This window comes from Xiphophorus maculatus, chromosome 4, assembly GCF_002775205.1.
Source record: "Xiphophorus maculatus strain JP 163 A chromosome 4, X_maculatus-5.0-male, whole genome shotgun sequence".
NCBI lineage: Eukaryota > Metazoa > Chordata > Actinopteri > Cyprinodontiformes > Poeciliidae > Xiphophorus > Xiphophorus maculatus.
The window spans coordinates 25,816,665-25,877,412 of record NC_036446.1 but is presented as its reverse complement, the minus strand read 5'-3'; the positions used below and the strand labels follow the sequence as shown (position 1 = coordinate 25,877,412).

At 38.8% G+C, this 60,748-nt stretch overlaps 2 protein-coding genes across 8 annotated transcripts; one reads left to right on the top strand and one right to left on the bottom strand.

Moving 5' to 3' along the window:
- Positions 1–16,213: 16,213 nt before the first annotated feature.
- On the top strand, positions 16,214–51,573 carry coro2b (coronin 2B). 5 transcript variants are annotated; one of them, XM_023332064.1, is made up of 14 exons: positions 16,217–16,643; positions 35,619–35,819; positions 41,212–41,328; positions 42,126–42,275; positions 42,363–42,527; positions 43,268–43,384; positions 43,482–43,586; positions 43,671–43,767; positions 44,015–44,127; positions 46,028–46,118; positions 48,505–48,644; positions 48,753–50,220; positions 50,345–50,401; positions 50,718–51,573. In XM_023332064.1, the coding sequence occupies exons 1-12, from the start codon at positions 16,629–16,631 to the stop codon at positions 48,885–48,887; spliced, it is 1,446 nt and encodes a 481-aa protein (XP_023187832.1). In that variant the 5' UTR covers positions 16,217–16,628; the 3' UTR covers positions 48,888–50,220; positions 50,345–50,401; positions 50,718–51,573. The 5 variants fall into 5 exon arrangements, with proteins under 5 accessions (XP_014328208.1, XP_023187832.1, XP_014328207.1 ...); XM_014472722.2 differs by having other exon boundaries at positions 16,214–16,643; positions 43,271–43,384; positions 50,345–51,573; XM_014472721.2 differs by having other exon boundaries at positions 50,345–51,573.
- anp32a (acidic nuclear phosphoprotein 32 family member A) lies at positions 51,274–57,459 on the bottom strand. 3 transcript variants are annotated; one of them, XM_005809584.2, is made up of 8 exons: positions 57,058–57,459; positions 54,814–54,963; positions 54,615–54,737; positions 53,639–53,837; positions 53,420–53,529; positions 53,250–53,304; positions 52,610–52,621; positions 51,274–51,747 (listed from the first exon to the last, which is right to left on the bottom strand). In XM_005809584.2, exons 1-8 carry the CDS (start codon positions 57,109–57,111, stop codon positions 51,641–51,643), a joined length of 810 nt encoding a protein of 269 aa, XP_005809641.1. In that variant the 5' UTR covers positions 57,112–57,459; the 3' UTR covers positions 51,274–51,640. The 3 variants fall into 3 exon arrangements, with proteins under 3 accessions (XP_005809641.1, XP_005809643.1, XP_023187834.1); XM_005809586.3 differs by having other exon boundaries at positions 51,274–52,621; positions 57,058–57,457; XM_023332066.1 differs by having other exon boundaries at positions 51,274–52,618; positions 57,058–57,457.
- Positions 57,460–60,748: the final 3,289 nt, after the last annotated feature.

Sequence of the window (60,748 nt, the reverse complement as noted above, 5' to 3'; positions counted from 1 at the left end):
AGTTATGAGGCACGGTGACAAAACTTGCTGCTGCACAAGTTACTCAACAAGTTGTTGCTAGGTAACCAAAAGGCGAGTGAGTTAGTTGATGCCACCCAACTGGATTAGTTAACTGCGAGAGGTCAAGTGGCTAAAGTCTTTCCTCTGCCTTCATCCCTCACAATCCTGGGAGTTCTGTAAAAATATTGAAAATTTTATCAGACATATTATATCAATCACATGTTTATCGTGATAGAAATTGTCATTGATTCTTTTTTGCCCAGCCCTAATTAAAAGCATGCATTATTTTGCCTTATTATTTTGCCAAACAGCATCCCACGTTCACAGACTAGAACTACATTGTTCTAGTCTGTCACGAAATTGAATAAATACACAGAAGGTTCAAGAGGTAACACTTTTGCAATGAACTGTATAAAGACTTGCATCCCAAACATAGCAATAGACAAGTAACTGACACATTTTATACAATATTAACTCTGAAATGCAGATATTGTAGGTATTTTCAGCCCAATTAGAGCATCCTGCATTTGTACCATTGCACAAATGGTACAAATCGGGATTATCTGGATAATACGATAAAGAGGGGAACTTCTGAACAGAGCTCAGTCCAGAATATATTTTGCTTTTCTCTCACATCGGTCTATTCATAACTTTGGGCAATGTCACTAGCTGATTGGATCTTGGTGTTTCAGAGCATTGCTTTTGGTGAGAATCTAAGCTTTTTAAAAAGAAACTGAGTCAATCATTTCCATTTGGTTAGATAATTCTTTCGAACCTGAGGTGTGTCTTTCAAAATCCCAGAGGAATCCTAATTTGCTTTGGTTTATTTACTGTATGTGTTTCCTGTAAGGTTGCAAAACTAGCACTTTGCTTTAAAAATAGCTGTGTAAGGATATCAGTGCAACTTAACTGGCACAAATAACAACTTGGATGACTTCCTCCAAACTCCAGGCTCCTCTGCCTTGACCAACTTTTTGAATCTACATAGTAAAACTTTAGTGACTGAACTTACAAAAAGATGGTATTATTAACTTTATACTGACGATAAAACCTCGGGAAATCTTTTGATAAGGTAAAAAAAAAAAACTGATTTGTAAATCATTTCAAAATTATTGACATCCATTACAAGCATTTTATGTGGCTTTTTGTGTTGTTTTGTAAGTGAAACGACCTCATTAGTGGTTGATTACAAATGGGAAATCACAACATGTGGTTAAAAAATAAAATAAAAATAATAATCTTGAAGTGCCTCATGCGGAGAATGAAAAAAATAAATGTGTCTGCCTGACTTGAGTGAGTCAGTCTAATATTTCCAGATCCCTGGCAGAGTCTTATGCAGGTTTAGTTGTGCCAGTAGCAATAGTGGGTAACAGACTAATGTGGAAACTAAAACCACACGCCACAAGATGAATGACAAAAGAACTCCGCAAAGCTCACACATCCAAATTCAGAGTAACGCTGTGTCTCTCGTCACCCAGCTTAAGCAGAAAATCTCACAGCTCATATAAAGTTACTTCCATAGTCTTAGTATTGCCCTGTATGTCACAAAGGATTTTGTTTCCCCTCCCAGTTCGTTTCTTGGTTATGGGTGCACTATATTTCCAATGGACAGGCAGCAACCAGCATGATCTCTATAACATATAAGCCATATTTCCTCTCTAACACGGTCACACAAAAAACACATTACTCACCACATTCCTACAGCCAGTCGTTTTGTGGTTGAACATAAACATCTTCCTCCATCATGTCTTCATCAACAGAGCACACTCGTTCCATTGTCACTGCCTTTTGCTTTATATGACTTTTTTTTTTTAAAAAGAAGGAAAAGCTTTACCACATTTTTTCTTGCGTCAGATCTCAATGGAAAAGCAAACGCTGTGCAATTTTGAACTTGCAATTTATTTATTGGATTTCATGAACATTTTACACGATCGGCAATCAGACCCAGCCGAACACCAAATAAGGCTCAGCTTGGCAGACACTGCAGTTCCAGTCCTTGTGACGACAAATTAATGCTTAATTCAGCATATCTTGTAGCATGTCGCTTCCAAACGGGAATACGATTGAGTGATTTGTTGTTATTTTACACCCGGGTGGCTTCTGTTCCAACCAGAGTCCAAACCCCCTCTGTTTATTATGGTTTCCAACTTGACAGTTCATTTGCTCTGGGTATGACGGATTGAGTTTTCCTAACGACGTTTGTGATTTTGAAAGAACTCTTGGATTTTTGTGTGATGGAGGTGACTGCTGCAAACAGGCAGCAATTTCTGCTTTAGATTATGAGGAAAAATATCAGCTGAGTCGTGGATGCGATGAGTCGCCTCCAGTCTAGACTGGTTGCCCATGTGACACAAGTTTGGCTCAGAACCAAACAGCATCCCACGTTCACAATGACACATACTTTTATTATGTAGCGTATCCACTATAATGGTTGTGAACAAAATATTAAGTCAGACCACCTACAACTGGAAAATTGTCTGAAATTTACAAGACCTCAAACAGTCAGCGTGTTCAACCCCAGAACACTCACTTTTAGTGTCTGCAGCATTCAGGAAACTAGTTAGGATGTATAATAAAGCCTACTCAGAAGTTAAATTAGTCAGAGTTTATTAGTTGGTGGCTCAGTGTACTGGACGGGTCAGAGAAGATGCTTCATAAAGGATCTTGGAGTGTTGTGTTGTGGGAGCGGCATCCAATCGAACCACGAGTGAAAGCTCAAAATGAGTCTCAATCCACCGAGTAATGTAGAAATCCCTAGAAATGTCAGTGTTAAAATGAATTAATATAAACTTAGAGCTCTCTCCTCTCTTTGTGGATGTCTTTTCAGCTAACATGATGGATATTTAATCAGAATGTTTCAATAGATAGTTTAAAATATACAGTTCTGAGCAGGAATCTATTAACTAGGCACAAACTCTAATGCAATTGGAAGCTGACTGCCATTTTGAAAATAGTCCAACTTCCTATTCTTTTATTGAGAATAATTTCACAGGGCATCCTCTTAAAAGCAAAGTTTTTATTCTGTAGTTGTTCTTTTGTCAAATGCCTGCTTGTTTAATCAGACTGACGGCCTGCCACACAGACAGACAATAAATCATTCAAGTTAATATTTATAATCTACCTGTTGTTGACAGTGCACACTGAAGAGAATGGGAGGGTAAGTGAGAAACACCAAAAACTATTAGAGAACTGCAGCAAAGAGTGGCACGTTGGGGTCACCAAGTCGCTTTTCCAATAGCAACTCGTGGGTGCCATGTAGATAAAAAATTTTTTGTCCCTCTCTGAAATGTGTGAAGGTTGCTAAACTTTACTTAAACTGGAAGAGATGCTTGAGATACACCTCATACTGCATACTGTTAAGCATGGTGGAGGATCTGTTATGCTGTGGGTCTGTTTCTCTTCTAAAGGCCACAGGAACATCTTAGCATCTATGAAATACTGTAAATCTTTGAATATTTTAAGCAACAATCTGAAGGCCTCTGAGCAAATTGAAAATGTTTGTGCATCGGGTCGTTTGGCAGTACAAAAATCCAAAACAGCACAGCCTTGCTTCACATTTTACAAAATTCACCTTCTAAACCATGACTATCTTGTTCTTCAAACCTAAATCCCTTTGGAAACCTGTGCAGGTGAGTTGAAAAACAGAAAGAACTGTGGGTCATCAAGACAGATTCAGAAACATTGAAGGATTCCTCCATCCGTTTGTTCCAGTCTTCTGACATGTCAAACAAGACTATTTTCTGTACTTTTAACAAGAGGAGGTGTTGGAAAAACTAGAAGACAAGACATCTTAATAGGTGTGGCCCTGGTGAATTTATTTGAGACAATTTCACATTTTACTGTGTGATAAAACATTAACTTATTTTACGGCTTCCACCCCCCAAAAAAACAATCTTTCCTAGTAACTGTAGAAAGCACTACAACATGTAAAGAGCTCCATTATAAACAGGTGGAACATATAAACAGGCAAAATTAACACCCAATATTTGATTTAAAAAAATGTGGGAATCCAAGTCACTGGGAAAAAAAAACAACAGCTCTCCTATACATTTTACAAAACCCACGACAGAGTGCTCCGCCGAACAGCTGGTGTCCAGGAATGACATGTTTAGCTGGAAATACCAGCAGACACTTTTAAAACTTTTTCAATGATCCTGACTGCTCTATGATTTACTGTAAGAAGACAGCAGGGTTCCTGGAGGTCCAGAGGCATCCATACGCCCTGGTTTGCTGAGAATAGATCCTATAGTCACAGGTAAATATGCTCCCTTCTGTGTGCCCGCAGCTGGAAGCCCCACACGCTGTTACACAGTTTATGAGTGCCGAGTTCATTCAGTACCTCAAGTCTTCTGGCCGCAAATATTTCTGCCATTTTGGTGTTTCTTTCTGTTCCTTTTAGACTATAAATGAGAGGTCTTCTCTCGCCATTTATAGTTTATCAACTCTTTGTGATCAGAGAACCACAACCAGCAACAGGCACATTCAGACAATCACATAGGCTTTGTCTTTGTTGGAGGGAAAACAATCCGGGCTGTGCTGTGGTTTCACTCTCTGCTTGAGCCTTACATCCTTGTTGCTAAAACTCTTTTCACACAGATGTGACTTCATGTGGTACGATCACTCAGATGCCACGTCACGAAGCTCGGTGCAGACAGACATAAGTGTCAGAAGAACAATCCTGTTGCTGGCAGATGGTTTTAGTCAAACCCACACAAGAACAATGTATCTTAAAAATGCTTGATGCTTTTTTAACAGCCAAATCACATGACTTCTTTTGAAGTCAGATACTTTTAAAATATCTATGTATTTATTTTTAGATGACTTCAGGACAAAAATGCTTAAATATAAAGGGTTTTTTATATGATTTGAGAAAATTGCCTTCAGATTGCTTCATGTGAGTGCGGGTGGAAAGAGGGGAATGCTCATATTGTACAACACAGTGTGACTTGTTCCATGTGGCACAAACATGCCAGCAGTTCCAGGCGGCTGGCTCTAATCAGCTTCTGCATGCATACCAGCTCAATCAAAAACAATCAAGAATCTGGGGCTGCAGTCAGTCCCTTGAAGTTGCAATAAGAATCTGGCAGATAAAAAAAATAACCAAAAACAAGACAAAAAGAAAAAAAAAAAAAAGTCAATCGAGAAACCTCAATTCATTGTGAGAGCCAAGTTTTAAGAGCATTTGAGTCACCAACCTCACCTTCAAAAGGAGACCAGCGTGATCCAAAGTTCTTTGTTTTCACTTTAGGAGAATTTCGGAACAGCCTTTAGCAAAGGGTTCAATAGCATTCCGTGGCTTTTAAGATAAGCCGCAGCCTGTTGGACCTGAAGCCGCGAGTGAAAACTTCAGGCTGCCCGACAAGCTGTGTAAGCAATGGTGGGAGCTCCTCTAATTAAAGAAAGAGCATTTGACTTAGCGCTAGCCTAGGACTTAGCCTGTCTGTGTTTGCTACTTTGGACCACACAACCACATCAACCCCAGTTCTGGTTCCGTTGTTCTTGTCGATCAAAACGAACCTGCTCCTGCCACCTCTGACTGTGGAAAGAGGCAATGAAGTGCAGTTTGTTTTTAAGGTTCTGCAGCAGGAAGGCCAGAAAGGGGATATTTTTGTACATTAAACAACATCTAAGTATATTTTTTCAACAAAATTATCATGAGAAATGATTATTCACACTGCAGCCGGCTTGTTACTTATGGAGGATTATGAGGAGCAAATGTAGATATTCACGTCTTTGCATTAAGACTCATACACCGTCCCGGTCATTGAGGCTGACACATAGATAGAGTTTCTATGAATATGTTCTCTTCAGCACTTTTGTAGGACAGCAAAGCCCTGAGATTTAAAGCCGCAAGTCAGAAATTTGTGACGTGCCAACATCAAATCCCTAAACTTGGCCTAACAGGGCATAAAACGCATTTCAAATTCAATGGTAAAAACATTGACGACCAAAGGAATATTTATAAGGGCAAATCCTGCCAGGAGTCTTATCCAATCAGCTCCACGAATGGTCCTTTGAGAATTATAAGTTTGCAATGTGCTTTTCTCCTGCTTACCAAATTTTATGAGACCCAAATATATAGCTCCGGGATATTGTTAAAAAATACAATGAATAAGCAGAAACAGCTTTGAGGTTTCAACGTCTGTGTTTCTGCTGATGTCCTGTAAATAGTGGACATTTGTTCCATAATATGATAGAGTATATGGGACAAAGGGTATCTCTTTTGATTATCACATATTTGACAAGAAGCTCTGTGTTGTTTCCAGCTATATTTTTTCCAGGTTAGGTCTACGAGATTGCAAAAGCTCGTTTAACTGCAACCACATGTTGGGCTTTTGTTAGTTAACGTGTGTGTGTGCATGTGTGTGTGTGTTTCCAGACATCATGTGGTGAGTGTGTGTCTGAGACAGACAGATACATAATGGCAAAGGGGGAAAAAAATTAAAAATTATACACAGCCACCTTATTGTTGGCACAGTAAAGATGAGTCAGAAGCATTAATATAAAATATTTTATTGTAGTGGCATGAACTGATTATAAAAATTTACAGCATTCATCCAGCAGTAATTGTGACATTATTTCACATCTCTTGGCTTCCAGATTGCTTATGGTGTGTCATGTCCTGTGCTTTTGGACTTTTTGGTCCACCTCATGTTCTCCTGTGTTCTGTTCTTTGTCATTCTTGTCATTGTTTCATTGAAACTACCGTCATCTGACTTCTGACTGTCTGCGTTTTTGGTCCTGCTCCTGCACACGTCATATATATATATATATATATATATATATATATATATATATATATATATATATACATTTTTTTTTATATATATATATTCCTTTATTTAATCAGGTAAACCCCGTTGAGATCTAGATCTCATTTTCAAGAGGGACCTGAGCAAAAATTTGCAATACATAGCAACCTGGTTACAAGATAAAAACAATTTAAACATTTGCACAAGTTATAAAACAATAAAAACAATTTTAAAACAATGACACTGTCATGGCATGGTGATGAGATTGATTTTATATCAGAGTATAACTTTGTCACAGTTCCTGTTATTTTAAGGTTTTCAGTTATTGCTCTACCTATGAAAATAGCTCAATTTGGACAAGAAGCTGTTTTCCTATGACTGTTTCACACCTTCTAAACATAGGAACATTCCCCTTACTTGAAAGGCAAGCTCTCTTGTCCTTCTGATTTTAATGAGTGGCTAAGAGAATTTGATGCATGCCATTATATTTAAAACCCAGGGAAACAGAAAGACATGGAATACAATATGAAAATGCCTATGTACTCTGATCAACTAAAAACAAAAAGCCTGATTTCAAAAAAAGGTATTCAGAATAAAGGTGCCATTTTTCAAAGTCTTGTCAGTGACAAATTAGGGTTCGGCAAGAAAGGATGAGTTTATTTTAAGGCATCAACATATTTAAACCACATAACTTGTTGCTTTCAGACGTGGCTCATGTAAGTCTCATACCAATTATCAGTTAAGAGAATCTGCATGCTGTCTTTTATACAATGTAATCATTATTATGTTCAGAAAAATTCAGACGGATACAACCTTAATCATTAGTACCATAAAAACTGTTGATATTTTCTATGTCTGATTGTTAAGAAATAGACTAAATTTGCTTTTTTTAGACTAACACATTGTAACTATTAAATTGTCTAAGTCTGACTCTGATTAGTAGATCAGCACCTGTAGACATCTTCTTCCCCAGAAGTGCAGGATATATAGAGGTTCCTTCAGAACCAGTCTGATACAGTTTAGATGTACAAACTCTTCCCCAGCTCAGTCAAAAATATTACTGATCGCCCTTTTAGAAGATTTGATTTTGAGAAATATTTTTGTTTCCGGGCTACACAGTGGCGCAGTTGGTAGCACTGTTGCCTTGCAGCAAGAAGGTCCTGGGTTCGATTCCCGGCCGAGGTCTTTCTGCATGGAGTTTGCATGTTCTCCCTGTGCATGCGTGGGTTCTCTCTGGGTACTCCGGCTTCTTCCCACAGTCCAAAAACATGACTGTCAAGTTAATTGGTCTCTCTCTCTAAATTCTCCCTAGGTGTGTGTGAATGGTTGTTTGTCCTGTATGTCTCTGTGTTGCCCTGCGACAGACTGGCGACCTGTCCAGGGTGACCCTGCCTCTTGCCCGGAACGTAGCTGGAGATAGACACCAGCACCCCTCCCGACCCCATTAGGGACAAAGGGTGAACAGAAAATGGATGGATGGATTTTTGTTTCCATTGTGTCCCACATTACCTTACCAGTCTTCTGGTAAGTTGATTCAAAATAAATACTAATGATTGCTCTATGGGGAGGTTAAAAATGCATCCTTCCGACTTTGAAAGATTGTGATACCAAGATAATTTAACACAGCACAACTACACCCAACAACAGGGTTAAAAAATATGAAAAGGCTTTTTAAAAGAATATATTAAAGAAATCACATAAATTAGTACATTTGAACTGCAAAAGTACAAATGCATCTGCTGTTGTCACTGTCATGAATCAGAGATAAATGACTGGGACTGGAACTAGGAGGATTACTTAAATTTGCTCCAATGACTGGCAGGTGAAAAAACAGAGAAAATGAGAGGTTCAGGAAAGGAAAACCCTTCTGGGAGAAAAGACTTGTATGAAATAAAATCCAGTGGAAAGACACTGAAAGAGAAGATGTTGCTTGAAGTGGCTGCGTAGAAATGTTTACTCATAGCTGTGGAAGGCATCATAAGAACAGACTCTGAATGGACCGTAAAGATTTATCTAAAACATAATCACTCTCATTGGCAATTTCATCTTTGTGTGTGGAATTTCAGTTCAGTCCTTGTTAGTTTATGTACAATTTTCCTTTTGGATACTCTCCTTTGCTTCTCCTCTCTACCTTTTATCCCATAAAGAAAGTGTGGTTTTTTTTCTTTCTTTTAATTTTTTGCAGAGTGCAAATGGCTGGAATACTGATCTTTGCACCAGAGAAGCTGAAATTTGAGCCCCCCAACATTAAATGTTCCATGAGTGCAACGGTTTCTGTGAGGGTAAATCATGTGGTTGGCTAGTGTCAAAGAACTGGATGAAACGTTGCCATTCTGGTGGTTAAGCTGGTTCGAAAGCGCAGCATAAATTGCACAGAAGTGCATAATCGCCTGACAATGCACCTTTCATGCATATCGTCATCTTTCCCACAACCCATTCATGTCTCTCTTTCTCCCTCTGCTGTCCGCAGACCAGCAAGGCAGATAATGTTAAATTAATAGCAAGCAGCAGTCAGTGAGTTACAAATCTAGCAGTAGCACGAGTCATGTTTGATTTTAGTAATATTAGATATTTTAGAGACTTTGTTTTGCAGCAATCAGTGGTTTAAAAAAGGGGAAACACGAAAATGAAAGTAATGTGGGTTTATTTCATACATGGTCAGTTATCAGACATAACTGAGCATTCTGAGATGCTGGAGCTGCGTCTCTTCAAAAGGTCACACTGTTCTCCTTAAAATACAAATTCACTCTGCACCGTCTGCCAGTTGTGAGTAGAAGCTCTGCAATGGTGGCCACATGCCTCTGCTGTGTAACGATTAGGAAAATATTGTCTTTGAACTTTTTGGACATTGTTGGATACTCTGATATTTTATTAACAGCAGGTAAACATCTCAGGAGGGCTGTGGGTAGCTAACTAAAACTGCTCCAGAGATGCTGGATTGATGCAGGAACACAGAAGTAAGTGGATTAACATTTCAGAGATCCTTGGTAGGTAGAAAGTTTCAACTTCAATATTACAGAGTTGGAATTAATCTGGAAGTTACCAGAGAAGACGATTCACTGGTGAAGAAGCACCACTAATGGCCGTGCACAACAAGATGATTGCTGTGATTTCTCAGAACCTTCATCTCACCATAAACCTTGAAAGTGTGGAATATTTATGTTCTGAAGTCATTGCCATATTCTGTCCATTTCTCTTTAATATAGTTTCGTACAAGCTTCCATTAGTTTATTAGCTTTCTCTTGCTTTTTGTCTTTTGAATAGTTGTATTTATTTTTCTAAGCTTATTGTCAGGCTTTAGAGTGTTTTCACACTTGATAGTCCTGTAGACTTCATTGAATCGGGGATGAAAAATTGCAACATCTGTTACATTTTCAGCAGGTGCGGTTCTCTTTGACACCGCACCGTGTTAAACTAGCCAAGCCTTTAGCCCAGTGGTCCCCAAACTACGGCCCGCGGGCCAGATGCGGCCCGCCTGCACATTTGGTCCGGCCCCCTGAACAATACCAGAGTATTTTCATATATGTGCATTTTTATTTGATAAGTTGGACTTTTGCAATAAAATAAATGTTCCTTAGTAATGAACTTTATTTATTATTAACTACTAATTAGTAACTATTTTATACATGCATATAATTGACCCTAACCCTTTTTTTTATGTGGAGAACCCAGTGTCATTTGGTTATTTATTTCATAAATAGTGTTATTTCCTGACTTTTGTTCTCTGAAGAATCCAGAAAAGGTTATTTGATTGTGCTTTCTGAAAAACAATACATTTTTATGTTTAGCACTCTTACAATCGTCACACTTTTTCTGTTACAAACTGACCCCGGCCCCCCATCAGAGAAGGGACAAGTTATGTGGCCCTCACAGGAGAAAGTTTGGGGACCCCTGCTTTAGCCCCTCGCCTGCGGTGGCGCTGCATCGGGAACTACTTGAGGAGACAACAGGAAAACCTCCGAAGAAGATATGAGAACGACTTCCTTCTTCGCAAAATGTAAATAAAAATTGAATAGTGTCAAATGTTTTTGCGGTTGTAGGTTTTCTCCGTGCCACAATTGTTACACATTTCATCTGATTAGTTGTCTGGTTCTCATTGCACTTCGCTCAGTAATTAAGCTTATTCCTGACATCTGTGTTCACTCACCCCACTCATCTGTTTTCTATGGTTCCTTCCTCGTTTTCCGTTCCAATCTATTGTTTCTTTCTTTCCGTGTTCCTTTGTCCTGCACCAGTTTACAAGGCCTGTAAATTTTTTTCTATTACATTTTCATCATGGACTATAAAAGTGGCTGAGTGCGCCTTGGCTCTGACATGACAATTCTAGTTGGACTCAATTGTCACATTACGTGCAACGCCGCTGCCCGCGGATCCACCAGCTGTTTGCTAATTGCTGTAGCCACTAGTCTGGTGGAGCTGAACTGGGGAGGCACAGGAGAGTCGTGCTCCAGGTTAGGCCGTGCGCAAATAGACAGCGCCAAAAGCAAGCGTTTAGGCACCCCGGAATGGCTGCCACCGGCGACGCAGAGATTTCTCAAATATGCATGAAAGAATCAAAGCAACACGCCAGGTATGTTTTTGATAAGGGAATAACATAGAGGTTAAAATCAATACTCCCGCCTAATAAAAAGATAAAAATGCTACATGTAAATTGTAATTTCTCCAACTGTAAAAACTCAGCTACAGTTGTTAATTATGTTAATCATTGTTTAACAAAAAATCAGCATAAACGTAAGAAAAAGACAAGTTAATTTGTACTGTTTTTAGTGCTTTATAAAAGAATGTCTGCTTCAATTACTAACAGGTGAGATTCTCGCATAATTAGGTAATGCTGATGAATTATAAAAGGAGATTCATAGGACACTTTAAATCGGAAAATGTGCAACTTTAACTTGCAGTAAGAGTATTTTTGTTTACAACATTTTTCCCATATAATGTCTGCTTCTGCTTGATATGAAACATAGAAAAGAACACATGTGCGACTATGGTTTTATTTCACTTTTTTATGTAAATGTGCCTTTTTCTTTCTCATTCTATGAAAATAAATCCAGTTGTGCAGGCAATTACACAATAAGATCACTAGATGGCGGCAACCTGTTACAAATGGTCTATATTTGATCCACAGACGCCAGATGGTCAAAACTATGGAGGACCAAAACTGACATAATAAGAAATAAAAGCATACATACATATTTAGTTTTCCTTGTCCTTACACATGAGTTTCCGTCAAGAAATGTATATATTTTCTTTTTCATTTCCCCTAAACATGTGTTTTGTCAAGAAAAGTAGATATTTTGTTTTCTCTTTTCCTTATGCAAGCCCTCCTTCTTTTGTCATTGCCGCCTCTCCTTTTTCTGTTTGTCCATTTTCTTATTGTCTTTTTTCTGCTTGCCCGTTTTTTTTGTTTTTCCATGTGCATCTTTATATTAATGAGGAGAGCTGCCTTCTATGTCTGACTCCTCTACTATTGGCCAGTAGAGCTTTGGATCCAACGTCACTGCATAAGACGTTGTGGGGCGTTTACGTCTCGCGCAGTCGCTCGGTGCCATCTTTACAGGCCACAGACCAAAACAAACTTTATCCCGGTGTTTTTAGTGTGTTACACACCGCAGTGAAGTTAGTTTCGAGTTGAATATTGGATATTTCAATATCCGCCAAGCAAGCGGTGTTTAGCTAAAGGTTGATCCGATTTATGAACGCTAATTTTGGCCAGCCGTTCTCAAGCTCCCTCCTCAAGCGCTCGGAGGTTCACTTGGGGATTGTCAACAAATTTCCAAACCAAACACTCCTGTCAAACAAACGTTATCGTTATCAATACCTTGCCTTGTGACCAACGGATACAAAAAAGTGGTAATTCATGCTTTTACATGAGGCACACTACCCTCTATTAAAATGTCAAGTCATACTCAATATTTTAAATAATTTTAATATTAAATAATATAATGTGTTCTTCAATAGCTTCCACACATACATTGAATACAGATGTTCTTTTGTGATTTCTTTGAGCAGAGGCTCACATGTGGTGGTAATATTTGAGACATGGTGGTTTCTACAGTTGTGCAGGTCACCACCTTTTCCACCAACTGCCTGCAGATTACGTGTTTTCCTTCCACACCTTGTAGCATGGAGTGAACTGGAATTGTGGTATTTTTCCAGGATCCCTGGAAATCCATCACAGTTAATTCACCCCAATGGCCCAATTAGTAAGTTTAAAACAATTTACTGCCTCGTGAATGTTCCTTCTAAATGACTTAAATTTTAAGTATTGTCAGTGAAACGAAAAGGAAATAACCAATGAGTGGAGTAATAATGAACATCCCCATCTCTTTGTAAATTCTTTATCTTAGCTTAAAATAATACTTAGCATTCTTGACATTTATGACCTAGATAATGTATATTTTCTCTGTACTGTCTCCTGCGATTTAAAGACACTCTGCCTCCATCCAAAAATTGCACACACACACACACACACAGGAAATTCTATTGTTCCAGATAGGAAATGCTGTGACTGAGGGGGTCAAATGACAACGAGGTTGAGGAAAGACACCACCAAATGAAAATGTAAGTGTACATGGTACAACAGGAGGGACAAAAATCCCAATGAGAATGAGTAGATGTCTCATAGCATTGCTGAGTTTGGTGTTTAAGCGTTTAGACATTTACACACAAACTCGTAACAACTTTTATAGATCCACAACAACAAAGCCAGTATTGTGGGCTGCAGGCACAATAAAGAAGTGTGGGAGGATGAGCCATGGAAACGGTGTAGGAATCTTGCCTTGTCTCTAGTGCCCTTTTTTTCAGACAGTATGATAAAGATGTGTTACTCTGCAAGAGAAGCTGTTTGCTTTTTTGTTACTACACTCCTTTCCTATTGGGGAAAATCCAAATATTGTCCAAAAGCAGAAGAGAACTAACTTTAACTTTAAGTGTAAAACTTTGATTCTGTCTTAACAAAATACACCGTGTTGTTCCAAATTATTATGCAAATTGGATTTAAGTGTCATAAAGATTACATTTTTTGTTGCGCTATTAAATTTCTAGATGGTATTGTGTGTCAGGGCTCTTTGAATCACTATAATTAATTTCAGGGAGCTGGTTGATTAGTTTGTCTGGTGAGCTCAATTAAAGGAAATCTACTTAAGAAGGATGTTCCACATTATTTAGCAGGCCACAGGTTTCAAGCAATATGGGAAAGAGAAAGGATCTCTGCTGACAAAAATCATCAGATAGTGTAGTGCCGTATGACAAGGTATGAAGACATTAGATATTTTATGAAAACTGAAGCGTTATTGTACTGTGAAGAGATTTGTGGCTGATTCAGAACAAAGATGGGTTTGTACAGATAAAGGCAGAATGAGGAAGGTTTCTGTTAGACACATTCATCGGATTAAGAGAGCAGCTGTTAAAATGTCCTTACAAAGCAGCAAACAGTTATTTGAAGCTGCTGGAGCCTCTGGAACCTCAAGGTGGAGGATCCTCCAGAGGCTTGTGGTGCATCAACCTGCTATTGGGCCCCTAACCAGAGCTCACAAGCAGAAACGGTCTCAGTGGGCCCAGCCGTACATGAAGATTAATTTTCAAACAGACTTGTTCACTGATGACTGCTGTGCAACCCTGGATGGTCCAGATGGACGCAGTAGTGGATTGGTGGTGGATGACCATCACGTCCCAAGACGGCTGTGACGTCAGCAAGGAGGTGGTGGAGTCATGCTTTGGGCCGAAATCATGGGGAGAGAATCATTGGTCGGCCCCTTCAGAGACCCTGAAGGTGTGAAAATAACCTCAGCAAAGTATATGGACTTACTGACTGGTCACTTTCTTTCATGGTTCAAAAAGAAGAGATGCACCTTCTGTAGCAAAATCATCTTCATCATGATAATGCACCATCTCATGCTGCAAGGAATACCACTGTGTCATTGGCTGCTATGGGTATAAAAGGGAGAAACTCATGGTGTGGTCACCATCCTCCTCTGACCTCTGACCTCAACTCTATTGAGAACCTTTGGAGTTTCCTCAAGCAGAAGATCTGAGGGTTTAATGCAGTTCATATCAAACCAGCAGCTCTGGGAAGGTATTCTGACATCCTGCAAAGAAATTCAAGCAGAAACTTTTCACAAACTCACAAGTTCAATGGATGCAAGAATTATGCAGGTGATATCAAAGTAGGTCCTATGTTAACATGTAACTCGGTCTGTTGAGATGTTTTTGATTGAAATAGCTTTTGATTTTAGTTCATGTGACCACTTAATGCTGCACATTCAAAGAATGACCGTTTGCAGTTCTTTATAATCTATAAAATGTTTAGAAAATCTGCTGTGCATAATAATTTGGAACAGCGCATTTTGAGTTTTTTCTTTTTGAAAACAAAATACTGTTCTCATGGGGATCTTTGTTCAGTAAAATTTGATTTATACTGTAATAGTTCATGACTTGAAACTTATACTGAGCATCATTTGCATTTAAGAAAATCTGAGAAATTATCACTTGCATAATAATTTGGAACACGGTGTAGAAGTAACAATACTAGATTCTAGTAAAGCTGCTATACAATGATTTTACATACATCCATTGCCTAAAGGTTCAAGTTTTAATCAAACAGCTCTCCATATCCAATCTTCAAGATCTATTGTACTGCAAACAATAGACACATTCCTGCTCATTTGAATAAAATACCTCAATATCTGGTTCCTGCAGAACTTGTTCACATGTTGAAGTAATTGAGGCATTTGATGTTGTTTTGGAGCAGGAATCCATTTAAAAGTTGCAGGATAGTATTTTTCATGGACTGGTGTTGAAGACCCTGCTAGAGATACTGGTGACTCATGATTCTGTATGTGCATAGAACCACCTCCAATTGGGAACTGCGTTGAAATCCTCCAACATCACACATTAAGGAGGTATCTTCAAGAGAGAGTGTGTCCAGGATCTGTCTGTACTGGTACAAGATCCTTATGTGGTCACAACAAGCGAAAATTGATAAATCATCTCTTCTAAGTGCGACACCTGGATCCTCTGGTTTGGTCAAGGACTGATTTCCAAAAGAAGTCCCATCAATTTCCACTTGAGGACTATGACAGATGAGCAAACTTTCATTTAGACAGCAAAACGTTCAATTTCATGCTGAAGGTCAGAGCTGAAAGAAGTAAAGATGGGCCCCAGATGTTTTGGAAACCGCACATCCTCCTCTTAGAGAATACCCCTCCATGAACATCCTCGGCTAGATAAATTGACTTAATTTATTTGAAGGGCATTATTGTTAATTTAAAGACAACTTCCAAATGTGTTTCTGTGCCTTTTAAATCTTCTTAACGTAAAAAGAACGCCACACTCATTTTCACCATTTGACATGCCTGAGTAGCAGACTGCGACACAGCGTCCAACTCCCTCCCTCCTCCTCTGTTTCTGCAGTCTGCTCCCCGTCCCAGGCAGGCAGCCCTGCTCCCACCTCCTCCTGCAGCCCTTCCCCACTGCTCATCGATAAGCTGTATTAGCCCATCGCTAATCATATCAGAGAGCGGGAAGAGCTGCGAGTGGCAGGCGGGCAGGCTTTGTGTGCATCATCCCTGTGTGGGTGGGTTTGCGAGTTAGCAGCAGCTAGTGAGGGAGGAGGGGTGTATCCTAGCTGGGAGCTTTTCCCTGTTGTAGTAACCAGCCACACGCCGACTGCCAGCTATTACTTCACTGCAGCAGGAGTCGGCCCCTTCGCACTGAGTGAGCCAGACACACTAACCTGACTGTCCCCTCCTCTCTCTGCTCTCCCCTCTGCATATTCAGCAGAGCTGCCCTCCTCTCCTCCTCATCACTGTGCCACTCCTGCGGCGCTCTTCTTTGCTTGAAGGGGACGTTGGCCTGCTCCTCACCCACTGGTTCTGCATGACTGTCACAAAGGTAGGGAAGACTTCAATTCCAGATGTAACTTTAACTCTGTCTTAAAATTTATGCCAGATGTTATTGGTCATGGTTATGCTTTTTGTAAATCATAGAAGAATAGCTTTTAAGTAGTGTTAAAGTTGAGCAAGGTTGCTGTTGCTGCCTCAACACTGCCGATGGGATCAGCTTACTGAAATATCTGTTGTTTTTAATGTGCATTAAAATGTTATTCTTGGCAAGTTGACACAACTGCTGGTGTGATCTAGATCTGCTGCTCTTTCTTGAGGAAAACAAATCAACTGACAGTCAGATGATTTGTTTGCCAACAGCGGCAGGAATCAAGTGTGTCCCTTTAGTGTGTTGCTTATAAATATGACAAACCCATAAATCTAAATTATGGGTTCCCCACAAGATAAATCATAAAAATTTCAGCCAATGGCTCTGATATTTGCTCAACTTTAAAGTGGGAGTTAGAATTAGGTATGCATCAATATGATTAGTTTCATGATGCATCCTCTGGGAATGTGTGTAAATAGTGCAGTGTCCACTCAAGTGGAACTTACCAATGTGCTCGGCTGTGTTTGTGTGGATATTAGTAGCCTGTCAGTGTGTGTGTGTTTTTGGTTGCAGTCTGTGCTTAACATGCAGCACCCAGATGAATCCTCTTAATCAATTAAGAGGAGAGAGGAAGACGCACACAGAGAGGAAACTGGCACACCTACTCCCGTGTAGAGACTTAACCTGGACCAAAATAGATGACCTACTGTAGACATGGGACAATGGCCTATTTAATGCACTGGTGGTGACAAGACACCTGCAATTTAAGCCCCAAAGTTTTGTTAATAAAGAATGATGATGCTCGCGTTTGGAGCTGCAGTCTCTGACTCAAATTTACAGACAGCTGCTTGCAAAGTACGTTCTCCTGGCTGCGTGAGACATTGTGTGGGAGGTCTGTGTTCTGCTGTGTAGGTGAGCAATCTCCACTATGAGATCTGGACGAGGAAAAGGTCAGGTGTTCATGTTTGGCACTTAGCCATGAATTAAATCTCACGGTAGTCAAGGCCAAAAGGCACTGGAGAGAATTTTAATGAATGCTGCCTCGCTTTTGTTTTATCTGGCGTGTTGATTTCCTAGAAAAACAGTGAATCAAATAAGGGTAAAGAAGAAATAAATGAAAACAGGAAGGCATAATGGCAGATTTCCGAGTGGCATCTAAATGATGATGAATGTCTGTGTGGGAGATGCAGTGAGAGACTCTAGTGAGCTGTTTTCATGGCTCTGCCTGCCAACAACAGAGAAGTCACCTTGGGAGGGACACGGGACATGAGCTGCTGTGCTGACAGGACTAAACAGCCTCCTTCTCTTTAGCACAAGGACCCAGAGAGGCAGTTTTGAACGGGGGAGAAGCTCATGCAACACAACAAACCTAGATCTGCATAATCTGGCCTATACTTTTAAAATATACCAAAACCAGCCTGTCTCCTTGTTCCATTATTATAACCTTCGTGGGACACTCGATGCTTGGGATGGTGTCAGATTTTGGATGGTGGTTATTTCACCTCTTTGCCATGTCATACCTCTGGTTGTTTTGTGCCATTTTTTAAAAAATGATTTGCACAAATCCTACCAACAAGGAGTTTATTTTGTGCCCAATTTGACAAACTGATTTTGTTGTTGTTGTTTTTTGTATATTTTACCTTAAGCTTGCTGTAAAGAAATTAAGTTTTATTTCTTAATAAATAATGTCTACCAGTAGGGGGTCATCTCTCATGTTCCTTATTCTGACAGAGTCAAGTAGTCCAAACAGGGATCAGAAAACAATTATAAAATCTACAGAAAGACATATTTCAAGTATAAGAGAAGTGAGGATTTTTTATGACCATTAATTGTCATAATACTTAAAGATATTTATTGCCATACAATGATTTGAATAGTCTACAATACATCGTAAATGTATTATTATTGCAATAAATCTGTTTTGTTGGGTTTTGTTTCCCAGTAGCTCAATGTTTTTTGTTTTACTGCAAGCAGGAATAGATTATTTGAGTACTTGTCTACTTATTGAAAGTCTTGTCAAAACTGTGAAATCCTTAAACATTATTACATGTTTTTCTAATATTATGGCCTTAGCTTAGATGCATGGGTATGACATAGTAGGAAAGAACAAAAATGGCAGAAGGTAGGCTAAAAAAATCTCTATTTAGTTAATGTACAGATGAACTCACCTTGAGACAATTTAATGTCACTCAGCTCAGTTGTCAGTCAGTTCTACTTTTTGTTTTTATTCTAAGAAACACCAAGTATTTTTCTTTAGTTGCTTCAAAAATAAACAAAGAAGCTGTTTATGAGCATATTTGGTCAGCAATGAACCTGGAAGAGACTTTCAAGGATCACCATGAAAACATTTTTATAATGTTGGTTGAAATATTGCCAGTTATTTTTTACCAAAACTGTTATGATGTTACTGACACCCATATTTATCTATTAAATGATGTCACACTAGAGAGAACACCAACTGTAGCGTGTGCATGCATTTTTTCCCCCTTTCTCTACCCTAAGTTAGTATTCAGGCTATAATTAGAGTCTTTAGTAAAATCTTGCATATCAAAGAACATTCTGCTCTATTAACTAATCAATAAACTCCTGCTTCGTGGTAAAAATGGTGAGTACTGAAATGTGTTGGTTTAGGAAGGTGTTCATTGATTTTGATGGATTATGTCAAGGAATCAGTTTGGTTAGTTACCAAGCTTGCTCAGTCAACCGAGGGAAAACCTACTGTTTACTCACACGCTGACAGAGAATATAGGTCATCACAAGTTTGCATCCATGACTGTTTGCTGTTCAACCTGGGAAGGGACCCTTCTGGCAATAAATGACTAAGAAGTGTCATTTAGAAAATATACTACGAAAGATCATTATAGATAAAATGAATGTTTATGACCTCTTTCCAGAACCAGATGCTCTTTATTCTGGGTGATTGAGGTGCAAAAAGCATCAGATAAACATAAAATAAACCAACTGCTTCTAACTTTGTAGTTTGTAGTTGGTTTGTATCTGTTTTCCCCTATGGCATGTATTCTGGCATGTGGCATTTCCTCTTTACATTTATGACGTTATACATGCTTGTTTTTGCATCATCATTAATCCATTACAGATCTTACGCAGTGTGCAAAACCTGTGCTGCATGCTGCTTTATTGCAGCATATCTCTCTGTTTTTCTTAATGATTCTTAATGATTTTGTCTTTGCAAATGAGTAAATGAGCAAGAGGCCATGCTTCTAAAGGCTCTGATTTGTCTGAACGGGTCCAATGTGTCCAACTGCTGTGGCGTTTACCTGAGAAGCAAAGTGACCGCTTCAGGAGACAGTGGTCACTCTGCCAGATGGACTTCAGTCAGGCATGTTGGGTTGGAAAAACTACTACAGAACTAAATTATGCTACTAATTTTGTGTCATTTGTCAACATTTAGCAAGTTATCCTTTAAACATTGACGAATAGTTGTACTGTAGACCTTCAGACAGTGTGGTGAATACCTTCTAAATAACAAAAGCTGCGATTTGCAAGACCACCTCTTTCCACATTCCTTTGTTTTTTTGGAAGGACGACACAATGAAACATTTCCAGGAATTGCATGTGATCAAGCAGGCATACAGTTGGAGGAAGAGCTTTTGCAATCTTTTTTTTGTTGTTGTTGTTCCTTTAGACGGCAATAAACAGTCGTTTCAGTTAACACTGACGGTAGTCCATGTGTTGATAAATGTTAGTTCTTACAAACGCATAAATATATGTTGCTCGCCAATGAAGGCTTTACAGTAAACGTATTGACGTGAATCCAAAATAATTCAAAGTAGCATTCCAGCTGCATTGTGTGTGTGTGTGTGTGTGTTTGCAATTATATATCTGCAAACACTCCAATTATGACAGAGGGAGCCCCATGCTTCTCTGATGTCAGGCACATGTGGGGTTGTAAAGACGTCTGAAAGCCATTTTCAGTGTGTTTATGGTACAGCATCTGCTTTTAGCAGTACAGTAAGCCTATCAGGACTCAAGTGGGATAAAACCAGTCCCAATATGCTATAAAAAGCATCTACTCTTTCCTCGTAACTATAATTTTATTGTAATTTTACTTGTTTAAGTGAAACAGAAAACTAAAACTTGCCACAGGAAAATTACCACCATGTGCACATGGTGCACACCACGCACATGGAATTCAGACTTAAACTGTCTGAATTCTTTACTTGGAGCACCTCGCCCACCATAAATCTTAATTGAGTCTGATTTAGACCATTGGCCATTTGTCAAGTCTGCTGTTTACCCACACACCCTCTCTCACACATATTGGCACATAAAACTGCAAGCTAAATCGCTAACCTGGCAACCCAAAAACCTGCTTTTTCAGGGGCAAGAAAATTACACAACAGCTAAGCTGATTTAGGAGAAGTATTACGAAACTAAGCCTTTTTTAGCAGAACAGATAAAAGAATGACAGGGAGGGAAAATTGTATCTGTGATAGATTTTTTTTGTTTTTCCTCTTTATAAAGCAAAGCGGGGAAAAAAGGAATATTGTGTGAAGGCAACAAAAAAGCATTCACCACAGGAAGACATTCAGATCCAATGAGCTCATTGCCGGTCAAAAAGCTTCCTTACTAAGCTCAGTGTGTGTCTGTGTTGCTGTGACTGTATGTAAAACTGTACTCTGCAATTCTGTGTGAAAAACCTGAAGTCCACTGGCAGGAGAGTTGGGAAGCTCTTCTTCCTTTTTCTTACCGTATCAATAATTTCTTCACTGAAAAACAAGACACAAGATCACGGATTGCAGATCTGCCAAAATATGGCTTAAATGTATCGAGTGAAGTGCAAAGGTAAAGGCTTTGCTGTGGTTTTTGTTGGATCAGAGCATTCATTTTTTGGATTCCCCAAAGGGAAGGAGTTCAAATAAAATAGCCGGAAATGATGTGAAATTATTTGTGAAGCTCCTCTGAGAAAATTAGGAGACGGGAGAGAATGTCCGTTTCCAGCATTCCCTTCATTTCCCCTTCAGCTGAGATTAAGTGTACATCCCGTATGTGTGTGTGCACGTTTGTGTTTGTTTGCTCAGTTGGTTCAGTCGGGATGTAGGTCGTGCATCCCGGACTTTGAGAAAAAGCAGAAATAAATATTTCACTTATTCATAAAGGTTAGTTTCTGACAAAGGTATGCCAATTGGCCTAAACTGTATTTTTGTTTTGTCTTGTAAAATTTTGCTTCTGGATATATCCACGTTTAGAGTAAATTATCCATAAAAGTACCACAATTTAAATGTAAGCCATTTAGTATTTTAGTTCCCTTGATGGGCACATCATAAATACCAAAAATCATAATGCTTTTTGTGGATTTCTTACTGAATTTAAATGTCAGCATTACAATATTACCTGCGCAGTGGGTTGTTTTATTCTTTCAGTGAAACAACCTGCATGGAAAGCTTGACGTCGTTTCGTAAAACGGACATTGAAAACTGCATTTCCCACCCAGCTAAAAATCAATGTTTACAACAACATCATTTTTTTTTTATGCTTATGCAACTTCAACTCAAGCGCAGATGATTAATGTTTTGTACTTTATCACTCACACATGGTATTGTGAGTGGATACGATGTGCTGTGATTTTTAAAAAAAATATATATATATACATATATATTTATATTGTTGGAGCTCTGCTTCAAACATGATGCACGCCACAGTGGAAGGTGCATGTCATAAACTTATCTGTGGGTGCATTATAAAGTTCTGTGTGTATTCTGCGACTACCACAGGGCTGTGAAACTGAGCACACAGCAGTCATTAGTGGGGAGTGGGGCAATGAGAGACCGAACACATGGAGGATGAATCTGCCACCCACACCAGTTCTCCAGCACACAAATACACACATATCTGCAGCTTGAGTTCATTGGGGTCAAACTCAGCACTGTTATTCCCTAGTGGCACTGATCACAGTGTAAATATAGGTTTTAGTCTGTGCAGCATTGATTACTTCAGGCTTCTCAGCTCTCTTTTTGTGCTCTTCTGCCCCACATGTTGTCTTTTTATTGTCTTTCTAATTGCTTGGTGTATTTTCATGCTAAGCTTTTGGCTGTACTTAATATGCAGTTTCACAAAGTATTTAAATTTTCTCTGTTTTTCACAGTGGTTCTAAACCGATGGGATATGAGATCACACAAACTACAAGTGCATAAGCCTCTTATGACTGTTGCGTCACAGTGAAAGTGTCGCCGCTGAACCATAGATAAATCCTGGTCTGAGTATTTTTTTTTATTTTTATTTTGCAAAGCAATCCATTTCATTGGCAAGACTTCATCGACATTTGGCAAACCTCATGAACCCAGAGGTGCACATGGAAAAAACTGTAACGTAATAAACAAAACAACTTTGACTTGGTTATTGATATGCTGTTGCTGTTTTAGCAGCACATTCTTCTAACTTCAGTGGTGTTTGCAGTTATTTCCTCCAGCTGCTTTGTGGTTGGGATCAGGGATTGATTAAACAGAGCAGTTTGGCCTTGTGAAACTGTGATGAGAATATGCTTGTCATTGAACATATTGATCATGTAGGCTACGGGGATGCATAAACCCAAAGCCAGATATTTACATGCACTAGCTAAACACATTAACTTTTTGTCAATGATTTTAAATCAAGATCTGTTTTCTGTTTTAGGTCAGTTGGGATGACCAAAATTATTTGCAGAAGCTGAATACCAGAATATTGAGAGATTATTTGTATGAATAAATTTCACACATTCCCTTATTTTGTAGAATCCTAAACTACATGGATGTATTCACATGTTGGGGGTATACTTCTATAAGATTTTTACTGTAGTTTGCTAAGATTTTGGCCCATTCCTCCTGGCAGAATTGCTTCATGTTTGTTGGTCCCCTTGACTAGCCACACATTTTTAGCTCCAGCTACAAATCTTCTTTGTGATGTGTGTCGTCTTGTGAAGCCTTTGTGCTCTAATGCATTGTGATGTCAATTTCTTTTTCTTGTATTTTTGTTGTAGAGGTTTCTTTTTATCAGTACGATAGAAACTTAATTGCAAGACATGAAGTCATTAATGGCGGTAAATGCTCTAGGCTTCTATGTTTCTGCAAATGCTTCTACACTATGAAATTCATCATGTTTCGATTTTCTTAAGATTTTGTAAACCTTTTACATTCAACCAACCATAGTTCTGCAGTGCTTCATGTTTGTACTCAAGCAGATAACCATGTAAAGGGTTAACATGAGATACATGTCTTGCCTAAAAATGATTAAATACCTGGAGATACTATGGTTCAAATCTAGCAGATCTTTTACTAATCCTGTCCAACTGACTTCATCTGATTGGCTGAAATCAGTCTATTAGGACACTTATCTGTTATTAAATAATCTCACCCATACATAGTGTGGACTAGTCAAAGTCAGGTACACTTGTAGCTACACTGTTTTCAATAAACACCAAAACTCTCCCACATAGTTTGCATAAGACTCAATACTTTAAAATAAACCACATTTTAGTCTTGTGCTGGCTATTAATGTGGAGAATAACATCTCCATGCAAAGACCCTGTAGAGACCAAATTTTGAATTATGGTATGCATCTTCCCTTCATTATTGCTTACAAGATGGAGTCACCAGCTGAGAGCCAGCTGTGTCTTTACTTCAGCTTTCACCGTCTTCACTGCGGGTAAAACGATTCCCGGTTGCTTGCCGAAAAGCTAGCTCATTTTTCTAGGTAGATGTTCTGCTGAAAGCTTCAAAGTAGAAAGTGGGGAATATAACACGTACTCTCATGCACCATATGCATTTGCGCTTACTCACATTGTAGACTGGGACCATGACTGGAAAGTAGCCTTGGAGAAACGCTGGAGTTTCTTGCAGTAACTCTAGCCAGCAAACACTTTTTCACTCCCAGTAAATGCTTCAAAGTTGGGACTACATCCTATTAATCATAGATCGGTTCCTTTAAAAAAAAAAAAAAAAGTTGTCAAAAGCATTGTGTATCTCAATAAATAACACCCTCGACAAGACAATGTATGAAAATCATGTTTCTTTTTTTTCTAATTAGCTTGAAAAGTCAGATGTCCATCGTGTTTAAAGCAAAATAACACAAAAATTAATATGAAATGAGGATGACACAGATAATACAATGAGCCAAAGTCTGACACTGGAAATTAGCTAAGTCAATTGGGACTAAATGGTGCCGGCAAAGCCTCTGTTGCAGAGATATGGGCTAAATTAAATATCTGCCTCCATAGAGGATAGGAAAAATAGGTCTGAGTTTTACATCTGCCCTTTAAACTGGGACACACAGTCGATCATAGCTCTATACAAATGGTGGACATGCAACTGATGGATCAATAAAGCAGACTGGCAGCTGAGTGAGAGTCCCAAAGCAAATCTGCCCTGTTTTTACAAGCTACATTGTGTTTTGAAAGATTCTTTCCAAACTTTTTCTTTAAATCTAAATAACAGCAGCATCTATACTTGAGCCTGATGGTTTATTTAACGTAAGAAACTCTTCAGAAGAGCAGCTCCTTTGAGTTAGGTTGACTTCAAAACAACCTTCACCTACAAATGGGAAAGCTACCCTTAAAAATGTTTTCCTCACTCATCAACAAAACGTTTTGTTATTTGAATTCTCCTTTCTTTTAATTAAATCCTGTCTCCTTAAATTTCCACAACATAATCAGAGTTTCTGCTTTGCAGTAACGTAGATGATTCTTTTCATCAGGGTTCAAACAGTAAGCTGTCAGGAATGGAAAGTGTTTGGCTCTTGATCGTCTGGCACTGAGCTGTCCTTTTTCATCTCCAACTCTTATCTTCTAAAGAGCCAAAAAGTTAGAGAAACCACAAGGGCCCGAGTCCGTCTGCTTACTGATACAGCTGAGAAAGTTCACCTGGCACACCGAGGATCTACATTCTTGGGCTTCAAAGCTTTGTGTCTCATCCAATTTGGACGAACAAGTCGCTGTTTCTCAGGCTTGTGAAACGGCGTGTGATTTGTTCATTGCAGTCAACATCAAATGAAGATTTGTCCAACTGTTTTAGTTTTCCCACATTGTAGTATTTCTCCTGGGTCTGTTTGTTACAGTATGTTCTGCTATTTTCAGTCAATTTAGAGCGTTGTCAGAGAATATATTGACTTTTGACAACACAAATCATGATGCTTCTCCTCATTTGAAGGGGACATGTCATGCAAAATCCACTTCTTTTTGTCCTGGAGGGTGGCGGGGTCATGAAATGTCTCATTCACATTTTAATAAAACGCATTGAAATGAGTTTCTCCAAAAGGCACCACAGAACAGGGGCAAACAAGAGGCCACAATAACAAGGAATTCAGACCAAAACATTGAAGTTCTGCTCTACAGAGACCATAAATGAATGATTCACATATGAAGAGGAAGGATTTAAAAGTATGATATATCCACTTTAAATGTCTAACTCTTTTATATCCTCAATATTAATCTGAAATTAAAGCTAACAGTATCAACCTTGCTGTGTCATTTAGTAAAATATGTGGAAAAAGTCAGCGCTAAGGTGTTTAAGGCAAAGATCACATATGGCTTGATTGATGACGGAAGACATGTGGCTGAGTTTTGAGTGCAGCTGGGAGAAGGCAAACAGGTAAACAACGGAAGGTGAAAAAATGCAGACGGAGTTAAACAAGATCTAAAATGATCTAGAATCAAAAGGGGAAAAGTCTGATAATCTGTATAAATACAAACATACATGAAATAGATCTTAAGAATAAAATAAAAAAGATTTTGCAACATCCTAAAAATAATATTTATGAACTAGATATATCAAGACTTTTTAAACATTTGAACGATGAAAGTGCAAACACACATAAAAACCGAAGCCCAGCCTCCCCAGGATTGTGACGGAGCTTGTGGTTTAGCACTGATACCAGTTTGGTGGAGAAAACCCAATAAGCTGAATTTTACACCATTTTAGTGGACATTTAAAGTGGTTTCTAAGCAATAGTAAAACATGTAGCTCTTTTAGAGTCCACCATGTGAAGAGGCTCTCAAGCACCTCTGAGAAACCAGCTAATCCAACAACAGCACCTCAGTCTCCCGGCCATCGTCTGCATTAAAAGATCAATGATCTAAGAACCTCTAAGCAGTCATGCTCTATCAGCAATTACCAAATGCAATATCTGAAAAAAACCCAACTCCTCCGAAACCTGAAGCCACTGACTTCATTCCTGAACTGTTCCTGTGGTCTCACTTTGATGGATTTCTGTAACCTGATCAAAGAACTCCTCCATCTCCCTCTTCATGATCTGTCCGTGAAAAACTGATTTGATTTTGCAGTTGATGGGACTGAGAAGAGAAGTAAATGAACTTTCTACTATGTTGTATCTCTACATTTTTCTTAAATGACTATTTTAACTTTGGTCAGACATTCAAACTTTATACAATCACAAAAATAAACAAGCAGCATTTCTACATTGTTTGCAATTTAAAAGCTGTTGTTCATTAAGAATATCTAATGAATTGTAGTGGATTAAATGCAATCTAAGTGCTAAAATCATAAAGTCGAGGCAAAATTTGACCTTTTCTTTTAAGGTGACTCTGGAAATCAGTATTAATCTAACTCAGTTTTAAGCAGCCTTTGTGTGCAGATCTGCAGAGCAGCCAGGTGGTCTGACGGAGGGGGCTAATCTGTCTGCTAAGATCTCCCTCTGCTCCTCCATTCTGTCTGCCTTTTTCCCTTTTAAATATTTCATCAATCAAAAGTCCTACCCCCTTCTCCTCCTGCTTTATTTTTCCCTCCTTTCTTATCTCTAAACTGAAGTGGCATGTTCTCTTTTGGTTGGCGTTTCTCTGTCTTTGCCCTTTTTGTTCATTGTTCATGTTTCATGTCTTCCTTCTGGACATCTCTTTCACCTCGTGTCTCTAACCCTCCCTCGGTCACTCCAAGTGTGAAGCCCAGCTTGCATCATTATGCTCCAAAAAGCACAGCCAGAAGCTCCTCAGGGAAAACGGGCAGCAAACACATGGGATATTATTAATTTAGACCATCTTTTTGGCTTTTGGTTGAATGACCTTTTGAAGGCAGAAGAAAGAAGATGTCTCTCATTTGTGTTTGAAAATGAACTATGGCATGCTCTGTTTCAGAAAAATGCTATCAGTATATCTGGAGAGCAAACCAGCATGTAATTTTGCTGGTTTGTAGAGCTGCTATGTTTTTATCCTGCGGCAGCAGGTGGATGGATTCCAGGACACCCACTCTTCTGTACCTGTACATCCATCTACTTATAAGTGCCTTTCAGCAGTTTCTGTTTCCTGTACTTTTTGCTTTGCCGCTGCTTAATGGGCTTGGCTTCCCTTCTAAGAGCTGCTCTTAGCTGAGCTTTATGCATCTACTGTGAACACCAAAGCATCTGAAGATCATAGATAGACTCTCCAAAAATTCATACAGAGCAGACTCTTAGAAACATTCTCCATTGCATTTTCAGCTGTTTGCAAATGGTTGGATTGATTGATTTTTTTTTCTTTTTTTTATGGTGTTGCCACTGTAATATATTCAAATCAATCCAGTATTCAAAGCTGGATATGTTTGGCTCTGACCTCTCCTTCCAGCAGATTGAATTTCATACAGACTCAAATAAATTATTACTTTTCCAACATTCCTAAGCTAGCCATCTGGAAAATTCAACAAAACACCAGATGGAGATATTCATTTGGTCCTGCTAGGTCAATTATCTCACGCTCTTTTTTTCATGCATTGCTGTGAGGGTACTTATAGGCACCTCTTCTAATTATAACTAAACTAAAACGATAACTAATCAGCATGGGTTAAGATAAGTAAAATGAGAATAGACGATAAAATATGCAGAGTAACATGCTATCTTAAGGACTCATTAACACACAGCGCCTGCAGCTCTTCACATCTTCTGGCAGCGTTGGTTTGGTTTGGTTTGTTGCTTTTGCAGAGTAACATGATTATCCAAAGGTACAATAGACTCTTTTGTGGAGATTATTCTAGAAGATCTAAAACCATTGAAACTTTTAATAAACTGAGAACAATTTAAGATGGTCAAGGCTCAGAAAATTGTTTAAATTTCTATCATAGCGATGTTGCTATTGTAGAGGGTTTTGAAGGTTAATATTAGAAGTCAAATTCATATTGTTTTGGCAAGCATAAAGGGATTTTATGCAAAGGACCAACACAAAATACAGTTGTGAAATTGAAGGGAGTAAATTTGAGGTTTTAATGTTTCTAGACATGAAATGGACTGACATTTCTGCATCAGTAGTTAGCTGTCCTCATGGTAACAGTTTGCTGTATAAATCTTTAGTTTCATCTGTCTTTTATAACTACAAACATCCTGTCAGGCATTACCATGGCAGTGTAGGAAACACTGTAGCACTTTCAGCTGCAATACTTCCTGTTTGAGTCAGTAATCGGAGCGCTCACTTCACACTGAGTGAATATTCGGCCAAGTGAGTCAATGGGATATCACTGGGGCTTTTTTGTGAAATTTGCTCCTCGCTGAGACGGGAAGACATTAAAATGACTGAACAGTGTCGGATCCAGGGAAGAACAACAAAAGACGGAGCATGACATGCTGCCATGACAGGCTTTAACTGTGTCTGAGTGACAAGACATGAAGTCACCCTGCAGATTTCTCCTTTGTGTTTGTTGAATGCGGGCTCAGATGGTTGGACTTCCTTCTTTGGCACCAGCGATAAGGACATTTTTATCAGAAAAAAAACTGGATCTTTTCAGCTGTATTATTGCTGTTTGAATGGCCCTTCTTAGGATTCATAATGCGTCAGTATGGCACCATACATTGGGTATAGTTTATCAATAAAGGACATGCTTGGTGCTGCCAGTCTGGTTGGAAATAACCAACTACAAGTTGCACAAGTTAAACGTGTCATTTTCTATTTTGATTTCTTCGCTTTTTGATGAAGAAACCAGATCTGTTTGGAAATCAGAATAAAGATCTAAAAACTTTAAACTAGACAAGTAAAGCGTTTCAGCAGCAGTAAAAGCAGCAACGTCTTCAGGCGACACATAAAAACACCCAATAAACACTCTGCTCTCTGGAGTGCTCTGCCTCGAAGACATGCCTACTGCATAAGTAGATGCTGGTGCAAACAGGCAACACATGGACGCAGAGCTGAAATTCACCCCATATGTGCAACACACGAAGATAAAAAAAACGACCTGCCGGGCCAAATTCACGTCTCGGTCTCAGACAATCATCACGGGATGGAGGGCTCACTACAACACCTGCCTCAGCATATCGATCCGACCGAGCAGGAGGTCTGGGGCATTTCCAGAAGCTTCTTTGTTGGTTATGAGTGGAGAGTTTAAGTTAGTGAAGACAATGATTCACACAGCAGACTTCAGTTTAACTTTTTTTAAATAGGAGTTTTTGCAGTGACATGTTTAGGATGCACAAGTTGTGTGTAAATATTATTTATTTTTTTATTTATTTTTTATAATTTGGCTAAAATTGAACAACTGTTCCCTTTGAAATCACCTTTTTAGATTGGACTACACCCTAATTAGTCTCCTCCAGACCAAAGTTACTTGGATTTATTAGTGTACTTATAATTTAGCCAACAAATAACATGTTTATTTACATGTTTTATTTTTTTGTCAGCTTCTTTTATTTATGTTGGATGGTTCATTAAAACCTTGCTATAATAACTGCGTTTACAATTCGCTACATTCATGTGATTAACTCCACTTTTTAATTATGAGAAAACAAATTAGCAGAGTTACATTTCACTGTCTTGCAGTGAAATATTTTATTTTTAAATGAAATTTGTAAATAATATGTTTCATGTGGAGCAGTGGTCTGCTTTAATTGGGAAGAGGGAAATGCATACAGGGAGGAGAAACCAGATGTTTTGTTTTTATGCTTTTTCACTTTTTTATGGATTTGTTATGTTTTCTTTTATTCTGCTTTGGCAGTCATAGCAGCAGCTGAGTGCAGCATTACCAAACGCGATCAAAACCAGTGCAACTGTGGTGTGCCTTTACGAAACTTGAAGCAATGCCTGCAAAATTTCTGTCGTGTTTGCATCTTTTCTAAACCCTGATTGTTATTTTTTTTTTCTGTGTTTAATTTTACGGAGGAGTGCGACGCTCTGAAACCAAAGGTTGATGTTTAACTTTTTACAATGTTTTCATGTTTCTAACATTGATTAAAAAAATAGGTTAAGACTCTTGTCAACAACTGCTAGAGGTCAAGATAAACTAAAAACTGCTGATTATAAATAAATATTTTCATGCAAGTAAACATAAGAAACACGTTTCAGTATCATAATTAGCTGAGACTTTTGCATAAAGCCAATAATAACCTGAAGGATAATGCATCCTTTACTTCCCAAAACTTTGCTGGATTACTTTTTTTTGTTTCCTCTTTCTAGGAAACATGTTTGGAAATTGAAATAAGGTCTTCACATTTTCACCTTTTTCCCTTCAGTTTTTTATTTATTAATTTAACTAATAAATATGCCGTCATAATTGACAAATGAGCCGAAAAAGCTTCACAGATTTCTAAAAAGCCAGGAAGAAATATTGATCAAGACCAATTTTGAAAGTAAAGTCTGACTTCTTGGTAGCAAAATACATGAAATAAGGATTGGGGAAAAACTTTTTACATTGTGTTGTACATCAATCAACCTGTTTCATTCTACATTTAGTAGCTATCGTCATCTTTGATCAATTTAAAAATATGCCTCTGTAATTCTGCTTTTTGCACTCATGTCGTTCCTACCAAGGTCAACAGGAGATTACATCTGTCGTTGCTAAATTTATGCAAGAATCATATCAGTGGTAGAAATAGTTGGGAAGTCTAGCTCAGACGTTCAGACAAAAGTGAGCCGAAAAACCAAGAGTGTTCCTGGAAGTCAGCCAGGAAGGCCTTGTGATTTCAAACACGCAGCGGGGGGTGGGAGAGGGAAGAGGATGAATGGCTACTACTACAGAGCTGCTGCTGCTGCTGCTGCTTGAGCTGGAGACAGAGAGAGACGACTGAGTGGCAGGATGGGAGAGAGGGCTGAGAGGAAGAAGGAGGGGGTGCGTGCCCTGCAGCTATCAGCACTAGTAGGAGGAGAAGAGGGTGGGAAGACTTTAGAGAGCAGGGGGGGAGAAAAACATGAGAGAGTACGAGGCAGACGCAGGCCGTCTGCGTACATTTGCAAGGCAGGAAGGAAGAGTGGAGATCTGAGCTGCTCATTTAGGAAGGAGGGCGGATATTTGCAGTCAAGGATACAAAGACAGAAGAGCCACTGTCAGGACAAGGGGAAGGTAAGGCGGTACTTTCAGAAGCTTTAGTGATTTCAAAAATGAGAGGTTTCGACAAACAAAAAACCCCAGCAGGGTGCAACATCCAGCCTGCGGAGAAAACATTCAAAAGAGGGGAACTGTCAGCAGAGTTAAAAAGGCCCCAGGCTGAGCAGGAAGCTCACAAGTCAGAAATCTTGTGATGGGGTGGATGCAGATTCATCTCACTGGTGTTTTTGAGTCTTGCATGCCATTGCTCATGATCTGCTTTTGTGCCTCTCTGTGTCTTCCCTCGTGAGATAGGGAAGACACACTCAGACAGAAGTTCTCTGTGTGCCAGAAGCCAGTGACCAATGAATGAGCATCCTTGTAAGACAGAGAGCTCAAAGCAGGCGAGTCTGCTCTGTCCGTCTCCTCCAACCATCCCTGAGGCTAATTTCTGCTGCTCTTCTGTTCTTCATTAATTCCTTAGCAAGCTGCCATTATGCTGCAAACGCAAACAAAGGTCCAGATCAGATTCTATACATCAGGATGGGATGAGGATGAGATGTTTATGTCCTTAAAGTGACCACCAAGAGCAAAAAATAAAGAAGTGCTTGAAATTTAAGAACCACTTTAGAGATCATGTTTTTTCTGAATGTTATACTAATTACTAGATATTCAGTACAGTTTTAAACCATGTATAGTTTTTCAAACTTGGAGTTTTTTCTTAGACAAAATCTGCTTTTTCAGCATTTATTTTACAGCCTGATCATAACACCTTATGGTCGATAGCTTGAACAATATCTGAATGTTTTATCTAAAAGAAACAAAAAGAAAACAGGAAAACATCTAGCTAAGGCTTGATGTACAATCCTTTAGTTGACATTATTTCAGCTCCTTGGGAGTCATTATATTGGTGCCAATACTATTTTTGTTAGCTTAGAAATTGTTCTGTAGTTTCAATTAATAAATTGGGATCAAGCTGCGTCATTGTGACTGACTGCTGATTAAAAAAATGCACTCCCCAAACATCCAGTTCAATGTTTCTGTGCCTCGGAGACTCAAAGATCAAAGGTAAAGGGGTGGTTCAGTTTTTGAAGTGTGGTTCTGTTGAAATGTTATAAGCAGTCATTATCTTATCAGCAATAGATAACGCGGTTGGTATCTTTAATTTGATGAATCAGAGATAGGTTTTTCAGCTACTCGGAGCAGAATCCAAGAGCAAAATGGATTTTTCTCATGTTTAAATGTAAAAAGAAAATTTATCAATTTCAAACATTTCACCACACTTCATTTTTATTTACAGCCTTGTTGAGTGGGCACATTATTATTGAAGTTATTTATGAAAAGACCATGGTTGTGATGTCTGAAAGGATCAAGACACTTCGGTCAGCAAAGTGACCTCAAGTCAACACGACTCTTTTATGCATGTGACCGATCGAGCAAGGTAGTCACAGCTCGAGAGCTCTGCTTTGTGGCTCAAGTGCGTGTGTGTGTTGTGTGTGTGTTGTGTGTGTGTGTGTGTGTGTGCATGCTTAGAACACAAATCTATTGTTAAAATGAAAAATAGGGTTATGCACTTAAGAGAGAATAGAGCTCCAACTTAAAAAAAATAGTTAATTTATCAAATCAAACTTACTGTGTATTATAAATTATAAGTTCAGAAAAAAAACAATCACTCCAGACTTTCATTACATTGCATTATTTATTATGACAAATATTTGTGTTTGGCTTTAACCTGAAAGTAGTCCACATATTTGGCTGAAGGAAAAGCAATGCCATGGCAGCGTCTTGTGTTGTCAGCTTGAGGCCAATTCTTCTCTTTTGCTTGGAGAATCAGAAGACAACAGCAGCGTGGTTAGAGGATGTTTCTATTTGCATGCTTGCACCCCTCCCACCACCACTAGCAGCTAACCTCCTTATCTGTAGAACAATGCTGAATAGAGGATCGCTTGATGTCATCGGGAATCGCTGCCACTGATCTGACGAGAGCAATAAATCCTCCGCCTGCAGTTCCCTTCGCATGCTCACACATCCTGTTTCAGAAAATTGATCAAAATGCGATGAAATGCACCAGTAAGAGTCCCCCCTCCTCCCAGTTTCTGAACAGAACGGTTTAAAAGTTAGCATCAGCGCCCTGCGGCTGAGCCAGCTAATTCTAAACATCAAGAGCTCCACCAGGGCATTGATGTGGTAACGAAAACCAAAAAGTGCCTCCTGAGTCAAATAAAAGCAATTCTCTTTCTTGGTTACAAGCTGTAAACAATTGCTGCTTTTCTCTTGTACATGTTGCACGAAGACAAAATGCAGTCTGTTGTGCTGATTTGAGCTTTTATTGTTGTTCTTCTTCTTTCCTTATTTTGTAATTTATTTACTCGACTTGATGGTCAGTAGTTTTTTCTTTCCTGTGCATTGAACACAAACACAAAACATTGTCAAAGCAGTTTTCACCTTTCAAGAGTCTCACACTCATCAGAAGTTTGGATAATTTCCCAGCACTGCATGTGTGACTGCTATCGCGGCTGCACAGATGGGCCAGCCCAGCCTGTGCCAGTGACTTTACAGAATGTGAAAATGGCCGACTCTATCTCTGCGTACAACATCCTGAGCCTCAAAATATGTAGGGACAGAATCTGTTTTGTCGTGTTTGATTTCCATTTATATTTTTAGGTTACAAAAATAGTCCACTTATTCAATGAGTTGGAATAGAGTCATATAATATTTGCAAAAAATATTCAAAATTGCTGAGACCTTTTTACAGTTTAGCATGTTACAACCAACAACATTTAAATTTTGTTGGAGTTTTATAGGATTGACCAACACTAAGTAAGGCAATATTGATTCAGTGGAAGAAATTTTATTTTTATTTACAATCACAACTTTTCCCTGATTAAAATCTGACTGAGTGCCTTTTTATTCAGCCCCTCCATACTTTATAGAATCTTCTGTTCCTTCACGTCTTTGAGTACATTTCTACCAGCTTTGCAAATCTGGAGGCTCGCATTTTCTCCAATATATTTTTCCAAAACTGCATGGGGAGATTGGAGACAGAGCATCTACAACCATCAATTTTCAAATCTTATCATGGATTCTTAGTCAAATTAGGGTCTGGAGAATGAAAGGGCCGTTCGTGACTGGGCACATGAATCTGCCCTAAAGCATGTTAGCTTTTGGCTCTGCTTACTTTACTAAAACTTCTACAGTAATTGATTGTCTTGATTTTAGTACTGTTTTGCACAAAATAAATAGAAATATTCCCTCTGTGTGGCTTTGCTAAGCTTTCCAAGTGCTTGCCACACAAACTAGGAAGAAAATTAGGGGTGCTCCGATTTATCAGCCTGATGATTTATCTGAGAAGATTTCCTGAATTTTGGGAAATCGGTGACCGGCCGATACAATGCCGATCTTATCCTCCGATCTTCCCTAAATCAGCATACGTCTAAAAATCAACCGCTGTCCTCTTCTGCTCTTCCATGAGAGAGGTTTGACTGACAGACTTGTCCATTAGATCATTTTTGCAAGTTTGCAGTTAACAATAGTCACCCAACTGTTGCCAAGACAACAACTTTCTTGCTATATTTAGCGCCGTGTCAGACGAAAAGTTGGGTATTGGCCGAAATCGGAATCGGGAGGTCAGGCTTTTTAAAAGATTGGTAATCAGCGATCAGCCAGAAAACTGGAATCGATACATCTCTAAAGAAAATCAAAGTATTTATGTTTGTCATTTCTTCTTCCCTTCTAGATGTCATGGCGCCCGACCTACCGAAGCTCCAAGTTTCGAAATGTTTATGGCAAAGTAGGGAACCGGGAGCACTGCTTTGACGGCATCCCCATCACCAAGAACGTCCATGACAACCACTTCTGTGCCGTCAACTCCAAGTTTCTGGCAGTCGTCACGGAAAGTGCTGGCGGGGGCTCTTTCATCATAATTCCCTTGTCCCAGGTAACAGACGCACTTATTACTTGTCTGTGGTCTGCCAGCAAAGACCGGGTTGTCTTCCTTCCAACGAGTGTTAGATTGTCCCCTTTATTGAACCTACTTTTGTTAGGCTATGAAATTGAATGTTTTCACCTCTTTACTGGCAAAAATCTAAGAGTGCGGAGCTGTTTCTACACACAGGAAGAACTACTAGATCGGATCTACTTTAGCAGTCGCATTGAAGCCATGACGTGAAGTCAGTGTTTCAGCAAGCTTGTGTTGCCAGTTGAACCACATAAAGGCATACTGTAGCTGTGCTGCTCATAAACTGGAGAAAAGGACTTTGTTGAACTGCTAAGTGTTTTCTTCTTATAAGAAAACTGGGTAACACTTTATTTGACGGATTGTGAGTAAGACTGTCATGACACCATCACAAACATGACATAACACCTGTCATGAACATAAGTAAGTCTTCATGAATATTTATGACTGTTGCCATAAAGTGTCATTTGGTAAATTATGACACTTTTAATACAAAGTTGACATTATTCAAAATGTCTTCGTTATGACAACTTGACATTAACCAAGAAATCATGATCTGACATAATTTTGTTATAAAAGTATTACTGATTAAACTTTAAAAATTATGTAGCTTTATGTTATTAAAGCTAAAGTCACGACAGTCTTAGTCACAATAAAATAAAGTGTTACCAAAAACTGAATAATGCAGGGTTTTTTTTATTGTAAAAGGCTTGTCATTTTAGATATAAAAACTTGAAATCACACACTGAGGAAAATAAGCAATTAAGTCATATTCTATTTAACACTTAATGTGTGGGCTTGATGTGGATTTCAGAACCAGTGAAATGGTATAGCAATCAAATGGAGAATCTTAATAAGGTAACAGGAATAAGTATACTTGTTGGTGTATTATTTTACACAATAAAGGATAACTTTTAGCAACCCTTTACTTCTATGTAGAGTGCAGAAAAGCTCTTAGAAGAAATGATGCCTGTTGTTTGAAGAAGCCTGAATAGCAAAGGTTAGATGCATCCGAAATGGCAACAAGTCTGCTTTAAAGTCGATGATTTGAGTCTTTTTTTGATTTCTTTTTAAATCTGAAGGCTCATTTGCTGCTCTAAATTACCTTACCTTCTTCTTGTGTAAAAAGATGTCACATTGTCGGATGCCATTTCACACCATCTTGTACTACTATCATTCTCACAATATCTTCTTAGGACTGGCAAATTTAATTCTCTAACCATAGAAGAAATTTGCTGTAAAACTGCTGCTCATTTACCATAAAGGCATTTGAGGGAAGCCAATCTCCATTTTGTCTGTCTGTACTGCTTCAGTCAGATTAAACAGGGCAAGGCTGCAGTGCAGAAAATAGTCTGAGGCCTCTAGTTAATCGTCGTGCCGTTGTCTTTGTTTACGAGACTCATTTTGTCTGGAGCTGTTAAATCTGAAGTGGCTTTGAGCAACACACACTCTGCAGCATCTTGTTGACTCGAGAGATGCTGCTTCCTACTGTCTAGACTCCGATGTGACTCTGGGCTGACTGAGAAACTAATTTATGGGTTAGATAGATTAGAGTTTAGGCTACCGATGGTATGAATCTTCGGTCCTGTTGCACCGAATCAGACGAGGGAAATTATTGTGAGACGACAAATAGTCGGGGATGGCAAAAATAAAGATTTTGATTGTTGGTGACTTTTAATTGGATTTGATGTCAGTTAAAAACACATCTGGGCTTTACAGCATCAATTATGTTGTCTAATGAATCAAAATAATATGAGTCAACAAGCTGATAGAACAGCCAATAAAACCTGAAGTACTAAATATGTCGACCTCTCAGTTGCCTTATGCAAAATTTATAATCTTATATGATCTTTAATGGGATAAATACTTCATCAGGTTGCCAACAAAGAGTATAAAAACTTGCTCATATTTCTCTTATATTTGCTTCTACAGCTTTAAAAATGACACATAGATACCCTTGAATTTAGTGCCCTTCTCTATTTATTTGCACTGTATTCAATATGTCTAACAATATTTAAAACAATTTATCTGTTATTACAGGAGATTAACATAAATAAGAAGCCATTTTGGAAAAAGCCAACCTTAACTTCAAATAGTTTTACTGAGAAAGGGAAATCCCCTTTATACATGTAATGCATACATCTCAGAAAACGAGTTGATTATTCATAAACTCTTCTGGGGAGCTTATACTACTGGGTAGCCACTGGGTCTTGAAGCAGAAATATGATCTTAAACATATGACCAATCAAAGTATTTATATGAAAATAGTTTGAAGAAAACCTGTGGGGTGACCTGAAGAGAAGAGAGCATAATAAAGAATCAGGTCTCTGTGTATGTCAAAAAAAAAAAAAAGCTAAATATGAGAGATGCTGTATAATAGATAATGCTATATTCATATAAGAAAAATCCTTTATGACAACCTCGTTTGATTATTCCTCCCCCCCCTCATTTGCAAAATTCATTTTTGTTATTCCACAGTCAGGCACTTCGTCAGCATGAGGTAATCTAGCTGATCTGAGCCGGGTTTGGCTCACAGTGAGGTTCAAGCCCATCTGACATATTTCAGTGACAGTTGGCGAGACGGCCATATGTTCATCCACAGTCGGCGCCGTCAGGGAAGGAACTGCTGCTGACACCACCTGGACCACAGACTGGAGCAGACAAGGACACGCAAGGTCACGACGGAGACGGACTGGGATGTTTATGTGATGCTTTTACACCAGTTTAAAAAATACATATATATACTCTCATTTGGGCTTCCTGTGTTAACTATTTAGGTTTATTTTTTCTGAGAACTCTGGCATATAGAAACTGATTCCACCCAAAAAAAGAAGGAATTAGAAGATTATCCCCAAGAATAAATCAAAGCATACGTCTCTGAAAGCAATTGATTCTAAAGTTTAAAAAGAAAGTTGTGCTGAAGGTCATGATGTTTGATTATATGTTTATTTACCAATAAAAGTGAGTGTTTTCAAGTTTGACCATTTTAGCGAAAAGAAAAAGAAAATGTGCTGCACATAACCCACCAGTCAGAACCAGTCGAGGTGGAACTGGGTGATTTGTGTCACCAGCAGGCTGATTGGTGTGACACTGATATTAATCCTGCTGCTGCCGCGATGTGCAGGGCTGGCTTGCCCTGGAGAATCTAAAGTGATCCAATATCCTGCTTTGTCTCTTTAATGGCTGCAGGGTGAGCAGCAGAAATCATTTATCATCATCATTTTAGGTTCTGTGATGTTTTAATTGGTAATTATTTAAAACGTAGTAAACTAAAAACTAATTAGGACAGATCCTTTACCAGAGCGGTTAAATACAGCCCTGCCTAAAGGAAAGTTAAAATGCAAATTCTGTTTTGGTTTATTTTCTTTTAGCAGCTGTAAAATGCGATTACATTTAGGTTGAGTAAATTCCAGATAAACTGATATGGGATACAACACTCAAATTGTTCCTTTTTCACAGAATAGCTAATGTAAATCATCTATATTTTCAAGCAATGATAATTGTTTCCATTATTTTATGTCTGAAATGTTTCTACAGTTTTCAGATCCATGTAAACAAGGTTCTCTGCTGCACAGTGAAACACGTGACATGAGTGATCAAGTCCCTCTGCCGTCAGAGTGAAGTGGAGCAGACATGTATGAAACATCACCAGCAGAAAGGCCTGTTGAAATTAAATCATGTACAGCAGCAGAAAGCCACAATAACTCAATAAACATGACACGGTGCATTTAGTTTTAGCTGATTTAAATGCAGCAGGGCATAAAGGGGACACGCAATCTCATGAGTGCAGGATAGCCTCATGGGAATTGTATTTTTTAAAACATTCAATCTCCAAATATTAGCATGTGCTTTGTTATGCTGTATTTCCAGAGCAGCGGTGGTTGTCCACATTAACAAAGATTTATTTGGGATTACAAATCAATTAAAGTTGGAAACTGGTGCGTCACTGAGAGGGATCATGTGTGACACAGCAGCCTGAGGAAGTGAACTGAAGAGCCCTGATGTCTAACAAAGGGTTGTGTGGTTTCCTGATCAGTAGTTAAATAAAATCATGAAATCCCCCTTTCCTCCAAAGTCACAATTTCCTGAAGTCCTAATGAAGGGGCTGGCTGTCTTTGATTTGCTTTGGTTAAATACAACATAATTACAGTCCCGGAGCCCCCCGATACCGTTTGTTTGTAGGACATTTATTTCTTTGCTGTTAATTAAAGACTGGTGCTGAGACAACTGACGAAACTTTTTTTTCTCTTTTGCAGAGTTGCGTACACGCAAAGTATCCATACTTCTTGAAGGTGGCTGATCCTGTGCTGCCTGAAAGCACATAATAAAAATTTGAGTAACTCAACAAACTATGATAAATATTATTTTTCAAAAAATGATTTCTTTTTCTCCTTTCATAAATGTTTGATTTTGATCAGCTTTTTTTCCCCCCAATTACTTGATGCAATGATTTACAGTCATGTCCTTTGTGTTTGCCTATCCTCTGAAATCTCCCCTCAAAATACTATAAGTTTGTGATTATTTGTGATCTAATGCTTTTGCAAGACTATCCAATACTTATCCAAAGAGTTTTAATTCCCTGTTTATACTTATCAATACAATGATGTTTATAATCCTTGGTTTTGTCGATGTAAAATACTTTCTACAACAATCCAGCCTTGTGATTTTGTCGTCTTTGCCCTTTCTTCATATTTTGATTGAACAAAAACTCTTCCTCCTGCAGCAAGCTGGCCACCATGTTGGGGGAATTAGTGCAAAACGTGTTTTTAAAGCATGTTTCATCTCCTGAATTGTATATTTTTGTTCATACACAATGCAATACTAACTGTAGCGTTACAATAACAGAGGAGACCTGCAGAGTTCGTTGAGGTCATGCTTGCAAACACGCTGCTTTTCACAAATTTATACCGTCATACAGCTCAAACACAAATCTCTAAGGAAATAAAAAAGCAGGTCAGTGGACTGAAGTGACATGAAACATTCATAACGACATAATGGTTCCTGATTGGTGTCTGTCACTGGGTGCTATGAGCCAGTGCCCCTCTGTGGACTCAGCAGGTCATTGCAATAACACTAACCTGCCTCAGATGTCCCACTCAGAAATGAGGTTTGCTGTGTGTTCAAGAATTATTGAGCAATATCACTCAGTTATTTTTATATGATCTATGTGTTTTAACCAGTAAAATGCATGTAAATGTATGTTAACACACGTGTTTTCTTTTGGGGAAAATTTTGATTTTCATTTACCTTATTGTATACAACCCAAAAATCTTGGTACTGGCTCATATTTTGGATTAATTTCCCAGGCATGCTGCTTGTTTTAGAACAGAGGAAGTAAATGTTAACTCGGGAGCATCTGGGTTTTTCTTTTCAGGCTGGCCGTCTGGACTCTCATTACCCGAAGGTGTGCGGCCACCAGGGCAATGTGCTGGATATCAAGTGGAATCCGTTTTTTGAAAACGTCATAGCCTCCTGCTCTGAGGACACCTCGGTAAGTGACACACAACCTCTGTTTTATTTTATTTTTTTTCGGGGGGGGTTATATATAAATTTATGATTTTATTTCTATCTATTGTCTGAATACAGAAAGTGACATGGTCAGGCCATATAAGGCTAAAAAGTGTTTAACGTAAGCTTCTGTTTGGATATTTGATTCAGGGAGTTATGCTTAAAATGGCAAGTGGTCAGATTTGAAATTTAATCACGGAAAATTCTGCAGCACAAAGTTGGATCTTGCTTTAAAACCCCATTAGTCTTTAACTTTCTCCTTACACCACAACTATAAAACTCTCTTGGGACATTTTCCAACCCGTACATCCACATGTTACTCTTCATTCCTAAGCTCGGCAAAGCCGTAGTCGCTCTGCTTTCTGTGTAGTACTTCCACTTGTTGAATTATAATCTGGTCTGATCCACGGCAGAGCCTTTGGCCCTTTCAGTAATCCGCTCTAATCCTGAAGCAGCAGGCTACATTGATAGCTCGTGCTATTTTTGATCAGACAGATCTTCATCTATATGATTTTGATTCTTTTTGAGGTCATAGTTACACTGTAGCTTTGGAAAACACAACATGGCTTCTGACAAAAAGAGCTGCAGGTACATGAAGATAACAAGGACAGAAGTCCATGTGGATGTTTTTGTTTGGTTTACTCTCACTGGCCGCTTTATTAGGTACATATTGTTATCACACCATTATGACTTCAGACATCACAAGTAAGATTTAACAGAAGTATCCCAAAAAAAAAAGAACATCCAGTAATTTTATGCTCCATGGATTTTTTTTTGCAGGTTAGAGTATGGGAGATCCCAGAAGGAGGTCTGAGGCGTAACATGACAGAGGCGGTCCTGGAGCTATATGGTCACAGCAGACGAGTGGGTCTGATCGAGTGGCATCCGACCAGCAGCGGCATCCTCTTCAGCGCCGGCTACGACTATAAGGTGAGCAAACCGTCACGTCTCTGGTTAATGCCCAGTTTCTAACTGACTTCCCTAAAATAAAAATAAAAACTCTTCCTGGCGTCTCAGATCCTCATCTGGAACCTGGAGACAGGAGAGCCTGTGAAAATGATAGACTGCCACACTGACGTCATCTTGAGTATGTCCTTTAATACAGACGGCAGCCTGCTTGCCACCAGCTGCAAAGACAAGAAGCTGCGCGTCATTGAGCCACGCTCTGGGAGAGTCCTCCAGGTTACATTTCTGTCACCATCTACATTAAATAATTCTTAGGACTAACTGATACTGGTTCTGTTTGTGTTCTTCCAAACTATAGGATCCTTCATATTATTCAGATCTTTTATTTTTTGTAAACTCTTTCTCTGCCGCCCGGCCAAAAAAAGTAACACATCATTTCAGTTCGTTAAAGAAGTTAAAATCAATACATACACGTACTGCTCCTCTACGTAAATATATTTATTTTATACATACATATATATACGTATACATATTTATTTTTCAGATGGATCGTAATCCATTATGAGTGCTTTATTATAACCACAAATATAGGAGACAAGCAGAAAAAAAACCCTTAATTACTAAATGGAACCATCATTGTGTCTTGATGCTCGGAAAGATCCATTTTACTCCATTTGAGAAATTCCTTCCTGAGCATCATCATTTCGAGTGGCTTGGAACAGACCCGGTCTTTTCCTGTGCTATCAAATGAAACTGCATCAACAATGGCTTTGGTAAGACCTGTGTGCCTCCTGCCTTCTGCATCAAACCCAAGGCATCAAATTAAAGCAACATAGGCAGAAAGGAGCACAAAATAATTTCTTAAATTTCTGATTTTAGCTAGAAAACATTAATACTATTTATGGTTGTGTTTTTAAGATTTTTTTTTATATCCACATCATTGCAATATTTGCATTTAAAAGCATTTCATACTCATACTGAAGCTCGACTGTGTCACTGTGTGCCCCTCCCACCAGCAGGCCAGTTACAAGAACCACCGTGTGAACCGAGTGGTCTTCCTAGGGAACATGAAGCGGCTTCTGACCACGGGGGTTTCTCGCTGGAACACCAGGCAGATTGCTTTCTGGGATCAGGTCAGGCGGTGTCTCCATGTGGCCTCTCTCCATGATGCCACGGTGGGAAGAGTGGGTGGCTGAATGTGTTTAACTCTCTCCGTTTTTGTCCTGTCAGGAAGATTTGTCCATGCCTATTGTGGAGGAGGACATAGATGGCCTCTCAGGACTGTTGTTCCCCTTCTTCGACGCGGACACACACATGCTGTACCTGGCAGGCAAGGTCAGAAGCTCTTTGAATCTGTCACGTGATTAGCATGTCGTAATTTGTGAAAATTGAAGACTTAACGTGTTTTTTTTTTTGCAGGGCGATGGCAACATTCGTTACTTTGAAATCACTACAGAGAAGCCGTACATTCAGTATCTAATGGAGTTCCGCTCTCCAGCCCCACAGAAAGGACTGGGTAAGTCAGAGCTTGATCCGATGTCTACGGCAAAGGAAATTCATCGTTATTAACAGTGAGACATGGAAGAAGTGCTAGGAAGACTGAAAATGAGCTGCATGATTGGCAGTGTAAAGAGCTCCGGTAGCTTATTCAGAGATGTCATATAACAGATGGATTTATGCATCCTGCTGATGATATTCTGGCTTACCATGCTTTATGTTGTCAAGCTAACTGTATCACCGTATTTGTCTGATCGCCTGTGCAGGTGTGATGCCAAAGCACGGGCTGGATGTGGCGGCCTGCGAGGTGTACCGCTTCTACAAACTTGTCACCCTCAAGGGTTTGATCGAACCCATTTCTATGATTGTGCCAAGAAGAGTGAGTGTGTTCTTTCACCACAATCAGATACGCAGTAGCTTGCAGAAGTACAATACAAACACGCTGCATCCACAGAATTCAATGTCTTTTGCATTCTCCCTTTCGTTTTGATGAAATGGAGAGACCATAACTTTGTTAGGTCGAAAAGAAAAAGTTGTTCCCGCATACTTCACAAATAAAAATCTGAAAAGTGTGGAAGCCCTCTTTACTCTGAGGCTAGAAAACAATCCAGTGCAACTAATTGTGTTCAGAAGTCACCTGTGTAGTAAACAGAGGCCAGCTTTCAGTGATTTAATGTGTGAATGCATCAGACATCACATAGACCAAATGACAGAGCAGACAAGTCAAGAAGAATTGTAAAGCAGGGTAAAGTTTGAAAAGATATTTTAGAAACACATCGAGAGCTACAATGCAACAATTTAGATCAAATCATGCCCATGCATTTTACTGAGACCTAAAATATAAGTGCAACTCTGTGGGAGGACTTAAAAATTGATGTTCATAGATACCCTCCCTCTTACAGCACAGTTCAGCTATTTCAAAAATAAGAATGAACCAACATTTCAGTCAAAAGTTGGAAGACAAAAAAATAACTTCCAGCTGTTGGGAAGAGAAAGAGGGTTCTGCAAAAGGACTGACTCAGGAATCCACACATATGCCACACTTTTCAGATTTACATTTGTATATGTAGGTTTTACATCCATTAAGGTATTGTTAAGTAAAACCTGAGTGTAATTTCTCAGCACTCACAGCACCAGTATCACACAATCCTTGTTTGTAAGAAATACCTGTTAAAAGTTCAAAGTTAGTGAAATTATTCACAAATGTCACTAATTCATATAGATCTTTAATTAGATTTAAAGAGAGGATTTTCTTAGCTTCTTGCTAACATTTTACCAGATCAAATATACCAAAATCAGTCAATCAATCAAATTTTATGTGCACAGCACATTTCAGCAGCAAGGCATTTCAAAGTGTTCTACATCATAACAAACACAAAAACACAAAGTCATGCAACATAGAGTCAACAGTCAAAACATTACATTAAGTTAAATCCCATCGTTAACCTCCTGAGACCCGGGCTTTTGTTTGATGTGCATTTTTTATGTCTCCTTACTATTTGGGATTAGTATGACCTAATTTTAGTTGAAATTAAATTTTAGCTTTCTATGTGCTCTTGAACTATGTCAAAACCAATGCCCTCATATGAGGACAATGGGTCTGTTTTTGCATATACATTTCTCCTTGTCATTTGGGATCATAAGGACCCAATTGGCCTAAAAATGAAATTTCAGCTTTCTACAATAAGTGGTTTTCTCAAAACCCAATGTCCTCAGACGAGGACATTGGGTCTATCTGTGTGACGATAAGACCATTCAATCAATGTTATTATTTACATCTGTGTTTACAAAAATGTAATGTCCTCATATGAGGATGCAGGGTCTCAGGAGGTTAAATTTGTAATTAATTATGTTTCAAATAAACTCTAAACAGGTGGGTTTTTAGTTGAAAAAGTCTATAAAATTTAAGCATATTGCAATGGGTGATTATGAAAGATATAGTCAAATTTTATCTTTCTCTCTGAAAGCCCGTTGTCCATGCCCTAAAACCGGGGTGCCCAAAGTCAGTCCTGGAGGGCAGGCATCCTGCATGTTTTAGTTCTCTCCCTTGTAGTACCAACAACCTTTTCAGCATGTCCGTGTTCTTCTTAGGCCTTCTAATGAGCCATCATTGGATCCAGGTGCGTTAAACCAGGGAGAGAACTAAAACATGCAGGATGCCGGCCTTCCAGGACCCACTTTGGGCACCCCTGCCCTAAAACAATGTGCTGCACCAAATGTTTAGCAAATATGTTGCGCAGATCAGAAGCTAAATCATCTGAAAATGTGTGTGTTAACAGTCTGATACATACCAGGAGGACATCTATCCAATGACAGCCGGGACCGAACCTGCCTTGTCCGCCAGCGAGTGGCTAAGTGGGATTGATAGAGGTAAACAAAACACTCAGCTGCCTCCAACAAAAAAATAAAATGCAAAAGAGTCCTATAGACAAGAGATCCATCATTTTAATTTGATTCAGGATTTACCTGATAATACTACGGCTCCACTCGTCATCCGACCACTTATCCCCTCAGGTGTTCACTCTAGACACACCATCTTCTTGCATCACCACACCAATTGTTAATCTACATGTAGGACTAAATTACTCAAAACAAGGAGCATTGCTGCTTCTTTTGTTTTTTTATGTCGGCGAGTGAACAGTCTTCCTGCCGGTGCGCGAGCCGTAAGAGTCGCTTTTCTCGTCCGTCTCTCTGAGAGACAAACCTTTGTGCTTCACTCCGAGTACTGTCCTCATGAGGGATGTCTCAGCAGAAGTCGGTGCCTATGCAGCCAAAAAAGAGAAGCTGATTAAGCTTTCTTCAAGTACTCAAGTGTTTTTGTTTTATCAGCTATCTAGTAAAATAAAGTGAAACTGATTTTTTTTTTAAAGTGTGCCTGGTGGTTAATTAACAGAAATTAGAAGAATTAGATGCAAGAGAAACAAGAACTACCAGTATTGTTGAAATATTTTACATATTGTACATAAAGAATGCACTTACTACATTCTCACTGCATCTATTGTGTTTTGTTGTGTTGTATACATCTTACAAAATGTTTTTAAAGACTAAATTCAACACAGGTTGATTGTAGCATCACAGTGCCAGACTGAAAATTACGTAACATTTCAGTTTGGCCACAAGTACACTGTACTAGCAAGGTGAGGCAAGTTTATTGAAATGGTACCATTTTTCACAACATTTTTAAATCACTACAGTGAACCATCGCTATAACGCGGTTCACCCTTCACGACCTCGCTGCTTCGCGGAGTTTTTTGTGCGTTTTTTTTTGTTTTTTTTTTCACAGTGCATTGTGTTCTGCGTCCTGATTGGCTGAACAGTCTCCGTGCCAATAACATTACTGTATTTAAATATACGTAATGCAGCTTGGGAAATTTTGGCAAATATTTTTGCCCAGAAGAAAAAAGAGCGACAACAACAACTACCGATAACTATGTTCTTCTCTCGAAAAAACACACCTGCACCACAGGCTTCAGGAGAAAAAGCCACTAGAGAGCGAAGTCAGGCTGCAGCGTCACAGTCAGAGGAACAGTGAAATATCCGAGTCACAATTTGTTATACTGTATTTCGTATTGATGATTAAAATTATTATTTCACTCTAGTTATTTGTAAGAAAGGGTTATATTTGTTTTAAAAAAATGCTTAGGTCTGAAAACAGTTTTTGTTTTTTTGGTTTCAATGTAGAGTATTTAATTATGCTGTATAATTGTAAAAAATAAAGGTAACTACTTCACGGATTTCGCCTATCACGGGTTCATTTTGGACCCTAACCCCTGCGAAAAATGAGGGTTCACTGTACTTTATTCTCAGCAAGGTATCTGTGCTCCTCAACCACCTCCACTTCTTCTCCCAGGATGGAAATGGGATTTCACCGAACCTTCTTTGTCTTGAAATCTACACGCATCTCCTTTGTGTTTTTTCTATTTCAGATCATTCCACAAAGTGCTCCATCAGATCTTTGTACTCAGATTCTTGTCCATAGACTCAGATACACTGGACAACTGCAGAATCATCTGAGTATTTCTGTAGATGATAAGACTCTGCTTTGTACTGGAAGCTAAAGGTGTATAAAGTGAAAAGGAGTGGTGAGAGTACCGTCCCCTGTGGTGCTCCGGCCACCAGATCAGACACACCTAATCCGTCAGTCTCTCAAACTGTAGTCTGTTGGTTTGTCTGGTAAAAGCAATCAAAATGAGGATTTATGACTACTTGACAAAGAAAATACATCTTACATATAAAACAAGAATGACGCATAGCGTAAAAACATAAAAAACGGAAATGCAATCCCACAAAAAAAAAAATTTTAAATAACATTTTAAGATGTATAATGCTAAAGCATTATCACCAAGATGATGAAACAAACTTCGTCCTGTACAGAAAGCTATAGTGATGATTCCGGTTTTGGTTTAAGAGTCCCAAAAGTTTGTGAATATCTCAGGATTTCAGGTACTTTGTTCAAGAGGAACATAGAAACAAATGCTGCCTCCTCTCTTGTTTGGCTCTGGTCCTGAGAACACAGAGTGAAGGGGTCTGGGATGACCTGAGGGGACCACATGATTCATATCGTACCGGCAAATCTGAAATGTATTTACATCCAAGACCATTCGATTCCCTACAGTCCATCAGCAAGATTTTTTTACATCTTGCCATTTGACAAACAGGAAACCATTGCAGCGATTCCAGGCCTGGAAAGTCTTAGATTCTTCTTTAAAACCTCCCAGTTTTCACATGATTGACCCTTGACCTGTGCTTCTGACAGACCCAGTGCTGATGTCTCTGAAGGACGGTTACCACAGACCAAACCAGTTAGTTTTTAAAGCCCCAGTGAAGGAGAAGAAGAGTGTGGTGGTGAATGGGATTGACCTGCTGGAGAATGTCCCACCCAGGACAGAGAATGAGGTTTGTGGACCTGCACACATTAAGGCCCTCCACCCCCTTTGTTTTGTTTTTTAGATGTGTCATCTGGTTGAGTTTGTGTTTTTTTTTTTTGTGTTTTTTTTTACGCAGCTCCTACGAATGTTTTTCCGGCAGCAGGATGAGCTGCGGCGGCTGAAGGAGGAGCTGACCACGAAGGACGTACGAATACGCCAGTTGGAGCTGGAGCTCAACAACCTGAAAAACGTTAGCCCCAAAGACGTCTGACCTCCGAGCCTTGTGGACTGGCAAAGCTGCTTCCTTTGCTCCCCGATTCTGACCTCCAAATAGCCTCCGAGTCCCACCATGTTGCTTTTTTTAAAGAACTTTCCTGCATAGAGTACAAATAAACTGTTGGATAACGTCTTAACCGATGCAATTACTGGATTCTTATACTGTAGTAGTATTTATTATCATTATGATGAAGAACGGGCAGTTCAGGGATTTTCAATTTAAAATGTGATCAATCGGGGGGGAAATATAGTACATGTCCTGTTTCCTCTATGGAGATAGCTCTTCATTCAGTCATTTATTTTTAACTTCAGCACATAAACATTTGTGCCATTTTCCCTGACCTTTTCTTTGTATGGAAATGCCTTGTTAGAAATGCAAAAAAAAGAAAAAGAAAAAAAGCCCCTTCACCTATCCTGTGTTTCTGACTAAATCTCCCTCTTTCTCACTTCCTGTTAAACCAAAACAGGATGATAGACTCCTACCCATCCTCCCCCAGCCCGTGCAGTTTGCAGTAAGCTGCAGCATTATCCCAGAATAACAGAGGTGAAGTAGTTTCACACCTGTCAAGTAGAGAAGCATTTTGCAGACATGGATTGTGTTTTTTTTTTGTTTTTTTTTCTCTAAAAAAGCTGCTTATCCTGTAACTGCTTTCCTTCACCTGTGGTATAAAATGACTTCTCAACACTGACTCATAGCGCCACAAATCCCGTCTTTTCATGAGAAGAGCGGATCCTTAACTTAGGTTTTTGACTCTGTGTTCAAATAGTGCAAAAGTAGAGAACACAGATGGTAGACATGTGTAACTACTCACATTTGTCCTCCGCTGAGGCTGCTTTTTAGTGGGCCATTTTGAAGAATTGAGGATGATAAACATTTGCTTCCATTTATTTGACACATTTAAACTTTTTTAGCTGACAACTTGCCTACTTATTAACCCATTTTTTTGTATAACATAGCAAAAGTAACGGTTTTGATGCTCTCTAGATAGTGCTGTGTGTATGTGACTGAAACGATGCGAAATCTGTATGGAGCTGCTAATTATACGACTGTAACTGGGGATGCGTTTGCTTTTAGTTGTCATTCTGCTTTAGTCACCTGTTTCTAATTCACATGTAACAGCAAACCTTGGCTACACTGCAGTTTAAGTGCCTCTATTTAATGTTTTAGACGGCTCTAAATTGCACTTGATTAGCTGTATTTTAACAGCTGGGTTTTCTATGCAAGCTAAATTTCAGCCAACCTTTTGTTGTCTTTGATTCTGCTTCCTGTAAAGCAAGGCAAAGAAAGAGGAAGAATCCACCAGACGAAAGAGAAGAAAGTATAACAGGTAGGTCTGGAGTTAAGGAGCAGATGCTTTGCTCATCACATCCTTGCAGAAATGTAAAGTTCAAATCTCTAGGACGAATCATCAGGAAGTGTAATAGTGTCATATGGTGCATGTGTGTTTGCAGGTTTTGAAAAAAGGCTGCAATACGGTAGACATCGGAAGGGGAGGCAGGAGGTTCTGAGTAGGTAGCCAAATGGTATTTTTGCTTTGATAATCTTGTCAAATGCTTCGAACTTGAATTTTTAACAAATCAATTAAATGTGTTTGCATTATACCGCACCTCAGATTTTGTAAACGAAAAACAGAAAAACTCATCCTTCTGATCGTAAACTTGAGTCTGTTCCCTCTACTCGTTTAAAAATTCCTAAACGAGGGACAGATTTGATGGGTTTTTTTTTTTCTTCCCCTTCAATTTGACATTCTAATGTAGACAGTTAAAAAATGAACACAAACGATTGGGCTTAATTGTAGGCTAAACATATTTCCTTTGATCTCAGGTTTCTTTGCATTTGGCATGCCAGCTGAGGTCTGTAAAGTCTGAGTCACAGCGCCTGGGATTTTGCAGCTTTTCTAAACATCTTGTCAGAATAAACTGGTGCATCCCCTTCTCTGGAGACTGGAAAATGACTGAAGTGTTTCCCACAAAAGAATAATTTTTTTCTGACTGAAGTGATGAATTTCACAGCCTTTTGAAATTGCTCTAATACGCTTTCCAGCTGATGGGCAGCAGAAATTGCTTTTCTGAAGTTGTTGCTGGGCATCACACCACTATGCCGACAAGCACAACCCTAAATGGCCCTTCTTTTATAGAAGTGATTTAATGTCCTTTTATCAGCAGTACATAGCTACTATCACTCCTATTTAAGACATGTTGAGAGTGGATGCTGCTGCATTTGTCATTTTGAGAACATAAGAAAAATACCGGAAACACGATTCATAATTTTTTTTAGAATTTGACTCTAAAAGCAATAAAATTTATATTTTCATGACTACACTACAAGAACCACACCCACACTAGACTTTCACAAAAAGAAAGAAGCACGTTTCAAATGGTTTATATAAAAAGGATTTATTGAAGTGAATGGGAGAGAAAAAGAGAAACAAAATTTTTATGATGACGCTGGATTTATCAGAGCGAAACATTTCCGAGGTGGGCCAATTCGACCGTTGCAATTTATGAGAGCAAAGTCCAATTCATTGACTGTGTTCCAATTTCTCACACTTTGAAATAACATATTTAAATGCGCATACACTGCAGTTGTAACTTCCAATTAACACCAATTACTTCTCTACACTAACACCACCAGCTCAAACATGGTCACCTTCATGTGTCCCAAAAAAAAAAAAAAAAAAGAGGATAAAAATAAAAACATGGGAGGAAAAGAAAAAACAATAAGTTCTGATGGCAAACATCGTCTTCTCATGGAAGGATTATGCATATAAAGTTCAAATCAAGAAATTTCACACTGCGCATTTTAGATAAAGCAGCATACATATTTAATATCTTATTACAATTCATAGTTTCACCTCAGTTGTCTGTCCAATGTCTGCCGTCATCAAAGAGAATACAAAAAAATAGATTTGGTCATTATTTACAAGAACACGTAATTTCCGAACTATCAAAGCTGAGGGTTTCAGGAGGAGGAGCGGCTTTGACAAAGGCAGACATGTTGGTGCCATAATTTGTTGTTTTTTTTTGTTGTTTTTTTTCCTTTTAAAAAAAGCCCTGCCAGGGTCACACTGTGCACGTTCAGACACAAAGGTTCACACCAGGACAGCAGAGAGTATTGGCTTACCGGTGACACTACAAATACATAACTTGCATCATAAAAGAAAACAAAAGTATGATGCAAAACAATACATTTAAGACAAGGAAATGACAGCCATATATGAAATCCAGTAGTTGACTTTAAAATGTATAAGACATGCACTCTTTTTTATTATTATTATTATTATTGTTTTCGAAGGGGAAGCCTTTTAAAATGCATAAGTTATCTGAAACTTGTCTTACATAAACAGTGAGAAAACAAAACGATTTTCTTTTCAAAAAAGATTTTTTTTTTAATCTCTGCTATTGTTTAATTTTATAAAACAGGTGTCCACAAAGCAGGTAAAAGTGGACTGTTGAGACTGGAACATGGGATTATTAGAGGTGCAGGAAGCCGTCCCATCAACCTGACTGGCCAATAATAATAAAAAACAAAATCAACAAAAGAAACACTCCTACTGCAATATGAAACTGGGAGGAGGGGCAGGGGGGTATTTGGGTTTGTAGGGAAGTGACCGGGAGAAACAAGTTTAAAACAGTTCACAACTAGGCTTACGCAGGACTCTCAGTCGTCTTCGTCTTCCTCCCCTTCTTCATCCAGGCTCCGTTTTCTCTTTTGACCTCGCTCTTCTTCTAGAAAATAAGAGTGAAATTAAGCTTCCTATTGAATATCAGGTGAATTTTTCTTCAAATTTGGTGCACATTTTATTATTATTGATCTATTTTCTGAATACGGTGCAGAAAAATTACAGCAGATTTAGCCCAACTCGGAGTCTATTTAGCAACCTCGAGTTAACCGCAGCTCCCCCTTATGTCATTATGCACTTGTTACTGGGCAAGATAAAACTTTAGCGACATGGAAGTAAGTCTCTGATGGGGTTATCTTTTAGAGCTTTACTTTTTTCAATGGTTCTATCTTTGGTCCAGTTACACCAGCAAAAACAAGGATGCCAAGATTCAGTTTAGCCCCAAATCGCCAGTTCTGCTGATGTTCAGGTCATGGCCCAGTGATTTAACTTTAGTCAGTGGGGGAGTTTTTTCAAATCAATTTAGTTTAATAAAACTGGGGGAGAGGGGCATAAACTACTGCGTGTTAAAGTAGAATAATTTTCACAACTCTGTCCTTTTTTGTTTTGCACAACCAAACCAGTGAAGAAATGTTTTGGCGTGAGTGCTAATTGTAGTGTAACATATAAACAGAATAATCAGATTGAAAGTGGGGAAAAGTTCAGGTATATCAACGATCTCCATTTGTACTTGCCTTCTTCATCTTCATCATCAACCTCTCTGTCATTCAAGTCTTCCTCTTCTTCCTCCTTCATTCAAAGAAAAGGGTGGGAAAAATGAGAGGGGCTTCCTCCAGGTATGCTGTGATTTGAAAAAAAAAAATACATATGCATATGCACACATAATCGAATAAAAAGCACCCACCTCCCCACTCAGGTCCTCTTCCTCCTCTTCTTCATTTTCCTCTTCATCATCCTCTCCTTCTTCATCTTCCTCGTCGCCAGGTGGGGCATCCTCATCGTACTCTTCCTCATCTACATGTTGGTAAAAGCGAATGTTTAAAAGTCAAAATTGGTAACTTAAATGGTGCTAAAACAAAAAAAGAAAGAAAGACGCTATCGTCTTGCGCTGCCTTATACCTACCATCTTCATCTTCGTCTTCATCATCTAAGCCCTCGGCGTAGACCTCGGCATCGGAGTCGGGGGCCTCTTTGTCTTCTTTGTCGTAGCCGTCTAGGTACGTGAGCTGTGGTAAGAGCTTGAACACGTTGTCTCTGTACTCGTTCAGATTTGTTACTTCACAGTTGAACAGATCGAGGCTTTTCAGGGACCCCAATTCTTTCTGCCAAGAGAGAGCAAAACGGTTAAATGAACACTTTAGAAAGACGTGTTTTCTCCACGGACGTGTTTACAGCGACGCTATTTACGGCGTGCACAGAGTTGGAAAGCTAAAATCCCTCCTGCAATGTTTTTGGTTTAAAGGTTTTAAATTAAGAATAATGCACCTCTGCCCCTCCCACACCTGTCGCTACCTACTGCTGATGAGCCAAATGAAAGAAGTTGAAGTCAGCTATTTTACATAAACTATAAAAAGACATAACCTTTTTTCCCCTTACGTTGATGTGGACTCAGACCAAATCCTTCCTATTTTATGGCAATTATTACTAAACTACTTTTATTTACCAAATGATAGAAGAAATATAGATTTTTTTGACAGAATTCATTACTTAAAATACAAATATTTACATACACTAAAATTACTGTGCTGTTCAGGACAGAGCAGGTTTGAACTTTGAACTGCTGTGTTGCTGAAATGTGCTACACAAATGAACTTTTAAGGCTTGTGCACTTCACAAAAAAAGACGAAATCCCAAGAAAAAAAATAGTAATGTCAGATTCTATGGATTGTTTCTAAATATTTGGTCTCCCATATTTTGTTGTGTGATGTTATTGTTTTAAAGGTTTGAATTAAAATAATTAGATCATGTTACATGTTTTTTAGTTTATTTACAATTTTTAACCATGAAATGAATTTTCACACAAGGGTATGTGATTAGAGTCTCACAACAGCCTATGTCCAGAATAGTGGGGAGAATAAATATGTGTTGGTATTACTCACCAACGGTTCTATTGTGCTAAGATCTTTTATCTTGTTCCCGCTGAGATTCAGATGCGTGAGGTTCGGACATTTATCCGCCAGAACTTCTAACCCTCCTGAGATCCGGTTGTCGCTGAGTTCAAGCTGGTGAAACAGTTAAAACCATTAAAACCGATACGGTCTGAAGTTTTACACTCGTTCAAGGTTAGAAAGACCTTACCTTTTTGAGTTTCTTTAGCTTCGGCAGGTGAGCAACTGTTGTCAGACCGACATTGATTGTGCTTAGGAATTCCAGCTCCTCAAACTCATCCGTTAGACCCTCGATCTTGCCTTCGTTTGAGCGACAGTTGTCCAGCACAAGCTCTTTGACCTGCAGAACAATACATCTGGTTAGTGTTTATCATGAAACTTAAAAAATGAATATGTGAAAAGATCATATGCAGTGGGCAGAATATTTCAAGTACTTTGTAATGTTACAAATGGACTAGGACTGAATTAAAGGGAAAGAAAATGTGCAAATGTGATTGTCATTGTTTGTTTTATAGAGCAGGTCACTTTTAAATGTCAGCCATCCACCCTGGGCCTGCATAGCCCCCACCCAGCCCCTTTCACATCTAGGCAGAACATATTAAGCAGCATATTTAAATAATTGTGGACCTTACATTTGGTGGGGCAAAAGATGAAAATCAGCTGATTTTTGGGATTTGTGGTCTTATTATTAGGGGCTAATAATTAAGGCTTTGTTTAAAAACCGTTTTATTTTGAACCTAAACTTCAAAGTTCAGCAATTATTTTGTAGGGGTGCTTGAATGTGCATTTCAATATCTTTTTTTTTTTTTTTTTTTTTAAACGTAATGCACTACACAGTACACTAAAACTCAATGATGGACTTTTCTGACACAATTCAACCTTCCTCCAAATAGAGAGCTTAGGCACAGCTCTGTCATAAAGATGATAAAATACCGTCGCGGACCTTGAAAGGAAAGATAAACATGGGGTGTGGCCATATTTGGCGGAGGACGGAATGAAAGTAGAGCCATTTTTTTGTGTGTTTTTTTTTTTTTACACTTTCGATGTTGCTTTAGTTGACCTTACGATGTTAAACGTAGAATTGCGGTCACAGGTGTGCTGTTTATCTGACATTTCATTTGGACCTTGAACGTGTCTCTGCCCATCAACAACAGTCAGCGGTCAGAACACATCTCGCCGCTCTAAATATCGCGATGTCTTGGGTCTTCTTTCATTACGTAAATAATAATACATTTAGATCTATTTTTAAGACAAGCCGATCAAAAGTGCGCCTTTGCTTATTTGTGAAGTTGTTGATTGAGCAGTAGGACAGCAGGAGACGCGTGTGTTTGGTTTCCGAGCGGCGCAGATGTACATTTTGAGAAAAGAAAGCAGTGGGAGCTGAGCGGACCTACGAGTCGTGTACAGGGTCATTTGTGAGTAGGAGGGGCCGCTAAAGCCGATTAGATATCCGCCAGGCAAACGTTTCATTGTTGCTTCACCTAAAGCGTTGTCGGTCGGGACTAACGACGAGTGTAGACCGCTAATAAGATGAAGGTATGATAAACCGTTCGTCGTTCGTGTCAAAAGGACGGGGTTTCGGTGTGTTTCGAAATGCCTTTGTTTCTGAGTAAAATGGCGGCTTGTCCTAGTTCCGAAAAACTGGAGCAACAACAACGCGGCTGGAGCGCTTTTTCCGAGTTAGTCGACTGGTTATCCCTAAAAAAAAAAAAAAAAAAGTCCCCCCAACGGTGGTTTACACAGACCCCGGGCGAGTTTACGGTTCGTCCGTACTTGTGTTCGCCCAGCCTGAGCGGTTGTTGACGGTCCGTACCGAAAGCGCGTTATTTCGGCCATCTGTACGAACCGTGGAGGCTTTGGGGGAGGCTGCATGCAAACCGTGCAGCCTCCCCCATTACAAGCTGCTTAACGTTTCAATGCACTCCATGCCGAAATAACCCATTTCACCTGGACGGCTTCAGGTACGGTTTCTACAGGTTATGATCTGTATGCATCGTTTGATAATTTCATGACTTCCAGTATGCGCATCCGCAACCCGCCAAGTGCACGACTTAAAATATTTAGGTGGACGAGTTTACCGGCGAGACCCGCAGATAGCCCATTAAAACAGTCAGCAAATGGGAACAGCGTTGGGTATTGGAGAGGAAACGGGGTTCGCAGACGAAAAGTTACAAATATGGCTCCTCGTTGCTTGCCGTGTTTATAAAAACTGTGCTGCGTTCTGGAAATGTTGGAGCGGCGCAGAAAGTTGGAAGCAGAGGACCTGTCGAGAGTAAACACGAAGCCAAAAGCAACAATGTGACCCCCGCGTCTCCATCATCTTTTAACTTGGAGGAAACTTTGTATCCCCCTCCCCACGCCAAGACATCACGCGAAATATTCTCCATTAAGGCAGCGTGAAAACATCGCAGGGGGAGATGCGAGGCCAACTTACGTCCGACGGAGTGCGGTTCCGCAGCTCCAGGTGAATTCTTTTCTTCATGTCCATCCTCGATCGGCGCTCAGATGATACGATACACACTTTTTAATAATTACTGCAAATGCAACTACCACCTCAGGAGCAGACTGCTGCTGTTCATTCAAACTTGATCCGCTCGGTGGGCGGCAGCACGTTTCAGGATTGTCGTCACCGCCGTCCAATGGGAAGAGCCGATTAAAGAGGGAAGGGATTTACAGACGTACAGCCCAATGAGGCCGCTCTTATACAACTGGGTGGGGTTTTGTTGTGAAGTTAGGTTGTTTGTTAACCAAAGTTTACATAGAATTAACGATGCTGGAAATATATATATATATATATTTATAACAGTGGATATTAAAATAAAATAAACTATTTTTTAAAAAACTTGTATTGAAGTTTTTAGCAATTTAATAATAAAAATAATTCTGAAACGATGCACAAAATGCAAAAATGTTATTTTAGAACACGAGTACTAAACATCATTTTAAGCCCACATTTGTGCATCGAAATGTTCTTATTTATTGGATCGATGTAATCCAGTTTTAAATGTGTTTTAACTGTAACCGGACAATCATGATTACAATAAAGGCTTAAAAACAACTGTGTGTGTGTGTGTGTGTGTAATTAATTTATATCATGTTTCACTTATTGAAATGAGTTACTAAAATAAATGGACTTTTCAGTAAGATTTTAAATTATTGGTGGAAAGAGCGACAAAAAGGTTGCATCGGGAAAAATAGATGTATAGATTATTTAGGAGACATAGCTGATGGTCATTGTTTGCAGGGGTTTAAAACAAACTTTAGGGTAAGTATTTTTTAGTAAATCCCATATTGCCACAGTACAGTATCAATATATTTAGAAATTGTTATCAGAGTTAATGGTTGTAAAAGACAGCAAAGAAAACAACTTGAGTAATTAGATAAAACTTGAACTTTAAAAAGCACTTTATCTACAGTTCAAATGTTAAAGATTGAGCTTCCATTGAATCAGTGTTGAAGTAGATGAACAGATTTTTTTTACATATAAAATAATTTTCTCTTCACTTCTGGTTACAAATGTAAAAAAAATAAAGCCACGTTGATGTTGTGCAGTATTTCTCCACGAGAGGGCAGCAGGGAGCTCGGTCTGTGGGTCCCGCTGCCCTCTGCTGCCAGAGATCACAGGGCATTACCTACTGAACACCGTGAAGGTGTTGAAGGAAGAAAAGTTTTAATTCAGGTGCATTAAAACATCAATATCCTCAAATTTGCTCTAAGCAGCTGTTTATTCTGAACTTTTACCTTTTATCTGACACCCAGAATGCACATTAATCCTGTCTTTAGTTATGGGTTCGGAGCCTTCAAAGTAATTTTTTTTGCAGTATTTATATCATAAAGTGCTGATTTACTGATTGTTATACTACTTTTGACATGCTGCAATGTATTTATTGGCTGGGAGGAACCATCATTAAGACTTATACTTCATTTGGAACTGAACTGCAATTATTTTGGGCAAAGCATAACTTCCCATTCAAGGTTTAAGCCTGGATGTTTGGAAAAAAAGATGAGCTCTGGAAGGAAGAGCAGAATCGTACTTGTCACTGTCGCCCTCTGTGTCGTGTGTGTTATCAGTCTGACACCATAGCTTTTCACTGTAAATTACAGTATTGTGACCAACGTGTCAGTTTCTCATAACTATTTCCACATTAACTCCCTGCTCCTCTTCTCTGTTGCTCAGTAAGTACCAGAGCAGCACACATCCATTCTTTGAAAATGCTTAACGAGCATTCAACAATGTAAAAGTAAAGTAAACCACATATTGTAACACTTAACTATTAGCTATGTAGTGTTAGATATAGCAGATAAGATGTAATTCATCAATTTCATGAGAATAAAATGGCTTGTCCTTGTAGGTTTCACAGGGTCTGATGTGTAGCAGATATTGGGTGACAGGTGGGGTACATCCTGCACAGGTGGCCAGGGCAACATAGTCACACCTGAGGACAATTTGGAGTAACCAAACATGCAAACTAAATGCCAAAAGAAAGAAGAAAAAAAACCTCCAAGGAGAAGATCCTTGGATATTTATATACATAGGTAGGATTTAGTTATTTATTTTATTTATTATTATTAGTAGTAGTAGTAGTAGTAGGAGTTCATATATATAAATACATAGACCATCACGAACCACACTCCATACTAGTAAGTGGCGGTAATGCTACTAAGTTTGTTGCCAACCGCCAATAAATCCAAAAAGAAAAAGAAGAAGAAGATCATCCTTGGACCGCCTTCCTTCAAGGCAACAATGCTTAAAGCTGCTTCAGTATGCAGCCCCTTTATGGATTGCAGATAAATTTCAGTCTAATGAAAAGTATGTTTATACACAGTAAAGTGAATGCTTGCTTCTTTTGCTTGAGTTACTGCATTAGTGCGGTGTACCCTGGCAACCGTCATTGTGTGGTACTGCTGAAGAGAGCCGAAGGAAGTCCATAGAAGAAGGCAAATGCTACATTAGTCTTCCTAAATGTTTGTCTTTCGAAAAGCTATGTAATGTCAATGCTATTGTATTGGTCAAGTTTTTGTTTGATCATTAGTTTGCCCTATATCGACTAATTTTTTAATGACATCTCAAGTATATTCAACATAATCTTTAGCAAGACGCAAAGTAAATCAATTAATGTGCAGCCTTGACCTTTTGAAATTGAATAACTTCAAGATATTAAATTAAGATGTCATTGATGAACATGTTTGGTACGGATTACCTGGAAAATTGTTATACTAATTGCAGAAAGGTCAAATTCTTCTACAGTAAATTGAAGGTTTTCTGTAGTTTATAAACAAGCTGCATTTAATTACATAGGAAGAATGCAGACAAAATTAACAAAAAGATACCTGGATTAAACAGCTATTCAGTAGTAAAATCAAACTGTAATTTAGAGTTAAATATGCATTTTTCAGCGTGCCTGTTCAAAATTCATCTTGATCTGTGAACACCAGGCATATAGGCAAAGTGTGGAACTCTAGTTACGTAAATATTCACCTACAGCTATCATTTTATGTTCACCTATTCAGAGAGTTTCTCTGTACATCTTCACAAGCAACAAGTATTTCTTTGTCATTTCACTTATATATCACTTGTATATACAATGAAGTGAATTGATATTTATCTGGTAGGTTAGTAGCACAACACTTTAAAGTGTTGCTTGGTCTTGTAAACTGATACGTATTCAACCAAAAAAAAAACACAGAGGTTCCTGTCGGGGTCCAGGCATTCTGCTTGCATGTAATCAAATCAAGGCCACCTGGCTCTTTCTGAAATGTTATTCTTATTTATTTTTTTATTTATTTATTTATTTATTTCGAACAGACTTTAAAACAATCAAAAAGAAAATAAAATAAAATGTAATGAAACAAACTTAAGAAATAAAATATGAAACAAATTATTATGCCCATGTGACATGCAAAATTTTCTGTTCGAAAAGGAGCAGGTAGAAGATACATCTTATAATGTCCTGCCCCTTTCCTACTTGTCAATGTATTTACAATGAACTGTCATAACATCAAAAGAAAAATTTTTCCATTTTTTCATCATGTATAACTATACAAATTTATTTTAAGTACTATTTATATCATCAATTACATTATAGCCTATTGGATATTAAACATCTTATACAGCATATTTTGAA

Coding starts and splice junctions, on each gene's coding strand:
- anp32a (XM_005809584.2), bottom strand. CDS start 57,111: ATGGACATGAAGAAAAGAATTCACCTGGAGCTGCGGAACCGCACTCCG. Junction 54,738..54,813: donor AGCTAAAGAAACTCAAAAAG/GTAAGGTCTTTC, acceptor CTGTTTCACCAG/CTTGAACTCAGCGACAACCG. Junction 53,530..53,638: donor TGAAGACGAAGATGAAGATG/GTAGGTATAAGG, acceptor ACCAACATGTAG/ATGAGGAAGAGTACGATGAG.
- coro2b (XM_023332064.1), top strand. Junction 35,820..41,211: donor TCATAATTCCCTTGTCCCAG/GTAACAGACGCA, acceptor TTTTCTTTTCAG/GCTGGCCGTCTGGACTCTCA. Junction 44,128..46,027: donor CTATGATTGTGCCAAGAAGA/GTGAGTGTGTTC, acceptor GTGTGTTAACAG/TCTGATACATACCAGGAGGA.